The following is a 72,089-nucleotide window of genomic DNA, read 5'->3' on the forward strand; positions in this document are numbered from 1 at the left end:
ACGAACGAACGAACGAACGAACGAACGAACGAACGAACGAACGAACGAACGAACGAACGAACGAACGAACGAACGAACGAACGAACGAACGAACGAACGAACGAACGAACGAACGAACGAACGAACGAACGAACGAACGAACGAACGAACGAACGAACGAACGAACGAACGAACGAACGAACGAACGAACGAACGAACGCACGAACGCACGAACGAACGCACGAACGAACGAACGAACGAACGAACGAACGAGTCGATCGATAAAAAAGTTACAGAAGTATCTTGACCTGGTCCGGATCACACTTCAATGAACCGAGTGATTTACAAGCATCGGTGCCACGCATACGTTACAAGAAAAACTGAACTTGCAGTAACTTATGCACCGTAGACAACTCATAGCGGATAGCTAAGCTGTCTTTGCTGCATGTGGCACCGATCTACGAACCACTTTCTTTCCGTGAATTAAAGCCTTCACTCCACTTCCCTCGAAGTAAAGATCCTCTTTCTCTTCGTCGAACCATGGGTCGAACCATGGGTCGAACTATAGGCACTGTTGTTTTCGCCAACATGACGTAACGTGTGCCCGCGTTCACGCTACGTCAGACTATATTTAGGCCCGAAATGCAGCAGCGGGCGCACACGGCGCCGGCGCGTCTGCGGAGACTGCGAGGTCGCACCTCTGGAATGCGCCGCAGTCGGCGGAAGCGAGGGCGACGCAAGCGCGCCTCTCGTGACGTCACGGGGCTCTCGCGCATGCGCAGTATGGAAGGCGCAGAAGCACGCGAAGCTCGGCCCCAACCCGCGTAGTGTAGCTTTACGCTACAAAACATGAAATGCAGAACAGTCCTTGCCCCCACATGGTGCCCGAGGCAGTCGTGATCCAGCAACGTGATGAACTAGGTCAGACAATACGGACAGTAGCTGTTAGTTGTTAATGATACAGCTGCTGAAACTGGCGCATGTGCTGAAATGCGTGTGCCATCGGCCGAGGGTATACTACGGACGACTCTCGTCACCACCGAGATGGCGACTAATCCGAACTTACTAATGCCAGTAAAATTGTTTACGTTTAGCAGTTTTTCTAAATATCAAGCTTGCTTAACTTGATTTTTGAGATTTTTCTTGCTTTACATGAAGGTCCTCCAACTTTAAGTTTTAGAAAAAATACTGACAATCATTAGGGCGTCATTAATAATTTATTCTAGTAGTTTTCCAACAGCCACTTTTCGTTTCGTATTCCAAAAGTGCCTGTGTCGCCACGTCATGACGCAGAGTGCGGTCACGTGGGTGCGGCACATGCGACGGTTTCGGCATTCGCTGCGGCTCGCTCAATTGCATCCTATGCTGCTACTCGTTCTGAATACCGATGCAGCCGCATAGCATATGACCGAGCGAGCGGGAGAGAGTGTCAAAACGTCACGATGGGGGTCGGGCTCCCACGTGACTACCTTCTTGATTTCAAGTTTCAGAACCTATAGCGATTCTATAGGACCAAGGAGGTACAGTGCAAGTGCAATATCAAGACTTTCGAAATGACTCTGCAAGTAACGTATATCATTGAGCCCTGTGAAATGGCTCCTGCAACTTATTTATTTATTTATTTTTTATTTATTTATAGAATACTGTCAATCCCCCATGGGGATTTTTACAGGGGTGAGCAACAAGTCACATCAATTAACACTACTAAAACATTCAATAAATGAGTACATAATGATTGGAGACTATTCAAGAATAGCAGTAGTACATTCATACATAATGATACGCACAACGAAACCAATGTACATCAACCAGCAGGAAAAAAAAAATGCAGGGTAGAAGGCATCATTCAAATACAGAATGCACAGAACAAAAAGTGTAGGCAAGTGCTTTCCTAGCACAAACTGAATCGGGATGGATTGCATGACGAAAGCAATTTGGTTACTTATATTAACAACATATTAGGCTCATGCAGCATGCTCAATTAAATCCATAAACTTTGCTAGTGTTGGCTGCTGTTTTGTGACTACATCCAGTGCATTCCATTCACGAATTGAGCGTGGGAAGAAAGAATAACGAAACGTATTATTAATAAACGGATATTCTACAAGTTCCCATGCGTGCCGTCTTCTGGTCGGTCTGGTATCACGAAATTTAAAGTAAGAGTCGGGGTTTATACGGAATGTTCTATGCAATAGTTGGTATACAAATTTGAGCCGAAAAAGCTTTGCTCGACTTTCAAGGGTAGCTAGACCAGCACGCTGTAACAGAGTAGTAGGTGAATCAAGGCGTCCGTATCTGTTAAAGATAAAACGCACCGCTTTCCGCTGCACCCTTTCCAAAATGGCGATATCGTTCGCAGTGTGAGGCAACCAGACAATACTGGCGTATTCCAAGACTGGGCGGACAAAAGTGACGTATGCAAGAAGCTTTGTTTCATGTGTAGAATACGACAAGGCCCGTTTAATGAAGAACAGTTTATTTAATGCTTTATTTGACACTTGACGCACGTGCTCTGTCCAGCTAAGATTAGTCGATATTATGAGACCTAGATATTTATACTGGTTTACACTTCGAAGTGGCACATCGTTAAAGTGATATGGAAAATCAAGCTTAGACGCTTTATTTGTAATGGACATGAATACGGTTTTATCAATGTTTATTGTCATTTGCCAGTCTATGCACCATTGAGCTATTTTATTCAAGGCAATATTTAATTTCACCTGGTCATCGTGGTGTCGTACTTCATTATAGAGCATGCAGTCATCAGCAAAGAGCCTGAGTTTCACGTCAGCATAGTTAGTTATGTCATTTATGAATAATAAAAACAAAACTGGAGCTAACACAGATCCCTGGGGAACGCCTGATAACACTGGGGCAAGGTCGGAGGAGTGAGAGCCGTACTGTACAAATTGGTAGCGGCCAGTTAAGTAATTAGTAATCCATTGGTAAATTGGGCCATCACCTAATATGTAATTAAGTTTAAGGAGTAGCTTAGTGTGCGAGACGCGGTCAAACGCTTTCGAGAAGTCGAGAAAAATGACGTCAGTTTGAATGCGCTCGTTAATGCCGAGGGCCAGGTCATGCAGTGTTTCGACAAGCTGTGTAACAGTGGATAATCCAGATCTAAAGCCATGCTGATTCATGTGGAGGATATTGTTCGACTCAATAAAACTTATGAGATATTTTAATACAATGTGCTCTAGGATTTTGCTGCAAGTGCAAGTGATAGAAATAGGCCGGTAATTAGAAGGAGACGCTGTATTACCCGATTTGAGTACGGGAGTAATTTTTGCGATTTTCCATTCACCCGGAAGGCAACAGTCTTTCAAAGATTTGGAATATATGAGATAAAGATATCTGCTGACTGGCTCCGCGTACCGGTTCAAAAAGCTGTTGGAAATTGCGTCTGGACCACTACTTTTCTTTTCATTGATGCCTAATAGGAGTGAAAGAATACCTGCCTCCGATAAAGTAGGCGTGCCTAGCAATCGATTGTCCCAATTGTAAAAGGAAGGATTCATTTGCGCAGTACCATTATGAGTTGTGAAAACAGAACAAAAATAGTCGTTAAATTCATGAGCTCTAGCCTGATCTAGCGCATCTGGTGAAGTTGGATTAGTGCGCTTTGCATTCATATACTGCCAGAATTTGTGAGGCGCGTTCTTAATAAACTCGTGCAATGTAGAGCCACAGAATTTGTTTAGCATTACGTACTTGTTCCTTAAGTAATCTAGTAAGGGAATTTACTTGAGAACGGTAGCCTGCAACATTCCGTTGCTTGCTAGTTTTTCGTAACCTCTTGATTTTACGTTTGGTATGAATTATTTCACGCGTGATCCACGGATTGCGTTTGCGAGTTGATTTGTACACAGTTGGTACGAAATTACGCATACAGTGCATGACATGAAACTTGAATTTTAACCAAACCGCATCGATACTATAACGTTCATCGGTACAAAAGTCATGAAATTCAGGGTACTCCTGTGCAAGGTACGTCATTATAGCGTCATCATTGGCTTTGTTAAAGGCGGGTATTTGCTTTAATTGGCCACGTATTGTAGGTGGGCTAGTGAGTGGCAATGAGCATAAGACCATATTGTGGTCGGATAGTCCATCAAGTATGTCTACTCGCGACTCATTTAAAGGTAGACTGTTACTCACAAATACAAGGTCCAAGATGGAGGATGACGTTCCCTGTACACGAGTTGGGGCGGCAACAAGCTGATCAAGGTTAAAGCCAAGCATGATGTCCAGTAGTATGCTTTGAGCTTTTGTTTGCATGTAACTTGCATGTATGCAAGTTGCTACGTAGTGTGAGGGGCACTGTCTCTCACAACCAGTGGTGCTTTGAAGTGAGTGTGGTGTTTCATAAGATCCGAAGTAGTCGACCGAAACGACAGATCCCGTCAGGCACGCATAAGTGGCTTGGAAACTTTATGCTACGAACACGCCACAGCCCGACTCGATTTCTCGCAGCTTTCATCGTGAGCGGCGTGTTCCGGTGCATGTGCGGGGAGCCCTCCATGAACGTGCCGGTGCTGGTGCGTCTGCCCCTGTACGACCCGCAATCGGGCCAGCGGTTTCCGTTCCGCCTGTTGTCAATGGCGCTCGGCCTGGCCACGCTCCTCCTCGGTTCGTACATGACCGCCGCGGTCTTTCGCAGAGGTTTGGTGCCAGAGCGGTGGGATGTGTTCCGTTGCTTCGTTCAGCCGTCACTGACGTACCAGCAAAGCAAGGCCTCGATCGTCTCCTTCGACCAGGGCAACGGCACCGGCAGCGTAGGAAACGAGAACACGGCCGGGGCCGCCACCAGCACTCGGCGTGTTTCGATCACTGATATGGCCAGCGAGAGAGACGCTACCACGACGCGAGTTTCGAAGGGCAACCGGAGGCTGTCGTGTGCCTCTGAGCTTTCCCGTGAAGCTCAAGACGGCACGCGACTGAGCGCAAGGAGAGTCTCGTTGGCCTTGTTTCGGACAAGCTCGCAGACGCGGTCGGATGGGGCCCTCATCGGTGCTCGGGACGTTTCGACCGCCAATAGGGCCAGTGAGAGAGCGAACATCTCCTCGGGGTTTTCCAATGATGAGTGCAGGCTGCCGGCGAAGCTTCCCGACGAAGCTCAAAATCGCAACTACCTAAGCACAAAGCCCCAGTCCGGACTGGGGCCCTTGGCCCCAGTCCGGAAACAGCCTTCGGGGATGCAATCGAGCTTGGCGCAGCAATCGTCCGGGACGGTGGGCAAGTCTCCCATGGGCGGCGCCGCCACAGAGGGGAAGGCGCCATGCAAAAGGTCTAAGTCTGCCGGCGCCAAAAGTGGCAGAAAGGAGAGGCACAGGAAGTCCGTCTAACACGGATCGAACTGATTGCGGCCAACTCGCCACGACAGCGGGCGTGAGGGCAACCGTGATTGTGCACCTGAGCACCCACTGTTCAAGAAGGCCTGTTTAGAGACATATTTTCACTGCGCCCTTTCTTTCTATTCTTTAATATTCTCACATTCCTCTTTGATGCGTACGCTACTCTTTGGTGGCTTTCGTAATGCAGCCTCCTATTTCATCATGTAATCGTCTCCGTCTAACGTGTCCCAAGATTTCTTTCGCAATTTCATAAATAATGGCCAGACTTCTACGAGGCTCAAATCAGCGCATGTACTGCGTCGTGAGGGGCCGTGCAGATATAAAACTGCAGATAAACCCTTGACATTAATTGCTTGGCACGCTGATTGGCGGATGTGACGGTATAAGTGTTGCTTTTCGAAAAATTTGCGTCGTTCTTTATTGAGACCGAGCTTCCGGCGAGTGTCATTTTTCAACGTGTTGCTTCGCCTACATGTCTTCGCTTCACCTCAACATGTATGTGTTCTGCATTTGTAACTGAATGAGACTGCACAAGCGCATCCGGTACTTTGTAAATATCTTCGTATTCGTAAAAGGAACTGTACCCACTTCAGCACTATATCGAGCCTCATCGGACGAGCCTAAATAAGCGTGTTCGTTTTGTCTGATTCTATACAATCCTTCAAGAACCTAAAGTACAGCTGCGCGTTTTAGCCTTTAATAGTGCCACCGAGACATTGGGTACTTGCACGTGGTGACGACGCAGTTCCTCGCAACGCAAGTTGCCGCGTGCGTGTCGCGTTCTGAACACTGGTTTCAGCAGCGTCCATAAGTAAATATGGACGGGCTATATTTTGTTTCAAGATCACTAAAATTGTCAGCAGAAGTATCGAGCTAACTTAAACACTTAATTAGCGCTGTAAACACACAATAAATGAGGAGAAATATCTTGGCAGCACTATTTTTTAACATTCGACTGTAAAACTTTCGGCGGGCCGTCATTATGTAAGGCATAACAATTACGTACTGCCTACGGCAGGCAACAAATCGTGTTGTTATAACGAACAATGTCTTTTCTACAGCGAAGCTGTCATATGGCTAGGATCTCGCGGATCGCGTCCGCGCGTAGACCAATTTTTCATACGTGGGCCGATCCCGCAGATTGTGCAATAATGGGTCGACCCGCGGCGGAGGTGAAGCAGGCGGTAAGCACTCCGCGTGCGCGGGCCGATCCCGCAGATTGCACAATATCCATCCCGCAGATTGTACAAAGTTTGCCGCGTATTTGTGGGATTTCAGTAAAAACTTCAGTTGACGGCGCTTTGTCTTTCTTCGTTGCCTTCCTATGAAGTCTTTTCGCGCTGATCGCCTCAAAAAAAAAAAAAAAAAAAAAAGTCCAACTTGCTAAGCAAACTATCCCGTGTACAGAGCGCGTCACGTGATGTCCAGACACTCTCTAGAGCAGAAGCCGATTTGTTAGGATTGAGAATTATCTGCACAAGTAGCAAAGCAGCTGTTTAATAAAATGTGTGTATTACAAAGGAAAGTTACTGCACTTTAAGTGCATTAGCGTTTGACCTCGTAGTTCTCTTCCTGTTCCACCATCAATGGGGCGGAGGACAAGAACAAGCTGGTGCGCAGGCTGATGTGAGGGAAGTGAAACTGTTGAAGAATTCACCGACGATTACGATAATCCCTAATGCGAAATTTTAGCGCAACTCTATACGTGTTTTCATTTCGCGATGTATTGGCTGGCGCAGATAATTTGCCTCATGCTGCACGTTGCAAACGGAGCTAAGTGTGGCGCGACTGCCTCGCTAATCGGGAGATCACGAGAGGCAGTGCATGGTTGACGTGTGGGCACGATTGACAGCAGCCGCCGCAGACAGACGTACCTCCGCTCATGCAGCACTTTCTTTCCATAAAGACGACGCGCACTACTCTGGCGCCATCTCGTAGCCAGCGTCGCCGCAAAGCCCGTCTTGCGCGGCACTGGGCTTTCTTCTCATGCTTTCGCCACACTCTCCTCCTCCGCTTTCTTCCTCGCGCTCTCTTCGCAATATTTGCGTTGCGCGTTCGCTTTCATCCTCCACTGTGCTCGTTCGCTCGGTTACGAGGAACAACGACAACGCTGACTCTCGCCGCAGTTACGGGCGCGTAAGAGCTGCGCTCTAAAAAAATAAAAATATATCTAGCAGTAGTACCACCATCATCCCTCTTCTTGCCCGTCTTTTATTTTAGAACACTGACATCCCTCGCCACACCTTGGTCACCAACTTAATATTCTGCTCCTCCACCTTTATGGATAGGCAAAAGAGAGCTACGCGTAGATTGCCACGTATGCTCATTATCTTTCCCGGCGACCGCTTCTCACCGGCTGACAAATGTTCAAAGTTGTCGCCCAGCGAAAGGCGCACCTTTCTGTATCTGAAATTTCTCGGATGTTATGGCTGGTTATAGCCGGTCCAGTAGCAATGAACCTTGTCTGATAAGATTGTGTGCGCGACACAAATTGTATAGTATTTTCTGTACGGCACGCGGACGCCAACGATCGATTATGTTGAAACCCTCGACGAATCATGCATAAAGCCGGTATGCTCGACCCGCAGATCAGCTATACGAGTCTGCTCGCCGCTATGTCCTCCGTGTTAGCGCAAGCTGCGCGGTCAGTGTTGGTCTTGAGCTTTCTTTTTGAGAGCACCACTGATCGCCCTTGTTACGTTGTGGGCTGCAAATCTTGCGATCGGCGCCATGTCAAGCTGCGACGTCGTGTCCCTCTGCAAGGCAACATGTGAGCGGAGTGGCTGCAGCGCATCCGACTTTCAGTATCCGATCGGCGACAACATCTACGTCTTTGCAGAGCGGTCTCTTCCCGCCGGAGGATTACTACAATAGAGATCTTTAGTTCTTGCGGTATTCAGGTGAACGGAAGCGCGAGCGGACTCGGCAAGGTAATATATACGCATGGTAGCGAAGCTCCCATAGAAACATATACGTCCTACAATGGCGGCTTGATGATGGTTTATTGGCATCGCTTTTGAAACAGGGCCGTGTCAAATAGTCACCTAGCTTGTATGAATTACTAACGCATGCTCTACTACTTTTTCATTCTAGCATCCTTGTATGCATCTTTTTAATGTCGTTTCTCTTTAACACTTGTCTATCTACCTTGTACTGCTTGCTACCTATGCGTGCTCAATCTTTTCCCTGCTTTTTTCCACCAGTTCTATAAAGGTTCGTTGCTTTCGTTGCCAGGTCTGGCGATCTTGAGCTGACAAGCGCAGATCATACATTACGCAGTAACGATCATGCCTGCCAAGTATTACATCGCTACGCGCCTAGGAAAGACCTGAAACTTCATTTCAAACCGTACACCATTTTCGTTTCTCCTCGCGGCCACCGCGCTCCAAGCCGGAGGATGACGTACATGTGCTAGTGCGCCTACGTATACGTGTTTGCACTGTGGTGTCGCTCGTGGTGACACGTGACTTCGAGAATTATATGTTGTTTGAATAGACGAAATAAAGCTTAGGAAACAAACGCACAAACCGAACCACTCGATGTTTTTTACTTCTCACGGCAGCAAGATTGTTGTTGTTGTTGTCCCGAGTGGCCGTGGCACATACCCACAGTGGGGGATTGGCCATGAATCGGGTGGTTCAATTAGGTGCACAAAAATAATAATAAATAATAACAAGGGAGTTAACAATTTGAGCGTTGGAGTTTAAAAGTAAACGTTTTGTGTTTGGAGAAAAAAGAAATAAGAAGAGACGCGGGTATAAGATATGATAGTAATTGTCATATGTAAGTGCCGCGAGTCGCCACTAGAAGATCGGAGCGGCCACCAAGCTCCGTGAAGGACGAGGGAGACAACGGGTGCACGAGCACGGCAGTACAAGAATGCGCTCGCAGTGTTCGAACCAGGCGGGCAGCAGTTCCGAGCTCCTGGGCTGAACGAGGCGAGGGTTCCTGCCCGGCGAGACGTCCGTGGCAAGGTGCGGAGAATCGCGGAGCCGAGCGCGGACGAGATCGATCGAGGAACCAGGACTCCCGCTGCCAGTGCTCGAGACGCTAGGTGACCCGAGGGCCGCCGGTTCCTGAGCTGCCGCACCTGAGCTGTGCCGAGCAGCGTTTGTCTGGCACAGATGTTGCTGTGCTAGACGAGGTCCTCACGTACGACCGCCGCACGTGCATTGCGAGTGGCGTTCGAGCTGGGCACCGAGGTCGTGCTGGACGTGCGACTGTAGCACGTCGGTCGCGAGCGGCGTTCGAGCCGGACATCGAGGGCGTGCGGAACAAGGCGTCCCCTGACTGCTGCCGCTGCTGCTCCTGAGCGTGCCGAGCCCGAGAACCTTATAATAATAATAATAATAATAATAATAATAATAATAATAATAATAATAATAATAATAATAATAATAATAATAAAATAGATAAAAAATAAAAGTGTTGTGGTTCGGAGGGAGAACGATCAGTCTTACATGGAAATCGATTGGTTTCTATGAGGTAATTTTGAATTGCCAAGCAAAATTTTCTGTGACTGAACCCAATAATGGAGGCTCCAGAAGATAGGATCACAGACACTGATAAATTTAGAGTAGTCGTTTTCTTATGATCGAAAAACGTCTGCAAGACAACAAGAAATGATCGATTGTCTCCGCTTCGCTACAGAATGAGCATAATGGTGAGGGGACCAGACCAGACCTGTGGAGGTGGAAGTTAAACGCAGGTATACGGCAGCGCCGCCTCGTGATGGACGATGGACATTCAATTTTACGTGTTCGGCAAAAATCTCTGCGCCAAGGGTATAGGTGATGTCAGTAATCCACAGATCTGGTAATTGCGGAGCCTGATACTCCCTGCATAATGACACTCCTGCGAAATCTAGCAGCAGTAACATGAGCAGTCCAAGGGAGAATTGGCAAGGGAGAATTGGGCCACTTATCGATGCCTTGGATAGTCTGCAATTTCATTTATATTTAGTCCTTTATGTCCAGGCACCCAAATCAGACGCACGCTTCTCAAGTAACCAGGTACCAATGATTGAAACGTCCTCATCACGCGAGAATCACTAGAAGCAGTAAGCTATGAGCACAATGATAACGAATCAGTGACTATCACGGCTGACGTAACTGATGGTCCTAATTTGCGTAATGCCAACACCACGGCCACGAATTCGGCTAAAAAGATTGGTATGAAATCTGGCAGCCGAGGAGAAAATGTCCAGTCGAGAATCGGGAAAATATTTCTACACCTGACTTTTCTTGACATTGTGAAGCATCTGTCGCAATTATGTTTGTGTGAAGGTTCTTCAGATGATCTTGTAATATACCGTCTAGAATACTATGTGTAAGTAATTTTGCATTAACCCGCCGTGGTTGCTCAGTGTCTATGGTGTTGGGCTGCTGAGCACGAGGTCGCGGGATCGAATCCCGGCCGCGGCGGCCGCATTTCAATGGGGGCGAAATGCGAAAACACCCGTGTGCTTAGATTTAGGTTCACGTTAAAGAACCCCAGGTGGTCGAAATTTCCAGAGTCCTCCACTACGGCGTGCCTCATAATCAGAAAGGGTTTTGGCACGTTAAACCCCATAATTTAATTTTGCATTATTAGGAAAGATGTCATCGAATTGAATATTCGTTGCAACAGCTCTGTCTGGAATAGGAAGTACATCGCATATGCACACGCCCAAAGAGTCAAGTAATATTTGCACGAACATAATTTGCGGAGTACGTAGTCGCGGCCAGATGACACCGAAGAACAACGCAGGTTGTGAAATAAAGAGTGTTCGGGCATGACGCAGCGGTGATTCATAAATCCTTAAGAACGTCTGTACTGTCAAAAGCTGGAACCTGCACGAAAGAGGAGGAACACGGGATTCCAGATAAATAATAGAATTTGCAACAAATTTAGGAAGACCTAAACACAGTCGTAGTGCTTCTCCTTCTAAGGAGGATTAGAGGACGGGACATGCAGGCGTGAGCTCCAGAGAAGAGCATGCAACCAAATTCTAATACAAGGCGAACGTACATAGGATATATCACTAGGAGTGTATCTCTTCTCAATCCTATTCGACGATTGCTCAGCCTACGCATTATGCCGATTGCACGGGTAGCTTTTCCAGTCACATGATCTATGTGTGGGCGCCAGTTGAGAGAGGCGTTATAAATAATTCCGAGGTATTTAACAGATTCCACCTGTGGTATGAGATGGTATGGTATGAGATGTGCACTATGTCACGTATCGGAAAAACGAGAACAGCACATTTGCTGGCATTGAGCATAAAGTGACTAACATTTAACCACCTCTCCAGAGCAAAAAGGTAAGCTTGCAGTCGTTGGTATAGCGTGTGGATGTCGTATGCAGATGCAAAGAACGCAATATCGTCTGCATCAACATAAGTAGTTACTTCTTGATGACAAGGTAGTGTGATCATGAGAATATTAAAAAGCACCGGGGAAAGGACTGAGCCTTGCGGTACGCCTCTTGTTTGTTTGTGCTTAGAAGAAGAAACGCCGCTTTCGTAGCAATATAATTCTCTTTCCCCTAAGAATGACTGAATCCACGCTACTATATACCCAGGAACACCACAGGATGTTAACCGATTGATCAATACAGTGCGCTCCATAGTGTCGTATGCTTTAGCGATATCGCGCGTCACTAAGGCAGCGTATTGCTTATGGCGTCCAGCGAGTTTTATTCGGCTTTCTAAGTTGACGTGGGCTTGCCAGATGGAGCTGCCGGCCCTGAAACCAATCTGACAGGGACTAAGAATGGAATTATCATTAATAAATTTCATGATACGAAGGTGAAGAAGCCTCTCAATGAATTTTTCTGCGTTTGATGTAAGCGCAATGAGCCTAATGTTCTCCAATACATACCTTCCTTCTTGCTTCTTAAGAACCAATATTACTTTGGCGAGCTTCCATTGCAACGGAATCCAAACATATTTAATTGAATAATTCACCAGGTCTAAAAGAACGGTAGGCGATTCCTGTGACAATATTTTTAACATTGCATTTGTGACACCATCAGGGCCAGGGGCTGAATTCGGTAAGCATAGTGCAGTCTCATTTAGTTCAGATAAGGAAATTGGAGTAAAGCCATCTGAAGGATCTAATGTAGAATGAATAGCCGGAAGCCGGGCCGTAAATTGATTTTCTAAGCCTTTAGAAATCTCTTCTAGGGAGGCGCTCAGTTCTTGCGGGGTCAGAACAATTTAGTCTAATGTTAAGGGTGTTGGTAGCACCTTCCTAGCATGAATGAATGCAAATAAAGCACGCTTACTTTTTGAATTTGATAGATAATCGTAATGCCTAATATCGTATTCCCCTTTGGCTCGATTAACAGCACGCTTAAATACACCATTGTGAAACTGATAATTTTTGCAATTTGTCGGGAACTGATTATGCAGAAGCATTTTCCAAGCGGCCTTTCTTTTTCTATAGTCCCACGTACACTCATTATTACACCAACGACAAGCGGTGCCTTTAGCCGAAGGGATGACAAATTCAGCTTGCTTCCGGGAATCCTCTAGAATTGAGCAAATGGTTGAAGTGATTTCCTTATCATTGGCATTGGCAAGTTTCGAAACGGCTGAACGCAAGAAAGTCTTAAATTCCGTATGATCCAGAAATGTACGTGCCTGGTATTCCAAAGATGTTATTGGACAAGTGATTTCAAATGATACAGGAAGATGATCACTGTTGGTTGCCGAGTCGTGGAACGTAAGCGGGGATGCGATCGTCGGCGTTTGTGCGCTGTCCAAAGCTGTCGGCAATCTACAAAGACGGTTTAAACGCGTGAAAATTTTCCCGGTTCATGCAGTACGTGTAGTGACCTTCATCTGTGCGCCATCCGCACACTACTCGTAACCGAAGTCGTAAAGGCGGCGAATTCCGTCGGCTACGTGAGACGGTCGGTTTCTCGCTGTGCGCGAGAGAAGTGGGGAGCGTAGCGTCCTGGCGTGCGCCGGCTTTCCAGCATATGCAAACTCTACATTTGCACTGCGTTATGGTAGCTACATGCAGGCTTAAAGGAAGGGTCTCTTGCATTGTGGTTTTCCTCATCTTTATTTTGAAGTGCGCCACTCGATGCTACAAGTTTTTTTATGTTTTATTTGGCGGGAGCCGGAAGCCTTCTCGAGGCAAACGCTTTCTCGGCGCTCCGAGGACGAAGAAAAAGGTGCCGCGCCAATTTTCTTACATATTTTGGCCACAGAGGACTACACATGTATCCTACAATGCTTGAACTTAAATAGGACCAAGCGAACGCGTCTGCGTATCACGTCTTCACACGTACGAGCTTTCTGAGTAGAACTACGCGCGGCGCGCCGTCTCCCATTGCGAATTTCGCAATAGCGTAGCCGCAGTCTCGATATGTGATATGATGGGAGAGCTGCGCACGAGCCTAACCTTGAAACGCTTTTTTAGTACGGTGCCGTTTGCTACCGTTCTCGTACAAGCGCCGTTTAATTCAGGCGTAACGCCTCACTGTTACCAAAAACCGGCACACCAGCTCAAACTCCATTTATCTGAAAAAAGCATTGTAGCAATCACTAGCTTACACGTATTAAACTACACTGAACAATGGTTCGCGCAGTGAGGTTCTTATCTCAAGCTTCCTTCTTTTCGCGAAAGCTGGCCTTGACAGCGGTGACGAGCTCCTTGTGTACGCGAACACTGACGGCACTGCGCCGGGCCTTAGACGAGCCGACTTGACTGGCAAACCCAACGCACGCATTAATGATAAATTCTGGTGATAATCGTCGTCACGGAAGTGGTTGGAGCACAGCACTGTTGTTCTTGAGGGCTTGAAATTCTTTCGCTTCACAGCAGCCTCCCACTTCGTTAAAAGCTTCTTGTCTTGTGGGAAGGAATGGAAGACAACATCGTCGCGGCCGCTGGTGTTCGTGCAACCGTAGGCTGCACAGAAAGCCGGCATGATCTGCCCACCACTTCAGTTGATGCTGCGCACGTTGACTACCACTCTACATACACGCAGACGCACCAACAAAGGAGTGCAGGGTCGATCGAAGCAGATTACGATGGCACGCACGCAGAAATAAGCACGGTCAGGCACGGTCGCGGAGGCTGCGAAGGAACGGAACACTAGTGTTGACGTCACAACACGGCGGTTTCCGGTCTCCGCTCGCATCGTCAGCGTCAGCAGCAGGGCGCGGCATTCGACGGGGGCGGAGCTACAGCGCAATCTTAACCGACGATTACGTCGCTCCTAATTGAAAAAAAACCCCCAAATTTTACCTACATGGTTTATAAGGTTCCCGCATCCGTATATGAGCGTCTTATTGAATTCGACAGACTCTTCAGCTTCCCTTTAACAATATTTCTAAAACGCGTCCAGAGTTCTTGTACATTTGTTAGTTCACTGAACGTATGAAACTGGCATTCTAGGAAACCTAGTACAGCAGGATCATTTGCGCGTGTATAATCCTTAAAATAGGTAGGTTGTGGTTTTTTGTATTTTCGTGTGGTTGAATTGGGACAGGTTAGAATAAGCGCTTTGTGATCTGAAATGTCAGTCTCGATGGACACGGAAGATCCTTCTAATGTACTGCTTATAAGAACTAAGTCAAGTAAAGATGATGATGTTGAAGTGATACGGGTCTTATCAGTTACCATTTGGTTCAGTGAAAACGTAAACGGCACGTCTAGCAGTGATTCTGAACTTGCGACATCACGGCCGTCATGTGAGCGGTTGTTCCAGTCTATTCCGGGAAGGTTAAAATGCCCGGCAATAATAAGTTTTCATGTAGAATTAGTATGTTTTGAAAGGTAATCATGAATCTGATCGATGAAGTCAGTTGTTGCATTTGGGGTCCGATAAACGCCCCCTACAGTTATGTTCTTGTAACAATACGTTATTTTGCACCATAAACTTTCACGGTAGGGAATGCCATCAAGTTCTAAGGACTTTATATTATGTTCAATTGCTATCGCGACACCGCGGCCTCTTGATCCTCTGTCTTTACGGAACAGTCCGTATGAAGGAGGAATAACTTCAGAATCACGTACAGCAGGGTTAAGCCACGTTTCTGTTATTACTAAAATGTGAGGTTGATAAGACAGGATTGGGTCCTCTAATTGATCAAGTTTATTTACCACACCTCGGACATTTAGGGAGAGGATTCATAGAGTTTTGGTACTGGGCTGTCATTTTGAAACTTCCTTGTTTTTAGAGGATTTCAGCGAAGTCGAAATGGAAAGGGACAATTTTGAAAGACTTGTTTCTGCGGTAATTCAGTCCTAATATTCTTCACTGGGTCCCAAGTATACACTTTCTCATCGATTCTCAGTTTGTCGAATGTTAGCCTAACTTTTGCTCCGTTTGCCCTTTCATTTACCGCTGAATGCCACAAGTGCGTGCGCAGTTCCCTTGCTCTCTTAGATAAATCTTCGTAAACAGCTAATGGTGTGCCTTTCAGTTTGTAGCAGCAAGATAAGATTTTGTTTTTTTTTGGCGTAATCAAACAATCTAAAGATGATCGGGCGTTTTCGGTTACTTGTGCGGGTGCCTATCCTGTGAATTCTTTCAAGGGTTTTCACTTCAATGCCCAGCGTTTCTTTTAAAATGTTATTTCTCACTATATTTTCGAGTCAAACTATATCTTGGTTACGTTTTTCCGTTACACCGTAAATAATCACGTTGTTCCGTCGACTTTTATTTTCTAAATCGTCCAATTTCAATGGAAGGTCTTGCATTTGGTATTTCGTGGTGTCATATTTATTTTAACGTTCGGCCAACTTCTCTTTGCAATACTTCAATCGTTCCATGTCGTTTTCAATTGCGGCAAGCCTAGTTTCCATGTTATCAACTGTTCGCTCAACCTTTTTCAAGTTAGTCACTAGTTCTTTTAACATTTTGTTGGTTTTAGATTGTTCTTGCAGAATTTGTTTCAGAAGGTCGTTATTAGGACGAGTATCAGATTCTGAGTCTGAGGTCGGACCGGGGTTAAGCTCGACATCGCCCGATGTTAGTAGCAATAGCTTAAATACATCATAGCACTCAACAATCAAGACAGCGAGAAAGTGTGGATTTGGAAGCACCGTCAGCGTTACATCATTGTCCCGCAAAGAGGGTACAGTGTAGTTGTTACTGACTTACACAACGAAAAGAGTATACGAATAAGCATGGTCGTCTGGTCGGTGCCACCAAGTCCACTGAAGCAGTTGGGGTCATGGGTCGGGTTTATATATTGCCGAGTGCCTGATAAGGTTGACGTGACCGCATCGTCGGTCACGTCACCTTGTGACGTGAGTTCGAGGGTGTCGATCGTGATTGGAGTCTGCGCAGATCTGTTGTCCGATGTTCTGTCATCCGAAGCCACTGGCATTGTTCCGTTTGCGTGCATATGTGGGGCCTGCCCGGTGGTAAGGCCGTTTGCCCACAGCGCAATCTGCACAACGAAAAGAGCAGGAATAAGCATGGTCGACGGGTCGGTGCCACCAAGTCCACTTCAGGCAGAGTGGACTTCGTGGCAGAATACTCCCTAGAGCAGAGGCAGAACACTCTCTAGAGGACACGTAACAACTTCCAGCGTATAACGAAAATTTGCTATGGGGCCTGATGAAGGGCATTTCAAATGCGAGCACTTCTGGAAGGTGTACGTTACCTATGGGTTTAACTGGATGAATCGTTTCGCATGCCATTAGGATGTGCTTAGTGGTGTCCGGATTTTTGCTGCAGTATACTCATACCTCGTCTAGTTGCGAGTATTTGGTTCGGTATGCTTTCGTCCTTAGGCAACCAGCTCGAGCCTCAAATTGCAAGGGATTCGTGTTATTGTACAGATTTTCCATTTTGTTTTTCTTTTCTTCTGTGACGAGTGTCCTGGACAGAGGAAGCGAACGAGCCAATCCCCGTGAGTGGGTATGCGCCAAACTCATCAAGGTCATAATGATCGTCATCATCATCAAGTGAACGAAGTGGTGCGTGATGGTGCGCGGCGGCGTGGCACGCGAGGGGAGCGCGCGCCAGGGTTCGAATTCGGACGGCACGGCAGTACGAGAACGGGCTTCCAACGACTCGGTTCAGTATCCAGCGGCGACCGAGACGGCTGCCGGTCCAGCTTTGCGCCTGCCTGTTCGTGGAATGCAACCGGGTCAACTCACGAGCGGCAATCGGTCCGCTCGGCAGACGTCCGAGGCTCATTGGAACTGGCGAGTGACTCCCGCGGCTGACGGTCCGCCCTGTTGGCCGAGCCTGTGGTCCTGCCTAAGGCCCACCGCCGTAACAAGACAACGTTGCTGCTCGCGTGGCCGCCAGCCGTGCTGACGACCCTGTACGAGGGCCGGAGCCAGTGGAGGTCGCCGCGTACGGGCCACTCACGCTCTTCGAGCCCAGAGCGGCGAGCATCTTTCCCTTCCCCGGCGCCGCGGCGAGGCAGGTTCGTCTGACGGCACAGCCGGGGTCGTTCGGTCTACCATGGAACTTCGCCGTGGCACAGCGCGTGGGTGAGTCGCCTGTCGAATGAGAGGGGACATTGGAGAGTTTTAGGTTAGGCAGACGCTAGCATCCCATAACCTAAAACTCTCTACTTCGAGTCGGCGAACTCTATCGCATGGCCACGGACGATTAGAGGCGCACCACGAAGCCGGCTCTACATTTAAGTGGTTTCGGTGCTCTTGTGTTCAAGTGCGTGTGTAAAGGCCAACCAGATATACTGCGGATAAAGGCAACGTCGGGTCGACTGTCGACCAGTCGAAACCCCGACCTTTAATTGGAGCCGAACCAACGACCTGTGGGGTTAAGGCACAGGTAACTAAGCACCAGGTAATTAACATAGAGGTAATTAGGGCACTTACCAACGACCTTTGGTGAGAGCCGAACCGCCGACCAATGGTGTTTTCAATTTCGTTAGAAGAAAGTGTAAAGCCGACGCGGAGAAGCGTCAGCATGACCTGATTGTTAATAAAGGTACAGTTAAGAGAGGCTTAATTAAGGCGCTCGAACCCAGGACCGCACATGGAAATATGAGTGAACTGGCCACATGTACAAGTTGGATTCTAATTGGCACATTGAAGGACGAGATTCGAACACACTACCTTCGGTGTTGAGGCCTAGTTAATTAATCCACGGTTAAATAAAATAGAGTTAATTAAAGCACTCGAACACACGACCTTTTCTGGGAGAAAACAAGTAACGAATAACAACGCATTAGAATGGAAATGTCAAATAATGCAATTAATGTCTTGAGAGCGGGCCGGATTTCGCCTTCATTCTCTTTGGTGTAAAGTGACTCTCAGCTCACATGTTACCTCATATGCAGAGCAACATGCAGTACAAATGAAGCGTGAGTGACAGCATTCGCCACAAAAACGAGTCACAATCCACCAGGAATAAACCCAAATGTATTTAGAGCCCTCATTCCATAGCGGCAAGCACTACACCGGGGAGCCTTGAGAGTTTTGCATGAATTCAGACCAATTATTTCACGGACATTTTGAACTAAGCACGACATGCATGTATTCTTAGGATCAGCACATATCGGTTATTTCGGTGTTAAGATAAGACCAACATTATTGAAATAATTCACAAAAACCACACTTTAATATTCATTGACACAGCACGCGCGTCGCCTGTAGTTTTTCTTTGGAACTGAAGATATAGCTAAAATATATTCTTTAGTGAAAAGCAGTTAAAAATAGTGACTGATCAAATCCTATAATATTAATATTGCCGGATAATAATATGCCGGATGATAATATTAGTGTTACCGGATTCGAGACCCTCGTTATACAATAAACTACAAAAAAGGGGGTTAACCGAGGGGCCCGATTTTTATTAGTCACACTATATGAAGCCAACAAACACTGACACCAAGGACAACATAGGGGGAATTACTTGCGCTCGATAAATGAAATAAAGAAACGATAAATTATTGGAAATGAAAGCGGATGAAAAAAACTACTTGCCGCAGGAGGGGAACGATCCCACAACCTTCGCCTTCAGGTAGCATGTGTGGATTTGTTGACCGGTTGCCTACACCGAAAAAGATCACGTTCTCGTGACGCCCGCAGGAGAAAGGATGTCCCACATCCGCCGCCAAGGTTTGTGAGTCGTGGCGCTGGCTAACACTCCCGGGGTTCTACTAGGAAACATAAATACCCAAGAAAGTGGATGAAGCCATTCCGTTGTTACTTTTAGAAAATAATCCGCAGACAGAGACCCTAGGAAGTTGTAAAGCTGAGTTGTAAAGCGATGTTCTCAAGCTTTAGCAATCTTATGTAATGATTCTAACAATTATTTTGGTCGCAGAACAACTGCGTCACTATTTATGGTCATTGCAACGAGAGCGAAGAAAACTAAAGAGGGCTTCTTTATTACCACTTTTTGATAACATATTATAGCGTTTGTCATCATGCCTATCCTTCCCTGATTAAATTGTTGTTTTAAACATAGAAGCTGCATACTTATAGTTACTCCGACTAGTAGGGCACTGATTGAAAAGAAGTTTTTTCCATGCACCTTCTTGGCGTCTGTAATCTCGTGCGCGATCACTATTCCACTATAGACTTTCAGTACCCCCTTTTGTTGATTACACTAGAAACTGATGGTAGCTTTGAAGGTTGCAAAAAGGCTAACCACTTTATTGTCTTTTTCTAGAGCGGTAAATTATTTTCAAATTTTGAATATTCCACAGAAGTCTGCGCGCGTTTATTCAAAAAAAATTGGGGGATATTTAATATCGATGAATATCGGGCGGAGGTCACTACTTGCGGCGGCATCGACTGCAGTCCACGAGTTAGATGGAAACGCCTGAGCTAGAAAATGTCAAACCTAGGACAGATCGCGATTTCAAACTCAACGAAAGGGGCAACTTTAGCATTTAGGCGTGTAAAATTCCTAACATTAACCCAATACCACAAACGTGCATACTTGGTGTGCGCACTTTCGGCCTCGTCGCCTTTTGCACCGCTCACTGCGCGTCTCTGCAGACCTTCCAAACCATAGAGTTTCCTACAAGAATTACTAGAGGGAACTCTGGCGCTAGTGTCTACGGGAGCTGCTATGCGAGCGGTTGTCCCAGCATGGGAATTATGGGGAAGTACATGGATTTGCCTAAACTTCGTCCTTTTGGCTTCAAACGGCTTTGTGACTTTGTAAACTCGTCATTTTCAACAGTATATTGCGCAATAAATAATTAAATAAACATCATTAAAATGGCCCGACGGCAGGATTCAAACACAGGGACTCTAGCACAGAAGCCTCATATTGAAACCATTAAGCCACGGACGCATGTATCGACAAGCGAATGAGACGCCCTTATGAATTTATCGCGGGCATGCCAGTGCCTTGAGACGCTTGGCGCGTTTCGATTTGGCCACCTGGACAAGCTCAATCGTTGCAATTAATAGCAATTGTACGCGTTCCTGGCGTCTTCTGCACTTCGAAGAATATAGATTGCGCCGAAATATACGACAATAAGGTTTATATAGCGTAACATACAAAGCCACAACAACGTTTGAATCCACAAGCATGAAGATCAGACAAATCCATGTACTTCCTATCATTCCCATGGTAGGACAACGACTACAGCGCCAGAGTTCCCTCTTGTAATTTTTGTAGGAAACTCTATGTTCCAAACCACGAGCGCCACGAGACGCGAGGGGCGCGCATGCGTGCCGGGTGGTCTGGGGGCTCGGCCTCGGGCATGCTCTGGGCTCGCGCTCGCCTCGACCGGCCGACTTGGCAGCGTTCTTCGGACGTGGCCATCGAACCGAGCCAAAGCCACCTAGAAAGACCAAGCGGGGACGCGTCCTTTTGTCTGGTGGTCCTCACGCTCAAAGGTGGCTTTGTCACGCTGGGCTTCGGCGTCGGCTCTTGCAGGTTCCAGGTGATATACGATGAGGGAATGGGGTTCTCACCACCTAGTGCACTTCGCTTCTGAGAATGGGGACCGGCAAGAGAGGCAGCTCCGATCACTTCGACGGGTACCAAGAGCGCCACGAGCTGACACGTAATAGTGCACACGGTGCGGATTTCTCATCGCATATCTCCCTAGCCTGAACTTGAAGGTGGCCGTACTTTATTTGCGATAGGTACGCGCTTTTACAAGGGGAAAAGAAAATTTAGCGTCCTTTCTGCAACCGCTGTGACTGCCGCTTCTTCAGAAAGAGATGTCCTCGCGACTTGGCCGGAATCGTTAGACAGTTAACGCTGAAGTTGAGTCAAAGCTTGAGTTTACGCATGAGGCGCCATATACATAGCGTGATCTGCGCAAGCCAGTTGGTAGTTACGCCACCATTGGTCTTTAAGCTAAATAATTAAGACGATAGTGGGTCTGGAGGTGCGTTTGTGCATGTTGCGGAAAAATTCAGACGTCAATGTATACTGAGCCCTAATCAAGCAACAGGAAGTCAGTGCTGGTTTCTCAAGACAAAGTCGAAGTGAAATTTCGCAGAGTATTAGTGTTGGCAACCATTGAACGCGCGAGAAAGGTATATTGCGACTCCGTAATTGGAGACATGATAACGGATTTCGGAGCGAAGACAGCGCCTTCAATTCCCCTTCCACCCAAATCGATTGTCACGCCACATTTCACCACATCGGTGCATGAAATATTTAACCACATGCATCGGCAAGCCACGTAATTTGCGCGTGAATAAAGACGTTATCGTTCTTTTTTAATGTACTAGCATTAGGAGTGTAAAAGTGGAGAAGGTGTATCTGTGCGAAGTGTGGCCAGCTGGTCACGTGGTAGATGCAGCGAGAGGATGGGAAAGCTTAGAAGAGCGCGAGATATGTAATAGTGTGCAACCTACGATGGTCCGCTCTCTGGCAAGGCGTCTCGTCGTGACCACAGACAAACCTAAATTTGTTCAACACTAAACGGACAAGATCGCGACAGTAATTTCTGTCCTACCCTGCTCTGTAAGTCACTAAATTAGACAAGTCCACGCAGTTTCCACGCATCGGGATACCTTGTGCCACAGTGATATGTGTTGCACAACGAGTAACCGCGGCAGGACCCGGTCCCCCTCTGTAGATATAGGAATTGACAAAATAAAAAGAGGCATCGACATGTTTGTGTTCATGGACATCTGAGAGTGTAACGAACGAAAGCTCTGCCTGAAAACTTTTTTTATGGACGTCTCCTCCTTTTTTGTGTGTTGACCTTATAGAAATCGTCCAAAACGGAAAGAGACATCACATCATTTGTATTTCTGGAAATGTATCTTCGATTTCACGTGAAAGTCGATCGCAGAACTCCATCTAAGATTGCTCGGGTGTTTTCGCTTATTTCGAATGCATTGTGACGCGGGCAGAGATATATAGGGTAAATGGAACCGTGTTTACTCAGCAGGAGATATGGCCGGTACAATCAGTATGGCGGAACGATAGCCTAGTCCTACTACGTCGTCCTTGCTGTTATGTCGGCGATCGCCTTCTCTGTCGCTCTCATGGCACCGTGACTCAACCCCCGACGCCGAAAGCGCCGACCCGGCGTTTACTAGATGGCGGCCGCATGGTATGGCTTGAGATGACCCACATGGACGACATCAGATGACCTGGACGACGGGGAAGCGTCGGCTGGAGCTATTTCATAAGTGACATCACTGATTTGTCGGGAAAAGCGGTAAGGGCCAAAAAGAATACCGGGAGAGCAGTTTTTCCGATAAGCCCACACTTCGTGAAGGCGTCCAGAGGAGGACGAGGTCGCCGGCAGAGAACTGGACATCGCGATGACGATTGTCATAAAGAAACATCTGTCTGGCCTGCGACTAAGAAAGGCGACAATAGGCGATCTGGCGTGTCTTTGTGGCTGTAGCTATGGCATCGCGAGCGTACCCAGACGGGGACTCGATAGCAGTTGTCAGGAGCGTGTAGAAAGGCAATGTCGTGTCTAAAGAGGATATAGAAGGGGGAGTAGAGAGCGGCGTCGTGACGTGACGAGTTGCACGCGAACGTCACATATGGGAGGGTGGCGTCCCAGTCAGGATGAAACCGACGTTTCATTCATTCATTGATTCCTTTACTGCAGAAAGCCTCAAATGAGCACTGCTTTCTGACGATGCGTTTTATTTCTCCCGTGTCACTGTAGTTGCTGTTGCGCTTGAGCGTATAGGCAAGCGCGGCAACTCTTGCAATGCTTTTGTGCAGGGGGCGGGGGGTGGCGGGGGTGTGCACGGCTGATTACGGTGTGCAGAGGGCATCGTGGGGTCCCCAAGTACGCGTGAGAGGGCATTATGGCCCTGTTCTAACGTTTTGCTCAAACGTCGTTGACGTCGCATATGTCGCCTCATGCAGCCCTGCCGTGAGCTCTTAACCACTCGCCGAAGAGACGTGTAAGGCAGCAGCAGTGGAAAAGTCAAAGGAAGAGGCAATGAAAGCTTCGGTTAAAAATAATATATATGGCACAACAAAAAACCGCAGCCGACTGCGTCCCTTTTATGTGTTGCATAAATTGCTTACCATGCGGATATCAGCAATTTACATTAAACGTTATATAGTAAATTCAGAAATTTTTTACTTTGCATAGCCTAAGGCCTTGTCCTAAACGGACTGTCAGGCAAGTATTGGTTATGCAATGTGGTCACCACTTTTCTCGACCATAATGTGAAGCTCTGCAACAACACAATTACGCTGTTATAGTTACAGGATCTGGCAGCGCATTGGGAGGGCCCATGTGAGATTCTGCTGCTGGGGACCTGTTTGCCAAGACCTGGTACCTTCGTAGCGCCATTCTACAGGCGCCTTGTGGGACTCCGAACAACGCGTCATGAACTGGGTGCGCCTGTTCATCTTTGGAATACGCAACGGTATGCGACGGAAACCCGCGCACCTCATGACGAAACGTTTAGCCAAAGTCGACCTTTCTCTCACTTGACGGCGGCCGGAGATTCCACTAGACATTGCTGCATAGTTCAGGCCAAATGGTCACTTACTAAGGTCTTGCTATTTTTGTGGTGAATGCCTCGTGTTCCGACGCTGGATAATCGTTCCTTGGACTTGCCTCCCGACGTTACTATGTGACAGGTGAACGAGGACGACGGGCCATGGGCGTCAGGAGACCGGGGAGGGACGAGACGTTGTTTATCGCAACAAGAAAACAAATTTGAACGATTTAGTTGTAATACGAGTGAAAATTTTTGATAGCCGAAGAGAGAGAGAAAACAAAAGTGTGCACAACGGAGCCGTTTATGTAGTCTCGATGTTACAACAGAAGTCGTCATGGGACCTCTGGTTGGTGAGAAGCTTGGCATAGAAGTACGTTACAGACGCCATTTCCTGTGCCCTCTGGTTTGTCTTATGCATATCAATTAACTAGCACTCATTGTGTAGTTTTTTTTTTCTTAGCAGCAGAACGAAATTGGGAAAAAGAAAATTTTCAAGGGCGACGTTTACAGAAATGTTTGTGGGGATCATTTTTCGATGCTGGCTGAAAGGCCGTAATTTCGGCTTTCCAAGGCAACTAGAATAGTGTTCTTTGTGCGAATCATTGCTAATTTTTTTAGATTGCTTTGTGGTTCACATTATTTATAGCTTTGTGTCCCATTCGGATAGATACCACAGTTTCGCTTGCCTGAATCCAATCCCCAGGCCGAGAACCTCTATGACCACAACGTCGCTCCGCTGCCGTGTACGTCGGGGGAAGTGCCCTGTGTCCACCCGTTGTGGCAGTCAGTCGCGTGCAGCGCAGATGCGCCGTTATCTGCTCGTCAGCGATTGTCGGGAACATCGCTGCATCCCTGAGGACACTGATGGTTAGTACCTACTGCATTGATCATAGAAAGAAAATTATGGGCTTAAGAGGAAGCTTTAGCTCGGGCCAAACTCCAATGACGCCTATTCCAATACTCAGATACTTAGATTTTGCCCAGATAAACTCCTCTGCCGACTTCAATTGAATTGCTTGTATTTGAGAGAGAGGTTTAATTTATAGTGACTGCAGGAAGCGGAATATTGATTTAGGATATATTGTTACCTCGACTGAAATAGAAACAGCTTGCATACGTATTTATACATCCGCATGAAAAACAGATCTCGCAGTTCTGTAAACTGTATCTGTTGCATTAAGTTACAGCTTGTGTGGATTTGTTAGAACGCTTACAAGGGTTCTTGAAACTTTGTATTTACAAATAACCAACATATCTCACGGGGATGAATAACACATCAATTTGTCCGTTTTATATCATTAATAAATGCAGTTTCGCACACTTACGATATCGCTTTCCATTGCCGAGGTAGAGATTTGTAAACTTCATAGTTTCATTCTTTTAAATTATGGAATTTCCAAAAAGTTTTGTGAAAAATTCCAGGGCTGAAATCGAAACTTAGGTTAGTCAGGCTTCATTACATATCGCCTCCCGAAAAATGCGGTTTCTGTGACCGGAATTTGATCAGGCGCCCTCGGGAGTGGCCGCGTGATTCAAATACCACTAAGCCACCACGGCTGGTATGCATACATCGGTTCATCTTTGCTAATTGCTGTGATCCTGGCATGTTAGTGTAACTACCAAACAGACACCTTCTGGTGCTTTGCACTTGCTTCGAATTTATTCTTTAATGTGCAGATTTTAAGCCCGTAGGTTTTCTGTGTATTCATTCCATCTTTATATTCAACAACCATGTGATCAAATGTATCTCAAATTTTGTCCACAGTTTTCATATTTCTGCCTACTTTTGTTCGATTGTTTCCCCCCTGGGGACCACCACCCGATTATCCACCCGATTATCGTCGGGTGGATAATTTTATCCTTTAATAAAAAGCTATCTGTGGTCTCAATTCTCTATATAACTGGTTGCGCACTCCTAATTGGCCTTTTTAGCTTTACAATGTTCTGTACTGCCTCACTGTACCACAAACCAAAAGAAGCCTACATTCTTTCTGGAAGCTTAAAGGGGTCCTGAACCGCCCCTCCTTGAACTACGTGAAAAGCGAAACGATTCTGTGGGTACCTTACGCTGCTGTGAACATCGCATCCAAATCTTTCACTCGTATGCGGCACGGCGCTTGGGGCTGGAACGTTCTTTTCAACAGACGCCTTCTCACCCTTTTTGGGACTGCCATATTTCTTCAGGTCGCACATCACTACACACAGTTACTATTGGCAAGTTGCTGACATCAATCAATAAATGTTAATTTACCATCATCTGCTCACGCTCGGCCGCACATGCTCACATAGGAATGAAACTTCGGCCATACTGCTTATCGGGATGTCGTAGGCGTCAGCGCTTGCTAATTTCGATTCGTCTAGAACACTCTACTAGCTTCGAATTAAGCGAAACCTAAACCCAGACCACATGCACGGTGTGCCTACCGCGCCTCGCGATGAATGACGGTTAGCACGTATAAAAAAAAAAAAAAAAAAAAGAAAACGCACGCCAGTGCGCGCTCACTCCCGACAGCTCGTGGCTAAACGTGCTTCGTGTTGAGCACTACGCAATGCGCACTCTGGATTTCCCTCTTGCCCATGTGAGGCAAAGCCGGTCCACAATGCACAGCACGGCCCCGTTGGAGCACAACGGCCCGCACTCCAACCCTGCTGTGCACTTACAGCTGTGCGTAACCACACACTCTGCTGCATAGCGTAAATACATCGGCTTGCCGTACGTACCACTTGCCGTACGTCGTAGGTGGAGTTCGGTCACTCTGTCGCCGCTGGCGCTCCTCTACTCTTACGTAACAGATAATTGCGGGCGAACGGAATTATTTCCTTAGTATACCCCTGCTAGGTACCGTACTCGCTCAAAGTTAATTTTAAGGCTTCAAGAAGTGTGCTTGATGGCCCCTTTAATATATAGTAGTGAACACGAGCTATTTGCTGGCTCCAAAATGACCTCCAATTTCCGCACCTTGTACAATTAATGAACTTGCCTCCTTTTTGCTGCAGGTCAGCTACACAAGGTGCAAGAACTGGCAGTCCGGGTGTTCAGAAATTTTGAGCCTGCATTGCAAGGCCGCTCGTGAGAAGTTTCGTACATTTCGGTAAGCAAGTTTTTGAAGACGGCGTCATGCTAGGGGCACCGCCTTCACTCACACAATTTGAGGGTGTGTGTATGCTCTACCTCTGGCTACCTTCTCGGAATTTAACAATTGCTTGCTAGGGAGCACAGTGGAAAGCGACGTGCAATCTTAGAGGCTGGTTATAGATCTGCAAAACGTCGAAATTACTTCTGATCTCTACAATAAACATGATTGTTTATAGTAACTGTGACACTTTGTGGTAGTACATTACAATCGACGCTATTTAACCGCGAACTCTCCTGCTGAATATTCTTAGAGGCGTAGACATAGGTTTTCTTTGGGAGCTATATTGCAATTAGCCGCAGTTCTCACCGAATAAAAGTACCCAATCAGATTGTTGCCCATCTCTACGTCTATCCCAATTCGGCTATACGGGTGACACAACTGTCAGACAACACAAAGTAGCATCCTAAGCTCGCAGACCACGTCTATGCAGGCAAAGGAAAGGGTACATGAGCACACACAGAAACCTCAAGAGATTGATTGCGGCTATCATTACAGTAACTGTGCGACACGTACTACACATTCTTAGTGCTCATAGAATATGGCTGATCAACGAATGTCAGCTTTCGCGTTTCCTTCTGCCAGAAGGTAGGGACATATAGCCAGCACGAACATTCAAGCGCGTTTATGAAGGCGATTGTCTGGAATAAGCGAACGTCTTGTACCGCGTGTAACTGCACTCGTGTCCGTGCTGCGTTCTTTTGCTTAGTAAATTTTGTCGTCGTTGTATACGTGGCTGTTGTGTGGCTTCACCTCGTATTACAGGACGTACGCGACAGTGATACGTTCGTTGTTATTCGCTAACGGCGGTATCGCTCTTGACGCGTAGAGCGGCGCACGCAACAGGCATCGCTGGGCGCACCATTTCTTACGCCGCGGTCTTGAAGGCGGCGAACATGTGAGGAGGGCTCGTTCAGATAAGTTCGGTAGAGCACATCCGGCGACCATTCTTAGCTTTGGTTACACAAAGATGTCAGTCTTCCGCCTGAGTACCGATGACAAACAAATTTATCTTTGTATTGCGAGAGAGAGAGAGAAACAACTTCATGTAGTCGCCTGCAGAACGACACCATGATTAAATGGCGCCGTGACGCGGGCCCTGACGTCTTCTCAGCGGGTGGTCTCTACTCCAGCGCGTGTTACTCCCGCGCTCGGTCGCCCTGAGGGGCAACGTTCCGTCGGTTTCGCTCGGCCTTTGTCTTTCAAGAGCCGCCGAGACCTGCTGGACGGCCCAGGTTTGGCTTTCGTGGTCGTAGCATTGTATGCTACGTATCGTATGGGTAGCATGTATTGCGAGAAAAAAATTTTGCTTTAACGAAAAAAAATATACAGAAGCGACCTGTCGGTCAGACGTGGTTTCTGCGGGAGTTGCCGCGGAAATTCACCTTATGGTTAGCTTCCAAAGAAAAGCTGTTGTGTTTACTGCTTTAAGAATATTTAGCAAGAGAGTTCGCGGGCAAGTACGATCGATTCTATCATATTTCCACGAAGTATAAGAGCTCCCGTTTTGAGAAAAAGACAAAATATGCGAAAAGGGAACGTAGCGCGAAACTGACGAAAGTTTATATATCTTTTCATCCGCTGATAAATAGAACTGACTTTTAAAGATTTCCAAGCCACGAAACTCTGCGCCGGGAAACTAGTTGTAGTTTGAGGTAAAAAGTTTGCTCTCGCTGGGGAAGAAATTCACAAGAAGAGCTAATGTTCAGGCATGTTAAAAATGAAAAAAAAATTCACATCTCTTCATAAAAAAAAAGAACAAGAGCAATCGTGGATTTTCCTATTTCCAAAATTAAGTGCTTTAACATAAGATAACGCAATATGCAAAAACATTGTCATTGAATAACACAGAGAGGAATGTGACAGAGACAACGCTACCACTGGAGCCTCAAATTGGGTAGGTGGGTGCTCGTTGTTGGCATATTACTTTTGGTTACAATATTAAAACGATCGAGAATGGTTCGAAAAGTGCTCCGTGAAAGAACAGGCAGTTCCAGTTTGAAAAAAAAAATGATATTGGCGGATCCTACGCACTGTGGGAATCGATGTAAGGGAAAGTTCGTGTGCTGTTTGCTTTGATTGAATTATGTGGCTGTATGTAATTCAATTGTTTTGTAGTTGTATGTATACATTGCATAAATACATACGTGGTCTTCACCACGTTTCGCTGCGCAGCGAAGACGCCCCCGTTCCACGCGACGCTCCTTTTGGGCCTGGGTGTACTCGACGATGAGTGCATGCTTCGGAGCCAGTTTGCTGGCGAGTGTTTTAAGTCCTCCTTCTGAACACGTGACCTGCACGTTAAGATGACAGCTTCAAGCGCTCTCTTCAGGCTGTGGACGATTGTAATGTCTAAGCTATCACAGCCCAGCTCGCGACCTGCACATCCTACCACCGGCATTTTTGTCCCATAGGAAAGCAAACACAGCACGTGCTGTACCCACAAACTGCGAAACGCTGCCACGGGGCACGCGAGCCAGACTAGGAGGCTCATTTGAAAGAAGCGAAAGAGAGCGAAAGAAGAGAGGAAAAGAAGAGAGCGCAAAAGAGTGGACCCCGTAGGGGTTACTGTGGTAAAGCACAGAGGGTCTCCAGAGGGTCTGCAGGTAACTGGTTTCATGCGCTTCTCGGAGTTAGCCTCTTCGCATTCACGAACATAAGGGTGAAGGCTGGAGGACATTGAATGAACTATTTCAAGGCGCTAAGCTGCGAAATATGAAACGTCCAGTGACACCAATCGTAAGACACAATGAAGTGCCAGGAGAAGTGCCATTTAACATGCTGGTGGCTAACATTAGGCTTTGCATGGGAAGTGCTTCAACCAGCTCCCCTACCGTCAGTATCAGAATTCTCTTCTGTTTCTTTCGTGTTCTGCCATGGGAATGCCCTCTGCAAAATCGTAGGACCATGCAAGCAGCAGACGAACTTATTTGGGTACGGTGCATTTCGAATAGAAGCTTTCGCATTGCAGGCAGCGGGAATGGTTAGTGGTGGTTGTGGCGTCCAAATCAGAGAGTAGTATGGCGGATTACTTTTAGAGACAGATTTGACTATATCAGGTTTCCCATTAGAGTTGTTTGTGACGAATAACTAGGTGAAGAGGAAAGGAAAAAAAATACTTCCTTTGTTCATTATGCTTGCGTTCTTTCAACTCCCGTACTACATTCGTCAAATGGTTGTAGAGCAATATACGTATAGCGAAGGCAAAGGTTACCACGTTTGTTCATCCAGCCGGCCATCCAAATTGAATTTTAAATATTAACAGGCGACACATTGGGAACTTTGCTTACGCATAACCCATAAACCATAACCCATTTTAGCGAAATATTCGCAGGGTGCCTAATCTAGTTCACCGAAGGCACGGTACTACGAACCACGTGCAACGCATGAACCGATATGAAAACGTGGGTTCAACAAATATTTTGGGACCTACTAATTCACCGAAATTATAGCTTGGCCACAAATTGCACTTCTCCCTATTTCTGCCAAATATAAATCCTGTGTAGCGCAGAATTCTCTCTCGGCTTTGGGAAATACAACTCATTCCCACTCTAATAGACCTTCAGGAATTTCTTTGCAGAGACAGCATTTTGTCCACAAGCATTTCGCTCCATATACAGTTTCTGCATAGCGTTTTCCCCCCTATTTTCGCTTCAGAAACATTCGGTGCAATTTGTTGTTGCGGTTCAGCGGGATAGATATCGCGCTGCTCATTGAACTCACTCATAACGCTCGGGAACATTTCAGTAACTCATTTATTGCAAAGGCCGTAATTGCCGGACAGTCTTTATTACTTGCCTGCAGTTACACATAACGTGTCTCCTTGTCACCAAGTATAAAGAACGTGATTTTTTATTTCACCGAGAACGGTAACTCCCACAACATACCTTGTATAACGCTAAATATATGGGGGAAGGGGGAAGGACGGTTGAGTTACTTGCAACATGTCCACTTAGCCTGCGAACATTTAAGTTTGGGAACACATCCAACTTACTACACTCTTAAACAAATGTACAGGCTTTGGCTCGTATCTTGCCACACAGCGACAATCGTCATCTGTCGTGCTTGCGTTTCCTTTCTTGAAAACGCCGCGTTAGCTACTGTCCTGTCGAGAATGCTCTGTCGTGCTGATAACGCGCACGTCTTTCGTGATTTGGAAGTACCAGGCTCGCAGCGTTAAAGGCAGGAAATTCTGACAATACAGATGATTACTGTTGTGTATCAAGATAAGACCCAAGGGGCCTAATGATGTCTAAGAGTGTATACAGCCGAATTCTGTCGATTTTGAACTCATTGTCAGTTTGTTTACGATTGCACGAAATACATTTTCGATAGCGGCTGTGCGACATTGCGCATAATTTCAATAAGCATATCTGCACAAAGGCTGTACTTAATCTCCGCAGATGAAACATTGATCGTACATTATACACAACACGCATATATGCCTGAATGAAAATAAAACTGCATGTTTTGCGTAGGTCTCCAAGACGACTGGGAAAGCAAAGTACGCGCTTCGTAGAACGTATCGAAATAGGGAGCGAACAAGTATAGGAAGTGCTCAGTAAATATTTTTCAAGCACATAACTAACCAACACATTAAACACGTTAGATATGCGTTAATGATAGCATGGCGTTATTGACTTTTTCAAAATATGAAATCGCTACACTTCTTTGCTCCGTCCCCACCAGGAGTTTCATATAAAGCTTCTAAACGTGCTAGTCAGGAAGGTCTAGCAATATTCAATAATTTCCAAACGACCAACGCAACTAAAGCTTTGCCTCAAATCACCCCTAAAATGTATCCTCTTTTCTCAATATCTAAACTTCAGGAATTATCTATATTTCTGAGAAAATTGTGTAGCAGGCATTAAAGGTGTTGGAGAGCTTAGAAGCAGCGCGCCGGCCTGCACAGAAATAAAAATAAAATGACACTGATCAACATATTTGAGGCTGTACCAAGAGTCGAAGTAGTTTTTCGCGGAAAAACTTCAAGGGCAGGCCGGCGCGCTGCTTCTACACGAGGTCGTGCGGTTGGATCGGGCCAGTAAAAAACATACCGAACCATCTGATAGGATCCCATGGCACCCCGTTTATCCCATTGACAGTAAGTCAGTATACCAAGAAAGTGCCAAGTGTGTTCCAACGTAATAACCACACGTGATTACTTGCGCTGAATGTCGCCGTAACATCGACATGAAAACTTGCCTTTGTAGTCTGGAGATGGCCGCAAAGTAGTATCGTGCACAGGTGCCAGTCAGAATACGGAAGCGTGATGCGTTCATTTCATCCTTTAGACAGAAAGCAGTCAGTGATATTGTCACGTGGTAGTGATGGTGAATACTAAAGCTGCAAAGCTGTGAATCACAAAACTAACTTTTTATTGCTCGAACTTGTTCACACAAAAGCAAGTTACACTCAAAGTACAGTAATGGTGGCGAACACGGTCGGCAATCGTCGAAAACTGATCTGCCGGTCAAGCTCGTCCGATTCTATGCGCGAGTCGTCGAAAGTTCCAGAGTATGCGGTGGTGCCCGCGTGTCTTCCAGAAAGTTCTGCACAATTCGCGTCGCACATGTAATCAGATTACACAAGTTTTTGGTGACCCCAGAGCCATCGATAACATTCGAGAAACTTCCGATACATGAGGGCGCGTCCCGCGCTGAGCGATAACACCCGTAAAAGATAAACCACGTGTCAATATACTGCAGGACTGACGGCGAAAGAAAAATTACTTATAATCCCACGCACTGACTAAACATATGGTAACGCGCCAAACACATGAGGGAATGTTTTGACGTTTCGCGTTCTCCTCCTAGGACTCGCTAAGCTTTAATTAGGAATCGCGAGGCATCAGGAGCACACTGCATACCCCCTACGCTCCAGGTTTAATATAGCCCAATTGTGATATGAACCCATTTAACTAGATTTGTAGTGGAATACCATCTGATTACTAAATGGATGAGATAGTTCAAGTGGCTGAGGAGTTAGAGATTTATACAGTACCAGTGGCACCCACGGCGATAATGGAAGAGAGAATCCTCTAGAGGAATTTGAAATCCCACAAGTAACGCCAGAAGAAGTAAAGAACGCCTTGGGAGCTATGCAAAGGGGGAAGGCAGCTGGGGAGGATCAGTTAACAGCAGATTTGTTGAAGGATGGTGGGCACATTGTTCTAGAAAAACTGGCCACCCTGTATACACAATGCCTCATGACCTCGAGCGTACCGGAATCTTGGAAGAACGCTAACATAATTCTAATCCATAAGAAGGGGGACGCCAAAGACGTGAAAAATTATAGACCGATCAGCTTACTGTCGGTTGCCTACAAATTGAATCAGGAACACCTTAGACTTCTGTCAACCAAAGGACTAGGCAGGATTCTGTAAAGTCTACTCAACAATAGACCACATTCACACTATCAATCAGGTGACAGAAAAATGTGCGGAATATAACCAACCCTTATATATAGCTTTCATTGATTACGAGAAAGCGTTTGATTCAGTCGAAACCTCCGCAGTCACGGAGGCATTACGGAATCAGGGTGTAGACGAGCCGTATGTAAAAATGCTGAAAGATATCTATAGTGGCTCCACAGCTACCGCAGTCCTCCATAAAGAAAGCAACAAAATCCCAATAAAGAAAGGCGTCAGGCAGGGAAATACGATCTCTCCAATGCTATTCACAGCGTGTTTACAGGAGGTATTCAAAGACCTGGATTTTGAAGAATTGGGGATAAGAGTTAATGGATAATACCTTAGTAACTTGCGATTCGCTGATGATATTGCCTTGCTTAGTAACTCAGGGGACCAATTGCAATGCATGCTCACTGGCATGGAGAGGCAAAGCAGAAGGGTGGGTCTCAAATTTAATCTGCAGAAAACTAAAGTAATGTTTAACAGTCTCGGAAGAGAACAGCAGTTTACGATAGGTAGCGAGGCACTGGAAGTGGTAAGGGAATACATCTACTTAGGGCAGGTAGTGACCGCGGATCCAGATCATGAGACTGAAATAATCGGAAGAATAAGAATGGGCTGCGTTTGGCAGACATTCTCAGATCATGAAGAGCAGGTTGCCATTATCCCTCAAGAGGAAAGCGTATAGCACCTGTGTCTTACCAGTACACACGTAAGGGGCAGAAACCTGGGGGCTTACGAAAATGATTCTACTTAAATTGAGGACGACGCATCGAGCTATGGAAAGAAGAATGATGGGTATAACGTTAAAGGATAAGAAAAGAGCATATTGGGTAAGGGAACAAACGCGAGTTAATGACATCTTATTTGAAATCAAGAAAAATAAGTGGGCATGGGCAGGACATGTAATGAGGAGGGAAGATAAGCGATGGTCATTAAGGGTTACGGACTGGATTCCAAGGGAAGGGACGCGTAGCAGGGGGTGGCAGAAAGTTAGGTGGGCGGATGAGATTAAGAAGTCTGCAGAGACAACATGGCCACAATTATTACATGACCCGGCGGGGTAGTTGGAGAAGTATGGGAGAGGCCTTTGCCTTGCAGTGGGGGTAACCAGGCTGATGATGATGATGACCACCTTACATCTTAGGTACAAAGGACGACTCGTCAGCGCAATGAGAATGAGTAAAGGCAGCACACTCACGGCACATAAGAAAGGATGTAACAGCTGGTAAAACAAATCAATATTGTTTTTCTTGGGTTTTTTTCCCGGGCGGAACGTTGGGGAAGGACGTGGCGGTCATTGAAAGCTACCGCTTGAATAATATCAATCAACGAATAACGGATTTGATCTCGATGAGTGCATGCACCCTGGAACACAATCGCTCAGCTAGCATAACTTCTATTATTGTTATGCTTGATAGATGGACACATTATAGGCTATTTCATTACAGTTTGCGGATACAAAGCATGTACTTACGTTTGGGCATGGTAGTATGATAGTATGATATGGAAAGTATGATACGACATGAAAGTAGAATAAGATATGGTGGAATGATAGTAAAGCTCGTTGCTGAATGCAAACTAACCATAAATGCCGCGTGCTCGAATCCACAGTTCTCACGGCACGTGGAAAAAAAACACCCTGAGATAACGTTATCTTCTTTAAAACAAAATTTACCGTTGTAGAGTGTTTCGGAGCTAAACATTGAAGACAAGAGGGTTTGAATAAAAAAAAATCAAAGCTGATCGCGCGCTTCTGCCACAACTTTGAAAGAGTTGCTGCCCTTTCTTGAATTCGGTGGGCCGATTCGATGAGTGAGCAGGGCACCTTACACTGTGTGATGTTACAAGGTGCGTCGCATACGTTAATATTTATATAGAGCTCCAAAACCTGCATGAAGCAGGGTCTTTCTGTTGAAGAAAAAGTAAAAATTCAGACGAACACTTTACAAAGAAGGTTCAACTTGGTGCATTCAAAGTGTACGCTAAGCCCAGTGGATAAAATAAAAGGAGCACAATGAGCAGCAGTAATTGTAGACAGCCCATGTTTCGGATCGTTGCCCAAGCTGGAAACTGCTCTCGTACATCGGGGAAACACTGGGTGTTTCAAGTAACTCCCATGCCAAGCCTTCAAAAATTCACCTGTGCGTTGAGAAAACGGTTAAGTATGGTACAGGCTTTCTTGAACTACTCAGAGTATGTTTGCTATGAGCGTAAGTAATAAACCATTATAAATAAATGAACTTTTGAAGTATTCTAAGAGAAGTTGTAAAGCCTCTCATATAGTTTGTTTTCGTGTTGATAGTTGCAGGACTTTGTCTTTCCTTGCTGTTTAAAAAGCGCACAAGGTATAATTTATTCATGAAAAGCACATAAAATGCGCGCAGCGAGATTCGGGCTACCAGACGAGCTACAAAGCAGTAATTGGTGGTGTAACTAGGCCATGACTTGTTCCTTGATTGCAGTTCTCGCCAAGTGTTCTCTCTTAAAAATTTTTATATTTATCTGACCGACCTTTGCAGGCGAGGGAAAAACACTCATGATGGAGGATGTAGCTTGTCGAGCCAACTCTACACGAGCAACGTTGTTAGCTTTTGACAACGTAATATTCGCCCTCGTTCTGAAGCGGCGTAGGTAATTCCTGGGTCAAGTTTCCCTACAGGCTTTCATCTTGAACGAGGTTTCCAGGAAATATTTCTACTGCGTGGGGATCCAAAGCAATGTAGGGAACAATTTGTGGACATCTACAACCACATTTCCAGGTACCGCATCGAAAGAGGCCTTCCGCATTACAGGAGATTTTCTACTTGACTTGGCCATCGACGGATGCATTTGCATGAAAGTTAAAATTTGGGCATCGTAATAAATTACCAACGGAACCGACCGAAACAAGAACCTGAATATTGTTCTTATTTGATCGTCCCCTGGCTTCCAAGCTTGCTAGAATTAAGCACTTAGCTCGAAGTGGTCGTCCTCTCCATGTGGCAACGTCTCGGGTGAAAAAAATATGGACAGCGTACACTAAAGAAATCCAATCTAAACGTGCGTTTGCACATTTTTTACAATCTACGCGTGATATCTTTCCACGCTTAAGGATAACTCCTACTAGGAGTGATCAGCAACCCCTATTCATGCTTAGCCGTCGTGATAGGGACCGCTGTTCCCACGATTAGAGACGGGCCCGGGGGCGAAGGGAGATGGATTGAGGAGAATCACCCAGCCCTCCGCCTCCCCAATTCTCGCCATGCGAGGGAGGCAACGAGGAACCGCCAGCCCTTGTCGGCTTGGGTCGCTTCTCCGTATTACGCGAGCTATGCTCACCAAGCTCTTCGCAGTCCTCCTCCTTATGGTTAGACGGTGACGGACCAAGACGCTATGGCAGTGGCAGCAGTACGGCTACGTAGAAGCTCAATATGCTGCAGAGATCGCGCAAGACGCTCCCGCGGGTGACACTGAAACTAATTTATTAAGAAGGGGCTTTAAGGCCCAGCAGATTTCAACAACGCCAAGGAATGTAAAACGTAAACAAGCCTCGTCGTTATCCTTGCACAAAAAGACGAACGCCCTCTCGACCGCGCTCTGCGGCGCCACGCGTCTAAGGACAGCGAGCCGCGTGCAGGATAGGGACGCCAGGACAGCATTTCCCCTAATAAATCTTAATGTTTTTGCACTCTTTTCCCCATTGTTGTCTCAAAATACCTGACGAAATTATTTTTGTCTGGCCTCTTTCTCTTGAAAAGGCGAAAGTCCTGCGCGCTTCTGGTACCACTCACAAAAGAACTTCAAACTACCATACACAAACTAACGGCTCGACAGAGCAATTTCATCGCACGCTTGCCCGCATGGTCGCCGTATATATTCAACCTGACCAGAAAAAATAGGACAAGCTTCTACCATTCGGCACTTTCGCTTACAACACGGCCGTTCAGCGCACCACCGGCTACTCGGAATTTTGCCTAGTTTACGGACGCTCGCCTACTTCTCTTCTCGAGGTTTCTTTCTTCCCTTTTCAAGGTTTCTGTCAACCCATCTACATCGTTTAGCGAAGAATTCGTTTTACGACTCGCTCAGTGACGCCAGGGTGCTCGCGTTAACACAGCGGCAAGACAATAAGACGGGAAGATCATTTAAGACTTATTCCACCGCGTTCTGTCTTCCGACCTGGTGGCGAGGTACTCCTGGCTTGTGTGACAAGTTCCGACCCCGATTAATCGGGCCATACATAGTCAGGGAGCAGACATCGCCCATCAGTTATCGCGCGACTCCTGTTGCCGCCACAACAGACCGCCGTTGTCGCAACGCCGAAGTCGTTCACGTTTCCTGCGTTGAACCCTTCACGGGGACGTTCTCCGGCGACTTGACCTGCCGCCACGATGGCCGCTTACGCGTAGGTTGGGGAGGGGGGGGGGGGGGAGTTAGATTAGTGTGGGCGTTTATTTTGCACGTCTTCTTTACCTGCATGTTATCATCATCATCCTACGTTGATCGATCTTCAACTTTAGTGCCGTGGGATCATCATCATCGGGTGTGTACCTCTGCCGGTTAGATGCCGAGTACTCGGGCCAAGTAAACGTCCTTTCAACAGAGATGTCACACTATATATTTTTTGAAAAATATTCAGTTTTGAAACGTATGCGGACGAGTTAGTTGAGCGGACGAGTGCTGTCGTGAGAAGCCGAGCCGTTTGCATTTCAGCGGCTCGTGACATCGCAATGCTTGCGCCCTTGCTGATAAAGCGCTAAGAATTCGAAGGCCCCTCCTCACGACTGTATTGATGCATTTAATGAATATTCGGTTTGTTGAACATTAAAGTGAATTGGACGATCAGTTCGAGAGTTCCTCTAGAATCCGCGTGCGCGTGCATATTGCCCAGCGGGCCTATCGGTTGTAGCGATTAGTAGGAAAGACGGGAGTGGTTGGCAGTCGGTCTCGCGGAAGACGTTTTCGGTGAACTGGTGCGTTCCCCGACCGCGTTGTCCAACAAAGGCAGCAGCGGGCCCGTCGTGCTCATTGACAGCAGGATGCCAGCTACCAACACCACCTTGATGGCCACGCCCACCATTAGCTGCAAAATAAAGCAAGGGAGCAATGATGTGTAGGCTTATTCTGTCTTAGAGTGGCTGGTTTAACGCTAGAAATTCTCAGATTGAAAAAATTTTCAAATGTCTAACGTATACAAGACGTGTGATTCAGTTTGATGTGGAGGTTTCCAGTGGTGGCAGAGGAGAAGCTCCTCAGAGATCTGAGCGTACATTGTCGCACTGTATGATCTGGCGTAGAAATCTCATAGGAAATAGGACTCATTTTCTAACGTGAGTTATGCACCTTTAGTTACTATATCAATATGCCGGTTTCAACGTTTATATAGTATTCTATTTAGCAATCGCCACAGTGGGAACATTTCACTTTCTATGGTGTTTTGCGCCATCAGTTATTACACATATACACCAGTTTCCACGTTGGTAGCGCATGGTCAATTTTACAGCTCTCCTGATCATGTAATGACAACTACTTATAGCTCATAGATGTAGAAAGAATACTGCCTGGAGAAGTGCAATCCCTATATTGCATTAAGTAGCCGGCATCCTTAGTTACAACATTCATATAGAAGATTCTAACGTAATACTAATTATGTAGTTACAACTATATATTCCTATTTGATTGTATTTCAGTTAATCTCAAATTCTATTATGACATTTATACATGTGATAGGAAACCAATGCACCTGTGCCAAAATTGCTATGGTAGTCTATTTAGCAATTTAAAAGGAAGTAAATTCCACTTCTTAGCGTGCTCTTATACCATCAGGTATTAGGCAATATTGAGATTGTGGAACTTAAACGCAACATTAATCAAGCAATTACCGTTTTCTGTCCATATTTCATTGTCCTTCAGCAATCTTGTAGATGTATGTACAAAGCCTACTGTACTAATTCCAATATTGTATGCACGCGTGCGTTTTGCATCATCAGTGTAATTGTTACGCCAACATACCACCACTGATAAGGTGGACACTGATTTGGCTTTGACAGAAGTAGGCCAGAAGCTTAGAACCAGCAGCTCAACCAGCCGTACCAGCCGGGTGAGATCGAGTTCCTTGAAGTTCGAGCTCGAGATCGAGTTCCCATGGCCCATTACTTTCCGTAAAAGAAGTAACCAAACAAAACTTTCACCATGCGACAATCCGCTGCGCCGCAACAACGTTTTTTTCCTTTTGTGGGGCGCGGGCATCGTAAAGAAAAAAAAAACGCAAAGGAAAGTATGTTGGTCACAATCGAATGCCTACTTTGGGCAACTAATGTGGCTATTAAAGGAATATCGAAGAAAACACGAGACGCTTGGTCCACCAAGAACCATGCGCATACTGCTCGGTATCCTACACCGGTGAGACAAGACTTTCTGGAGAGGTTGCGCTCAAGCGAACGCGGTGCAATCCGTTGAGTCCCCACAGTGATGGCGGCGAGCGAGCGTTGTTTCTTTTTCTCGTCTGCTAGCTAGAAAGCGTCTAAAACTCTGCCAGGCGAAAATGCAGTCGGCCAGAGAAAACCGAACGCGCACCGAAGTGCGCCGCGCGGTGGTCGGGGCGACACGAGAAAAACGCATGCGCTCTGGCTGGCTCTGGCAGGCCGCAGGTATAGTGGAGCGAGAACAAAAAAATTGTAGATCTCAATGTGTCTTCGCGATTAAATGTCAAAGTAGAAAAAATAAATAACGCAGTTACCTTGGCTGGCTTTAGTGTCTTCACTGGATGCTTTGGCGCATGTGAAAAAAAAATTTGATATTTTTTATGTGACATGACGGCACGAATGAACCACCACAACGCTTCGTCTCATCGGGCCTCACTGCTGGCTTTGTCAACTTGTCTGATAGTATGTTGATTTGGCTTGTCTCGTTGTGTGGCCCGATGTACGACTTTGGAAAAGTTAATGAACGTTTGGCGTCAAATATTTACGAGAACATTGAACTTACAAGGTTCCGCAATTGAAAATCTAAAGCACACGTTTGGAAATGTCAATGCACCTTTCACATGAAAAGTTTATGAGAACTTTATACCCATAAAGTTTCGGAATTGGCATCCACGCTCTCCGCGGCGAGCCCGTTCGCCATCAAAACGACCTTGTAACTGTGCTCGAATGGGGCTGCTTACGTTATGTGATTCCCTGTGCATGGGCGTGGCCGCGAAATCCAGCCCGAGTTCGGAATTTTTGCCGTGAAATGGCTTTTCGAGCGTCAAAAATACGTTCTAGATAAAATCCAGAATGATTTCCGACGCCGGCGGTGCATGGACAGCACGAAAAAATTTCGGGGGGGGGGGGGCTGAAGCCCCATAAGCCTCCCCCCCCCTGGCTACGCCCCTGCTGCGCACGTGTGTGTATACGTCTCCGGACATGCTATGCACTCAGCGCCTGTTTGTATTGTTTTCCCTGTTTCAGTCGAAGAGTGTCTGAAACTATGGAAGCGGCTGAGGGACCGTTATACTCGTTAACTGAAAGCTATTGAAGCGATGAAAATGAGTGGCAGCGGCTACGTGTCTGTGTTATGTAGAGAGACCTGTTCCTCTTGCGACGCAGACAACGCATCAACAAAGCGAGAATGAAGCGGGAGTCACACTGCCGTTCCGGCGCGTAGGACGCGCCGGAACGGCAGCCGGAATCGAGGTGTTTTGCCGTGCCGAAGCGCCGGATCGGACGTCCGGCGTGCGGTTTGTTCATCGTCCGACGCGACCGGCAACCGCACCGTCGTCTGGCCGCAGCCAATGACAGCGCGGCTGGCATGTGACGTTCTCCAACGTTCCCTCCACGGAGGCGGCGCTGGCTAACCGGTTTCTCGCAGTGTTTTTCTTTTTTCCTTGCCTGCTGCAGTTTGTTTCCGACAAGAAATAGTTACCAGTTCAGTAAAATTATCTCGAACATGTGCCTGTTATGCAAAGCAGCGGCTAGTACACTAGCACTAAGCTACTGGCGAGATCGGGAGCCGCGACGCGAGAGCATTTCGCGGGCAGACATCCCACACCGACCGTCTGAGCGACGCTGCTCGCTTCGCTTGTACGTTTGCCCTTCGCAACAACTGCGTCGAGTAAACCAATTGTATTTAATTACGGGCGACATAAATGTACAGTGTTAATTGTTTTGGCAAACATAAGCGCTCTTCGACGAGCTCGGGTGGGATCGTAAGCGCCGTCTGCCTAGCTAGGCCTACCGGCCCTATCGCTGGCTGTTAGCGGAGTCGTCAGTAGACAACGCGCCGTCGTAAAGTGTTCCGTCACTTGCAGGGGCATGATTTTATTGACAGTGTTCGTGTAAAGCGAAGCAGTGTTGTGCAGAGTTGTTTATATTGCGTTTCTCGACGTGGCTATGAAGTCGAGCTGGGGGGCTGGATCTGGGCGGAGCTTACGCGCCGCTCAATCTTTCGGATGCACGCACCGTGTGCCCCGAATCGTCGTATGCCGCATGCCGCCGCACGTCGGATCGGACGCCGAATCGTACCGTGAGTCTCTTGCTTATTGTTTCGTCTTGCGGAATGTGCTTGCGTCCGTGCCATCGCCGAGCAACAGTCCGGTCCGCGGTTGCAATCGCTACCGACAGAGAAAGCGCGCGAAAAGATTTGTTTCGATGTTCCACGACTGGCGGCACAGAGCGGCGCGGTGTTCTGCGCATGCGCTACTCCAGCTGCGGCAGTTGCATGGCGTTGTACTGTAGGGGGACGGATTCACGCCTGACGCGGCGTAGCCGACCTGGCGTGACGTAGCGCAACCACCGCGCGTGCTCGCGCCTGGTCACGTCGAAGTGTATTGGCGCCTCGGAATGTTTCCCATCGTGCACAACTAGTGGCAGCACTATTCTCAGACAGGTCGTCCGAGTGAAATGTATACGAACACAAATCCGGAAACCAATGGCACCTAATAATCTTGCGGCTAGCATTAATCTTTGCATCGGTGGTGCTAGAACCAGTTGCCGTGCCAGCGCCATACGAATTCTCTTCAGCGTCTTTCTGCTAGCATGACTCCGGCTACAAAGCTATTGTCCCCCTTCCCCCTGTGTGGAAGACATAGCTGACGAGGAACTCATTTGTGTGACCGTGGAAACTGATTGCCTGCGAAAGAAGAGACCACAAGAAGTGGACTCCGTAGGGGTTACACCTGTATGGCGCACAGGGTGTGCAGGTTGCCAGTGTCACTGTCAAGGTAATTGGCTTCAAGCGCGCTTCCTGGAGTTAGCCTCTTCGCGACAAGAACAGAAGGGTGAATACTTGAGGACATTGAATTAGCCATCCTAGGGCGCTGCTAGCAAGCAGGCAGCAGACAAACTTGTTTGTACGCGGTAGATTTCTAATAGAAGCGGGAGTGGTTAGCAGCGGTTGTGGCGTCCAAGGGGACGGGGGTGAGGAAGCCGTACGGTTGAGCACTTTGAGACACATTTGACAATTATCAGCTTTCCCGTTAGAGTTGTTTCTGACGAATAACTAGTTAGTTGAAGGAAAAAGCTAAAATTACATCCTTTGTTCATTATGCTTGCGGCCTTTGAACTATCGTACTACATTTGTCACTGGTTGCACAGCAATGTACATATAGCGAAGGCAAAGGTTAACACTTTCGTGCGCCCAGCCGGCCATCTCAATTGAATTTTAAATCGTGAAAGGCCACACATTCCGAACTTTGCTTATAGATAAGCAATGAAGATTTCCTAATTTTAGCGGAATATTTGAGAGGTGCCTAGTTTAGTTCACCGAAGACACGGTACTACGAACAATCTCCAACGCACAAACAGGAAAGAAAACGTGGGTTCAGCAGATGTTTTCAACTCTGCTCATTAAGCCACCAAAGTTATAGTTTGGCCCCACATTACACTTAACATGCCCCCTATTTCCACCAAATATAAATTAGGTGTAGCGTAGAATGTTCTCACGTGTTCAGGAAACATAGCTGACTCCGGCTCTGAGACACATTCTGGCACACCTTTAGGAATGTTTTTGCAAAGACACTATTTCGTCCGCAAGCATTTAGCTGCGTATACAGTCTCTCCATAGCGTTCTCCATTACTTTCTCTTCATAACACTCGGTGCAATATGTTATTATGTTATTGCTGTAAAGCGGGATATATATTGCGCTGCTCGTTAAACACACTAAAAACACTGGGTAGCATTTGAATAACTGATTTACTGCAAAGGCCGGAAGTAACCGACAGTCATTAATATTTGCCTGCAATTACACATAACGTGTCTCCTTGTAACCAAGTACGAAGAACGTGATGTTTTAGTTCACCGAGAACAGCGGTGAAACCTACAATATACCTGGTATATCACTAAAGATAGGTACAGAAAGGAGGGTTGAGTTACTTGCAACGTGTCCAATTAGCCTGTGGACGTTTAAGTTTGGACACCACATCGAACTTACTACACTCTTAATCAAATGTAGATCTTTTGGATCGTATCTTGCCAAACAACAATAATCGTCATCTGTCTTGCTTGCGTTTCCTTTCTTGAAAACGTTGCGCTAGCTACTTTGAGTAGAACTTGTTGCTGGGCGAGTTGGTTGGGATCTAATCAATACATTGTTGCGCCAAAAAAGGAAAATAAAGACTTGGAAAGGAAGAGTCAATCTGTCGTTTCGTACTCTTCCTTCCCAAGTCTTTATTTTCCTTTTTTGGCGCAGCAATGTATTCGCTAGCTACTTTCTTGTCGAGAATGCTCTGTCGTGCTGATAACGCGCATGCCATTCGTGATTTGAAAGTACCGGGTTCGTAGCGTTAAAGAAAGGAAATTCTGACAATACAGATGACGATTATTGTTGTGTGGCAAGATAAGACCCAAAGGGTGTAATGTTGTGTAAGAGTGTATACCGCCCAATTCTATCGAGTTTGAACTCAGTGTCAGTTTGTTTACGATTGCATGAAACACATTTTGGATAGCGGTTGTGCGACATCGTGGATAATTTGAATAATCATTTATGTACACAGGCCATAAATCATTTACGCAGGTGAAACACGCTTCGTAGAACGTATTAAAATAGGGAATGAACAAGTATCAGAAGTATTCAGTAAATATTCTTCAAGCTCATAATTAACCTACACATCAAAAACGTTACATATGCGTTAATGATAGCATGGCGTTATTGACTTGAAATCGCTGCTATTTGCTCCGCCCTCACACCAAAGCCTGGAGTAAATAGGGTAGCAGTTTCATACAAAGCTCTTAAACATGCTAGTCAGAAAGGTCTAGCAATATTGAATACTTTCCAAGCAGCAAACTAAACTAAAGCTCTGCCTCAAATCACCCCTAGAATGTATTCTCTTTTCTCAAGATCTAAACTTCTGTAGTTGTTTGTATTTCTGAGAAAATTGAGTAGCAGGCATTGAAGGTGTTCGACAGCTTCACTGTAAAGCTAGGTGGATCCTTGCTCCAGCCTCAGAAATGTTGATGAGTGTAATTTAATTCTTACTTTTTCGCAGGCCGACACGTTGTTTCTTTAGCAACGCGTGCGGATGGCTTGGAGCTAGGAAGGATTTAGCCGAGCACCTTGTACGGTGCCACGGCACCCCTTCATGCACCATAGACGGTGAGTGCTGTACACGAAGAAAGGAAGTGCCAAGTGTATTCCAACGTAAAAATCACGCGTGATTACTTGCGCTGAATGTCGCCGTAACATTTACATGAAAACTTGCCTTTATAGTGTGGAGATGGCCGTAAAGTAGTATCGTGCACAGGTTGCCAGTCAGAATACGGAATGCGTGGTGTGTTCATTTCATTCGTTAGACAAAAAGCAGTCAGTGATATTGTCACGTGGTAGTGATGGTGAATAATAAAGCTGCAAAACTGGGAATGACAAAACTAACTTTTTATTGCTCGAACTTTTTCACACAAAAGCAAGTTACACTCAAAGTACAGTAATAGCGACGAACGCGGTCGGCAATCGCCGAAAACTGATCTGCCGGTCAAGCGCGTCTGCTTCTATACGCGAGTCGTCGAAAGCTCCAGAGTAATCTGTGGGGCCCGCGTGTCCTCCAGAAAGTTCTGCACAATTCGCGTCGCACATGTAATCAGATTACACAAGCTTTGGTGACCGCGGAAGCATCGATAACATTCGAGAAACTTCCGATACATTTGGGCGCGTCCCGCGCTGAGCGATAACATTTGTATGGCGGTAAAAAGCGCTCGCCCGTAAAAGATAAACAAGTCCACGTGTCAATATACTGCAGCACTGACGGCGAAAGAAAAATTACTTATAATCCCACGCACTGACTAAACACATGGTAACGCGCAAAAGACATGTGAGGCAATGTTTGGATGTTTCGTGTTCTCCTGCTAGGACTCGCTAAGCTTTAGTTGGGAATCACTAAGCATCAGGAGCACATTGATGTATACCCGCTAAGCTCCAGGCTTAATATGGTCCAATTGTGATATGAACCCATTTAACTGTATTTGCAGCGGAATACCATCTCGCATCTTAGGTGCAAAGGACGACACATCAGCGCAATGACAATGAGTAAAGGCCGCACACTCACGGCACGGCACATAAGAAAGGATGTAACAGCTCGTAAAACAAATCAATATTATTGTTCTTGGTTTTCCTTCCCGCACGGAACATTGGGGAAGAACAGGGTGGTCATTGTAACCTACCGCTTGAATAATATCAATAAACGAATAACGGATTTGATATTGATGAGTGCATGCGCTCTGGAACACAATCGGTCATTTAGCATAAATTCTATAAGTGTTATGCTTGACAGATGGACACATTTTAAGTTATTTCATTAGAGTTTGCGGATACAAAGATGTACTTACGTTTGGGCATGGTAGTATGATAGAATGATATGGATAGTATGATACGACATGAAAGTATGATAATAAGTTATCCTAGAATTATAGTAAAGCTCGTTGCTGAATGCAAATTAACCCTAAATGCCGCATGCTCGAATGCACTGTTCTCACGGCACGCGGAAAAAAAAACACCTAGGGAAACGTTATCTTCCCTAAAACAATATTTACCATTATAGAGTGTTTTGGAGCTAAACATTGAAGTTCATAAAAAGCACATAAAATGTGACTAAGCACATGCGCGCAGTGAGATTCGGGCTCCCAGACGAGCTACAAAGCAGTAATGGGTGTTGTGACTAGGCCATGTCGTGTTCCTTGATTCCAGTTCTCGCCAAGTGTTCTCTCTTAAAAATTATTTTTATATTTATCTAACCAACGTTTGCAGGCCAAGGAAGGCTCCTCATCATGGAAGATGTTGCCTGTCAAGCTAACCCAACCAGAGCCACTTTACTGGCGCTTGACAACGTACTTTTTGCCTTGGTTGTCAAGCGGCGTAGGCAGTTCCTAGGCCAAGTGTCGCTACAGCTGTTTGTTTTGAACGAGGTTTCAAGGGGCTACTTCTACTCTGTAGAAATACACAGCAGCGTAGGTAATAACATTTGGACGTCGGCAGTCACATTTCCAGGAACTGCATCGAAAGGAGCTTTCCGAATCAGATTTCCTGCTGGACTTGGCCATGGATGGGTGCATTTGCATGAAAGTCAAAATCTGGCCATCGTAATAAATTACCAACGGAACCGACCGAAACAAGAACCTGCATATTGTTCTTATTTGATCGTCCCCTGGCTTCCAAGCTTGCTAGAATTAAGCACCTAGCTCGTAGTGGTCGTCCTCTCCATGTGGCAAAGTCTCGGGTGAAAAAAATATGGACAGCGTACACTAAAAAAATCCAAGTTAATCTAAACGTGCGTTTGCACATTTTTTACAATCTACGTGTGATATCTTTCCACGCTTAAGGATAACGCCTACACGCCTACTAGGAGTGATCAGCAACCCCTATTCATGCTTAGCCGGCGTGATAGGGACCACTGTTCCCACGATTAGAGACGGGCCCGGGGGCGAAGGGGGATGGATTGAGGAGAATCACCCAGCCCTCCGCCTCCCCAATTCTCGCCATGCGAGGGATGCAACGAGGAACCACCAGCCCTTGTCGGCTTGGGTCGCTTCTCCGTATTACGCGAGCTTTGCTCCCCAAGCTCTTCGCAGTCCTCCTCCTTATGGTTAGACGGTGACGGACCAAGACGCTATGGCAGTGGCACCAGTACGGCTAAGTAGAAGCTCAATATGCTGCAGAGATCGCGCAAGAGGCTCCCGCGGGTGACACTGAAACTAATTTATTAAGAAGGGGCTTTAAGGCCCAGCAGATTTCAACAACGCCAAGGAATGTAAAACGTAAACAAGCCTCGTCGTTATCCTTGCACAAAAAGACGAACGCCCTCTCGACCGCGCTCTGCGGCGCCACGCGTCTAAGGACGGCGAGCCGCGTGCAGGATAGGGACGCCAGGACAGCATTTCCCCTAATAAATCTTAATGTTTTCGCATTCTTTTCCCCATTGTTGTCTCAAAATACTTGACGAAATTATTTTTGTCTGGCCTCTTTCTCTTGAAAAGGCGAATATCCTAAGCAGCGAAACAAATATGACGCATGTTTATGCTTGAGGTAAACCTTTTATTCAAAAACGTTAATGTTTAAAAACAAAAGAGAGTTAAAGCATTTTCAGATCGCTCAGAAAGTCTTTGTCATCATATGAGCTTGATTTAGATATAGAACGCAGTGAATAAATCTCCTAATCTTGTTTGTACCATGACATATTCTTTGATTGTTCTGGCTTTTTAATTGCTTGCTTAAGAATTGGCCCTATGCTTCTGGATATGCAATATATTTCGTATAATAAAGGCATAGGCACATCACTAGTGCGTTAAGGGATGTGTCATCACCCAATGTTTTCGTGCTCACTACCACTGACGAGGAGCCTTGTTCCCCGCAGACAATGAGAGTTCGTATAAGGTCACTTAGCGGTATCAGAAAAAAGTCTTTATAACTAGAGTATAATTCTCTAGAGGCGAAAACATGTTTCCTTTAGGCAAAAACGGTAAGTAGTGACCGCATGCTTTTTCACTGCTTTAGCACTGATTGCAGGTTCCCATGACATTTCAACAACTGAGCGCTCTTGAAATGTTGTAGTTCGCAAGTTTTTAGAAGTACGCGATATATGAAAGAGGGTCAACTCATTGCAGTAATGGGAGCACGCTTTGAAAGCCTGGGTCGCAGGCGCTTTTCAAGCGATGTGTGACGGCTCACAAAATTTCAGTATATTTGATGCGATCAGAAGGAATCTTTTCCACTTTTGTTAATTTTTATCAATCCTTACTTCGAAAGCTTAGTTCGCTTTCAAATGCGACCTGCAAAACAAAGCAACATTGTGCAAAATTCATTTAACTGAGAGGCATAGCTGAGACTGATTTTACTTCATTATGCTCGACATGAAAATAAAGTTTAAACGTTCGAACACGAATGACAACGCATTTGATGGAAGGAAGAAACCAGTCAAAAACAATGAGGACAATGACAAGAGGAGAGGTTCACACCACAAGGACTGGACTATCAAGTGGACTAGTTTGTGTTCTTTGACTGGTTTTTTCCTTCAACTATGTACCAACTGGCCCGGATTTCAACCTTTCTGCAACGCATTTGAATTTGAATGCGGAAGCAAAAATGAGCTAGAGAAACGTAGTTATGCAATATTACATTACTAAATCACATAACACAACGGAGATATACATTTTGATAGGAATGACATTCTGCGTGCACTTGTCGCACGTGAACTACCATTGCGTGCATAGATAGCTTTCTGCGGCTGCAAATCTATAGCTGCATAATAAGTTCATTTGCAACAGACAGAGTATATTCAGGTTCATTGGACACAGTCACACTTGCTTTCTTTGAAACCTTCCAACGAAGTCCTGCGCGCTTCTGGTACCACTCACAAAAGAACTTCAAACTACCATCCACAAACTAACGTCTCGACAGCGCGATTTCATCGCACGCTTGCCCGCATGGTTGCTGTGTATATTCAACGTGACCAGAAAAATTAGGACAAGCTTCCACCATTCGGCACTTTCGCTTACAACACGGCCGTTCAGCGCACCACCGGCTACTCGGCATTTTTCCTGGTTTACGGACGCTCGCCTACTTCCCTTCTCGAGGTTTCTTTCTTCCCTTTTCAAGGTTTCTGTCAACCCATCTACATCCTTTAGCGAAGAATTCGTTTTACGACTCGCTCAGTGACGCCAGCGTGCTCGCGTTAAAACAGCGGCAAGACAACAAGACGGGAAGATCATCTACGACTTATTCCACCGCGTTCTGTCCTTCCGACCTGGTGACGAGGTACTCCTATTGACGCCCCTTCGAACTCCTGGCTTCTGTGACAGGTTCCGACCATGATTCATCGGGCCATACATAGTCAGGGAGCAGACATCGCCCATCAGTTATCGCGCGACTCCTGTTGCCGCCACAACAGACCGCCGTTGTCTCAGCACCGAAGTCGTTCACGTTTCCTGCCTTGAACTCTTCACGGGGACGTTCTCCGTCGACTTGACCTGCCGCCGCGATGGCCGCTTACGCGTGGGTAGGGGAGCGGGGGGGGGGGGGGGGGGGGGGTGAATTAGTGTGGGCGTTTATTTTGCCCGTCTTCTTCATCTGTATATTATCATCATCATCAACCTACGTTGATCGATCTTAAACTTTAGTGCCGTGGGATCATCATCATCGGGTGTGTACCTGTGCCGGTTAGATGCCGAGTACTCGGGCCAAGTAAACGTCCTTTCAACAGAGATGTCACACTACATATTTTTTGAAAAATATTCAGTATTGAAACGTATGCGGACGAGTTAGTTGAGCGGACAAGTGCTGTCGTGAGAAGCCGAGCCGTTTGCATTTCAGCGGCTCGTGACATCGTAATGCTTGCGCCCTTGCTGATAAAGCGCTAAGAATTCGAAGGCCCCTCCTCACGACTGTATTGATGCATTTAATGAATATTCGGTTTGTTGAACATTGAAGTGAATTCGACGATCAGTTCGAGAGTTCCTCTAGAATCCGCGCGCGCGCGCATATTGCCCAGCGGGCCTATCGGTTGTAGCAATTAGTAGGAAAGATGAGAGTGGTTGGCAGTCGGTCTCGCGGAAGACGTTTTCGGTGAACTGGTGCGTTCCCCGACCGCGTTGTCCAACAAAGGCAGCAGCGGGCCCGTCGTGCTCATTGACAGCAGGACGCCAGCTACCAACACCACCTTGATGTCCACGCCCACCATTAGCTGCAAAATAAAGCAAGAGAGCAATGATGTGCAGGCTTATTCTGTCTTGGAGTGGCTGCTTTAACGCTAGAAATTCTCAGATTGAAAAATTCAAATGTCTAACGTATACAAGACGTGTGATTCAGTTTGACGTGGAGGTTTCCAGTGGTGGCAGAGGAGAAGCTCCTCAGAGATCTGAGCGTAGGTTTGTCGCACTGTATGGTCTGGAGTAGAAATCTCATAGGAAATAGGACTCATTTTCTAACGTGAGTTATGCACCTTTAGTTACTATATCAATATGCCGGTTCCAACATTTATATGGTATTCTATTTAGCAATCGCCATAGTGGGAACATTTCATTTTCTATCGTGTTTTGCGCCATCAGTTATTACACATATACACCAGTTCCCACGTTGGTACCGCATGGTCAATTTTACAGCTCTCCTGATCCTGTAATGACAACTACTCGCAATCGTATAGATGTAAAAAGAATACTGCCTGGAGAAGCGCAATCCCTATATTGTATTAAATAGTCGGCAGCCTTCGTTACAATATTCATATAGAAGATTCTAACGTAATACTAATCATGTAGTGACAACTATATATTACTATTTGATTGTATTTCAGTTAATCTCAAATTCTATTGTGACTTTTATACCTGTGATAGGAAACCAATGCGCCTGTGCCAAAATTGCTGTGGTACTCTATTTAGCAATTTCACAGGAAGTAAATTCCACTTCTTAGCGTGTTCTTATACCATCAGGTATTACGCAATATTGAGATTGTGGAACTTAAACGCAATAGTAATCAAGCAGTTACCGTTGTCTGTCCATATTTCATTGTCCTTCAGCAATCTCGCAGATGTATGTACAAAGCGTACTGTACTAATTGCCATATTGTATGCATGCGTGTGTTTTGCATCATCAGTGTAATTGTTACGCCAACATACCACCACTGATAAGGTGGACACTGATTTGGCTTTGACAGAAGTAGGCCAGAAGCTTAGAACCAGCAGCTCAACCACCCGTACCAGCTGGGTGAGATCGAGTTCCTTGAAGCCGTGTACGAGGACGATCACCAGATTAGTCGAGGCGCACAGCGCGAAGGGCAGGGCGAAGAACTGCGCCTTGTCCGTGCGTGAGGCCTGCGCAAAGTGGAATGCACTGCTTCGGCATTGGAACAATCTGGGTCAAAAGAGGAATGCCCTGCTTCGGCATTGGAACAATCTGGGTCAAAAGAGGAATGCCCTGCTTCGGCATTGGAACAATCTGGGTCAAAAGTGGAATGCACTGCTTCGGCATTGGAACAATCTGGGTCAAAAGTGGAATGCACTGCTTCGGCATTGGAACAATCTGGGTCAAAAGTGGAATGCACTGCTTCGGCATTGGAACATTCTGGGTCAAAAGGGGAATGCACTGCTTCGGCATTGAAACAATCTGGGTCACAAAGCCCCGCCGGGCACCGGCACCTGTCTACAGCAGGAAGTTTGTGGCAATTTTTACTATTTACATCGTTATAGCGAAATAAATACTGACAATTGAAGGGAAAAGCATGAAAGAGGCTCCCGACTTTCAAGTGGACTTCAGCGTTTGTGCTGTCGTCATATCATCGCTCGTACACGTTCTCCCCCTTATTTTCTTTTATGACAATGTTTAGTTGCAACCAGAACCAACTATAGACCGTTTCATCGGGCGAGGAGGAAAGGGCGCGCGTAGAGCCTTTCCTCCTCTCTGGCTTGGGCGATCCGGCGCGGCGCTGCTTCAAAGTATTGCTGTCGCGTGCTGCGGAACGATTTCGAGATGTTTTAGATCTTACTTTGTGAAATTTACGCCATGTTCGTTGATATAAGGTCGTCAGGGAAGCCTTTCGGTGCATCGGTAACTACTGTAGGCAGAAATATGTGTTGGGGGCGCAAAAATGTGACACGCATAATCAGCCGCGGTGCACGAGCATTATCAGCCGCGGTGCGTGTATGTGTTGTTTACTATTTTGCTTATATCGATTTTATTTCAATAAAGAAAACCGGCGTCTCTGTATTACCGACATTAAATGATAAATCAGCTCACTGTCTGATCGATTGGCGTAGGCAGTAAAACATAAGAGCGCATGCTCGTGCACGGCCAACCTAAGGCAACCACGAAACCTCTGAGCGGCAGGCGCTATCAAATATTCGTGATACACTGGCATCGTTCTCACGCATTGCAAGTCTAGTATGCTTGAAATTACCATATGTCTACGCTAGCCTTTCTGCATGAGGCCCATGGCGCTGCTCAACACAGCGACCACTGCGGTTGGTGAGCCAGCACGATATAAGCTGTGTGCTTCGGCATTGCCATTTTGGCCTGTATACAGCCATAATATCTGAGAGGGTTTGCATAAAAAGAATGCGATGGCTATTTTTGAGCGCAAAATTTCCGTAATACGTGTGAGTGCGTCGTAGAGAACTGAACGAACACAACCGAAAAAAAAATTCGGTTATCATCCTCTTTCTCTAAAAAGCAAGAGAAAACGGGCTCACGCCGCACAACGTTTGTAAATATATAACCGCTGATGCCGTATGCTTGGACCATGCGCTATACAGAACAAAGATATCTGTAATCCAGCACCTACTACTGCTTAGGACGCTCGCGCAGTTCGTAAACGGTCGCTTTGCTGGACAAGCTTAATTCAGACTGTAAGGTATGCTGCTATCACTAGCGAAAACTATTTTATTCATGGGTGGAAACCTCATCCATCCAACCAAGTAGTCACGCAATGTAACCTGCAGTGAACAGTTTGAACGCTTGTCAAACAGCACAGCTCCTATCGTAGCAGAACAGTACCCATGCTGTTACGATCGTCGCGTATGTTTTATGGCTCCTAAACCGCAGCTTAGAAATAGAGGATAATACTGCAATAAGGTCACATTAGTGATTGGAACATTTAGAAATACACAATTGACCTCCGAGGCTGATTGTAGGCTCAAATATGCGAACACACCATCGCGCTGCGTGTTCCATCCACCTCAACGCCAGCAGAAATTCCGGCCATGACGCCTTAAACCACTTCAGCACGTCTCACAGAACCGTTTACCACGTAGAAGACGCACGTCATACTAAACAGACCGCACGACCGCGAAAACAAACGCCAGAACCTACCGCCGAGCGTATACCTGCCATGCAAAAGACCGCTTTCACCCAAGCCAGTATGGCGCTGCTCATAGGCGGCGCCACTGCGTTCACAATATGGCGGCGCCTACGAAAAAACGGTCTATACTCGATGAAAACTTCCTGTGGCAGCACAGCCAAAGCTACTTGCACGCGCCCTCACGTGTGGAGCTTCTGCTCTTGCGTTACTATGCCATGTAGTGCCGACGTTTCGTTGGCGGTTTACAGGACCAGGAGAACCAGACGTCGACACTCCAAAACCAGAAAACTAGGAACCGCAAGAAACGAAATCGTTTTCTTAAGCAAGTTTTTTTTTTTACTATAAAATGAATCTTAAACAAAAAAAATGAAAATTGTAATTGGTACGCTTTGTTTTACGGTACGTGACTTGCGGTTGCTTACCATTCGCGGACTGCCTCCAGATGCGCAGTGAAGAAATGCGTACTTCGGCTCCTTAGCGTTGGCTGCGCTGCCATAAAAACCTGTCGCCAGGCACAGTGTGCGTCCATTTAGCTCTTACAGCGACCTGCGCGTTAAGGTGTGCGTTTTTGCCGTCTGTCAACCAAGAGAGTGCCTTGAGGAAACTCGTTTTTTTTGAGCGCACGTTGCCAGATCGTATGGCCGCCGCTGTTCGTGTTTCTCGGCGTACGATTAGCATCGACATCTCCTTTTCTATATCAGCGGCACCTCACTACACCATGCGGGGCCTCAGATGGCGCCCAGCCTTAATCCCCTTATGTGCCATAACCACAGCCGAAATAGAATAACGTGAAGGTTGCTTGGCTATTCAGAAATCGTTATTTGGTGGGCATAAAACTATCTCGACCCAGCTCTCGCTAAGTTCCTGCCGCGGGCTTTGGAATTCTCTCGCTCAAGGCGCACAGAACAACTATTCCACGGCAAATGGGAGACCATGAGCACTCAGGCGTCGCCAAGGGGTTTCACAAGGACTAAGAGAGGTCATCGTTGCTTATCTTCGGTGATTTGTCGCGAGCAGCGTACATTATTCAGCGCGACATGGCCGATGGCCGTAGACGAAGAGAATGTGGAGACCCTCACGACGACGTGTGCCAGAGGAAGCAGGGCCTCGGCGATGGCGTCCGCCGTGCTGACCTCGGCGACCAGACAGATGGCCAGGCAGAGCAGCGCCTGGTTCATCAGCGGTGACCGCTGCTGCCAGAAGTTGTCACTCACGCCACGCACCAGGCCGCCCAGAAGATCGCACTCCTGCGCCACCCAGCTCGCACACCATCAATGTACCTGTCGCATAACTACTCGTAGCGACAAGACATATATAGAAAAGAAAATAGCCGGAAACGTCGGAGCCTTGACGTCAACCGATGCTTGGCCACGGAAAGCAAACTTCGACGAAAACGATGAGCGCGCACTCGGATGCGTCTTATCGGGGCATTACGCTGCGTGTCGTTTCAAGACATTTAATTTAATGTGCGAAACACAGACCTAAGGAAGACGTTAAAAGACAGGGCGCTGTCTGGTGCCCCGCGTCAAATATATCCAAGCCAAGGCAATCCATTAGCAACCGTCTCGTCCTTTCTATGCGGACGCCGGAATGACTGAACAAATCTCAGAAATTTGGCGCGGTGTCTTCCCATATACGTTTCACGTGAGTTTAAAGCAAGTGAAAAAATCATTTATATAGTAGATACTGGTGATCAACCAGAGCGAGAGCGTAGTCACGAAAACTCATGCTGAAGCGGAAGCCAATGGTTCCGCCATATTTGACTACGCGTATCTAACGTACGTTATCAAAGCGCACGTAAACCAAAAAAACCCAATAGCGTTCTGGGCATGCCCTGCGAAGACAACGCTATTTCTTTACGTATACGTAATGCACTTATGTTAAATGTAAATTGACAAGACACGAGCGCAATGCGGCTCGTTTATTGCGCTACTCCTCGTCAGTATAGAAAACCAATTCACCACCCTTCAGTATTTCAAAAGTCTTGTAGTACAGCCGCTCCTATTGAGGCTTCGCCACTCGCTTGTTCTACGAGTGACATCTGATACCAACGTCGCCGACGGACGCCGCCTTCGGCCCTCACCACCGCCACACTAAAACCGTTCGTAAACTCCCCGCATAAGCTTCGCTGTAAGAATGCTTTCACCACTTCTATTATAAGGTGCGGCAGTGAGGCGAAAACACGTACCGTGGCGAGCTGCGTGAGAAGGGCCTCGGCGTCGCGGACACTGGGTGCCGACAAGCTGTCCAGAGACCGCCTGGACGGCCTTCGGTCTGAACTGGGTGTCTGAGCAGTGAGAGAGGCAATCGGATTGCTAGTTCAAATTTCCCACACAAGGAGAAAGCCTATGCGTGTTGGGCGAAAGTAGTAAATTACACTTGCAATGAGCGAGTACTTACGTCGTATTTACCAATGTGATGAGCAAAATGAGAGCAAGGGGAAAGAAGGAGTCAACATTTCGACAAGTGGACTTGTCTCTTTGAAGGTGACATTTGCTCTCCTCGGCACAGAATACATAGGTATGGTTCTTGTAAAAGGTAGAGAGGGTAAGGCGCATGGGCGAGGTAACGACCGAGGGTGTCTTAGCGGCGAGGGTGTAAAATTGAAAAGAAAGATAATGCGCTACTGAACGTTCGTGGAGGAATGTGAGGTAGCGCTTTGTGTCAGCCAGTTGACGTGTCATTGTAGGTTCCTCTTTTCGTGGACGGGGCCAGGACGGCGACGAAGAGGGAGGATATCTGCTCCTAGTTCCGATGTAATTTATATGCTGGAAGGGTCGTTCTCTAAGAAACAATATATGGGTGAAACGGGGCAATCAATGAACGTCAGCTTAAACAGACGCAGCTAAATAGCTTCCCAAAGCCGTTGTCGAGCATTTCAACCAACCAGCTCATAACTTTGATGAACATAAACTCTACATACTACAGTCAAATTTCCGTTCTACGCGAGATTCGAAACACAGAAAATCATGCATAAGTTGAAGACATTGCAACCAATAGGCATAATCGTTTCAAAGTGAGCTTTAGAATCTATTCACTATGCTAAATTTCAAGCTATAGGCAATAGCACTTAGGTTTTTTTTTCATAGAGTTGCTTAGTCCCCCCCTCCCCCACTCTTTTTTTTTGTTATTAAACTGTGAACAATGTTCCAGACTCCCTTTTCTCTCGCTCATTCCTTTTGTTCTTTTATTGATATATTTATTCCTTCTTTTGCGCTAGCACCATTTCCTGCCACTATTTTTATTCACTCTTTTAGAGAGACGATAGTTCATTGACATCAAGCGGAGTAGATATCCCTTCCCCCACTCTTCATCGCCGTCTAGGCCCCTTCCATGAAAAGAGAAACCCACAATGACACGTCAACCGGTTGACACACGGCACTAGCTCACAATACTCCACCGACGCTCACTAGCGCATTATCTTTCTTTTGAACTGTACGCCCTCGCCGCCAGCACACCCTCCGTCGTTACCTCGCCCACACGCCTTATCCTCTCTCCCCTTTACAAGAACCGAACCTATATACACTATGCTGACGTGATCATGTCGCCTCCTAAAAGACACGTACACTTGTTGAAACGTTGGCTCCTGTTTTCACCTTATTCTCATCTTGCTCATCGTCTTGAATTTCCATCTCCCGCATTCCCCGTGTTTTCCCTGGATTTACCAATGCGGTAAGTTAAATAGAGCGGCAAATGTTGCGCGAATGAATGACACGGGTGGCAACGCTACCCCCCGATGGCCGTAAATTCTTCGGAAACCGAAACTATAAAATATGTCCATTGCAAGAGAGGACATAGAAGAAGAAAATGTTTAGAAATTTATCGCCTGTATTGTGGATGTCGCACTGCTGTTTCTTGATTCACCGAAGTGCTACTTCGGACGTCGGGAGCTTGCAACGCTTGGCCATCTCGTCGAATAATTCAGTGTTCACCCCGATCTTGACAAAGTTCCAAGTAGTGTAGGTTCTCCCCGTCCCGACTTCACAAAGTAAGTTTGTAGCTGTGGCCCTTTGGTCGTTTTCTCAACAATTTCGCGGAGATCACAGGCCCTCACACTAACATACTGAATAAGGTGTCGTATGTTCAAGGAGCGCTGCACAGGCCAACGTTGGCCTGCTCTACCTTCGTCACGTCGCTCAATACTCTACCTACACTGGCACACTCTACGCGGCCGCTCCAACAGACATCTATACCAATGACAGTGGCCACGGATTCGGAGCTGTTTTGGTTCAGCACCAGAATGGGCTTGTCCGTGTTATCGCCTACGAAACCCTCTCCTTTCGCCAGCCGAACAGAACTGCTCCATCACCTAACGAGAGTGTCCGCCGTTTTGAGCAGGACACAGTGAAACATTAAATGATATAGTGTCCCTGCTACAAAAAGAAGCAAGCATGCGCACACAAACACAAATCTACATCGCTGTGAATTTTCACTTTCTGCCTCTTCTAATTTCTTCGTAAAGGTTCCGTCTTCCCTCACCAACTCCGAGAAGCAAATAAGCCAGCAGCGATTATAAAATATTCAATACAGTATACGCAAGGCGTCTGTCTTGGAAAGTATTATCCAACCTGATCGTCTCGGCAGGATACAAACTATTTTTTCCACGAGACAGCGGCACTTACGCCGACCAGTGCGACGCGAGTGTAGAGGCGCAGCATCGACGCCACACCTGCAGACCTGGGAAATGCACTTTTTGCCCGCTGATAACTCTGACAAAGGGCAGTGCAGAACCCAATAGAACTCGCACGTAGCTCGGCGTCATGGTAACGCGCATCACCTGCAGAAGAAGTGCCCTGTCCAACTGCTCGACGTGAAGAAACTCCAGGACGCGGTCGGTGATCCACATTAGTGGCAGGGCCAGGGCGGCGCCCGAAACCTTCGTGGCGCCGAGGAAGGCCACCGAGCAGACGAACGCGAAAAGCGCCCGGCGCCGCAGCCCAAATCGCGCGCACAGTGTCAGGCTCAGTCGCGGAACGAGGTCTGTTCGCTGCTCCACGGCCGACAGCAGCATCAGCGTCAGCGCCAGGCTAAGCACGGGCTCCTGCGTGGTGCAAGTCATGTGAGTGTTGAAAGAAAGAAAGGGCAAACGATTTTTGTCACGGGAGAGGTGGACTATGCCGACAGAGCCGACCAGCTCGGCGACAGAATGAAAGAAGCGGAAGCAGTGCCTAGTCTCATGCGCGGAGTCGCCATATTGCATGCGGTTGTAAATAATTGTTGTAACCATATTCCACCTCTTCGTTTCCTCCTTACATCTTGGTAGAGCTGCAGGATAAAGCCACGGCAACACCGAACTACACTACAGCTGGGCTCCTCGTACGAACCCAGCTGACCGTGTCGACTTATTGGCGTACATCACCTACCTCTACTTCCACTTCTTCATTCAGTCACCCTGCTCGAAGACTGTCGGCATAATTGAACTGTACCGTGACCTACAGCGCGCTCAAGATGACGAAAGATGTGTTAATAGCATAGTTTTTTGCAATAAAAGCTAGACAGACATCTGGGGCCACCGGCGGTGCGGGCAATGTTACAGCAGTAATGCCGAGGATGGGTTACCGAGGATGCTGTTCTAGACGCTGTGTAATTCCTCCATATTGTCAAGTTCTCCATCTATTCATCTCCGATTAGCTCACAGGGTGGCTACGCCTTCTATGACTTGCTCAATACACCAACGGGCCGGAATTTGACAGTATCTAGAAAAGCAGCCTGCGATATTAAAGTTGCAGGCTCTTTCCTGGATGTGACTTGGCCTAAAGCATAGTCAATGCCAAGCAAACGAAGCTTCAGTGGAAAGTACACCTACGCAATAAGTTTTGCTTATCTCAAGTTGGCCTCCGTTTAACGCTACTTATTCCGGCGCAGAATACTTGACAAGCCATTTGACGCGCGCACCGCGAGGTACTCGGGCGCTACGCTGCCAGTGGTCATGATGCCGAGAAGGGTACCATCCACCAGTGGCAGCAGTCCGGCTACCGCCTTGGGGACCACGTGCAATGACCACATCAGCAGCTGCAGCAGAAGGCTGTACACGCACCGGCTTGCCTGCGTGTACAAAGAACGGCAGATACTGCACGTGCTGCAGTTAGCAAAAAGCACTTGGACGAACCTCTCGAATTGAAACAAGCGATTTGCATAGCCCGTGGTCCACGCGAAAGGAAATGTCGTGAAGAGGAAGCCTAGGCTCGGAGTTAACTGTGATTTCCCTATTCACGTAGACGGCAGAAATTCTTTTATAATACGACAGGTTGTTGGACCATTCTGAATAAAAGTTATGGCATGTGAGACAAAAAAGTTGAATTCAAGCAGACATAACCTAGGAAGTCAAAGTTCGATTTAGAACCTCGAAATGTTTTGCACAAGCTGCCAGAAATTTAAAACATGGAGTACGTAGCTTAAAACTGTATCTCTGCACCTAAAAGAGATATCGCATTTCAGTGAATTCTGCATCTATGGTAACATCTGAAGCACTCAAACTAGATATACACATTTGCAGGTTGCGTGAAGTAAATATAACGTTTACAAGGATTTTGCACAAAAGCTACACAGAGATCAGCGCTATAGTTTAAAGTGGTGTATACATCGAGTACACGCGCTTGATATGTAATATTAGGCACAGTTTACAGGACTGTGAGATCGCTTTTTATAGCAATGGCAATTATATGGGTATTCCTGGCGCATTTTTGCCGTCGGCATCGCAGTGAGGTTCCGTATAAAGTAGAAGGGCAATAACACCGTCGCCGCGCGTCGTATTCTGCATGTGCGAGTGAAGCACGCGGGGTAAGCCAACGTTCGCGGCTCCATCTGGCGACGCGCGAAGGAAGAAAGCGGAGAGCAAACGCGCCTCTTCCGTAGCCCGAAAGGCCGTGGGGGGACGGGAGGAAGGGAGGGATGGGTGGGACAGCGTTGTGCCCTGGCAGCAACTGCGCATTTCGCGACAGGGCGCAAGGGGAATTGCCAACCGCGGCTCAATCTCGCGCACGATATATGAAGGAAAGCGGGTACGCAGCGCGGGAGGGAGGAGCGGCGGCTTCAATTCCGCCAACGAATACAGCTCGCGTGGCCGCGCGTGGTCTCGCCGCTCTTGCGTTGAAGCGATGGACCGCCCGAAGGTCACTTCGCTCGCTGCTGCTGCCGCGCTCGCTCGCACCGGCGTTTTGACAGCGAGTGTCCACGCTCGTCGAGTGCGATGTGTTCGTGTTCGCTTGTGCGCACTGGCCCCATTCTCGTTAATTCAGTTATTAAGCGAGTTTCCACGTTTATACGGCCGATAAAATTACGATCCTTACTTCGTATGGCTGTCTACTAATTTGCTATCGCAGTCGACGCTTCAGTTTTCAGGCGAAACTGTGACTTTACAGCGAAAGCTGTATATGACTATGCTTCCGTAGTTTCTTCAGCGTCCGGCAACAGAAACGGACTTAGCGATTTCTAACAAACCCATACGGGTGCGGTGCGGTGGCGCAGATGTCAAAATGCGGAACGGATAAAAGCGCTCGCCGTCAACGATAGCGTGACGCCAAGGTTATTGCAGTATATAAGCAGGAGAGGTATCTGCGCTAAAGAACAGCTGCGTTATTGATGGGGAGGACACGTATATTTCGTACACCCGAAGGACAACGTGCGTACGAGGAGCGCTGGAGAGAACATCAACGAGAATGTAAACGGCGCCGGTGCGAAACGACCTCCGATGAAGAACGTTCCCGCGATGCTGAACGAAAACGACAATCGCGAGCCCGGGCACCTCCGAAGGAGCAACGATGCCAGACTCGCAACTCAAAAAATGACAACCATTCCATGCTGTGAAGAAGGAATGGCAGCGAAAGCACTTTGCTTTTCGTTTTAAGGCTTTGACTGTCGGCAGCTTTCGCTGCCATTCCACCTTCACAGAGTGGAATGGTTGTCCTTTTCTTTAAAACATGGAACAAACCTTACCAAAAATCAGTGCAGTGGTTGCCGAAAATATCACTGTCTTGATTCCCATGTATTTAGATAGGCGGCCCCATAAATGAGGCTGCACTTTTATATAATTTTTCGCCTCTGCGGGAAGTGTGTCGAGTGCCCGTGATTTTCGTTTGTTCCAGTAAGTTTTACATCGTAGCTAAAGGATAGGCTAAAACTCGGCTTGGGCTGAGTGGCACTGCCCACTGCAACAACCACGACAGATATACACACGCATGCATTTTCGCACTCAGCAGTTAACTATCGGGCGAACTCTTGGTGTCCTAAAGAAAAGTTTTATTTTACAGCCACTCTAACCAACATTTTCCACCTCCAGCTGCTCCTCGGGACCACTGTTCCCTACACTAACACATCTTAAAAAAAGACTCTCGCAGCGGCTTACCGCAGTTAAATCTGGATATGCAAAGCGAAAGCTTGGTTTTCGCTCCTTCCTCAGTTTTCGACGCTAGCTTAGCGCGCTTGGCATTCCAGACCCTCTCCAGTGAAGCAGTTCGCCGGTCGATATCCGCGGGGTGGCCCGACGCCGCTTTGCTACGACGGCTCAAAGCCTCCCGCTCCCGCGCAACGCTCAGAGAAGACGGCCCGGCCTCGCTCTTATGCATAGCCAAGGTCGAACTCACTAGGCGAGTGTCGCGTTCCTCTTATCCAGGCGCGCGGCGAGTTACCTGTTCAGGCGGCGACCCAGCTGCGGAGAGCGTATTGTCAGGATTGGGGGCTCAATCCCATCACTCGTGAGTCCGGCATGAATTCGAAGGTAGCTGGCCCATGCCGTCGTCCAACTTATTCACGCTGAGGACGTTGATGAAGGGAAGGACTGCTTCTCATCGAGAACGAGGAATATGGGTTTATTTACAGTACTTACATGCAGTTCATCAGTCTAGCATGACTGCGAGAGAAACTACGCCAGTCTAACACGACTGCTTGAGAGAGTGTCTCAGTCTAACATGACTGCTTAAGAAAGTGTGTCGAGCATCCGCACAACAGCAGTTTTTAAACACTCGGTCCTCCCGCGATACAAGGTGACGCGAACGTTCGTTTAGTAATCGTAAACTAGCCGCCTCTCCGCGGGACGATTTACACACACACATGCCCATACACACGTGTTCACGGTCCGAAACCGACACCACACGAATTTCGTAGAACTCGGAGCCGGCCCGGGTAGCCCGCCCCGCTAGCGCATTGTCTTGCGTCTTGGTCGGCGCGTGGGAAGGAGCCCACGACGACGTTCCCGCGGCAACTCCCCCACCCGTAGCAGACCAGGTCCGCGTTGTCGTGTTGCGCACAAAGCCTGCTTCGTCGAACTCCTTCAGTCACAACGGCGACGAGGCTAGAGCGTAACGGTGGTGGTTTCAGCACAAAGCCTGCTTCGTCAAACGCATCCTAGCTGAAGCGACGGAGAGTGGAGAAGGGGCGTATTGTTCCCGACACAAAGTCGACTTAGTCACGCCGTGGCTAGAGGTTGGCGGCGGCGTTCCAAGATGAGGTTGCCACCACTGGCGTAAATGGTTGAAAAACTTGCACTGCAGCTGGCCGTTCTTAACAGTATGCGCCAAGCCGGCAGCGGCGGGTATCGGCGCGGCGAGTCGCATGATGTGTTGCCAAGGCTACGGCGCAAATGCGGTCAAATTACTGGAGACAGCGAAACTCGGCTCGACTACGTTAGTAAAGCTTTCGCTTTAAAATATCTACGTGCACCGATTTTTAACGCGACAGCATGAAGGACCCCGTGTCGCAACAAATCCCGAGTCGGACGTTTCGGCAAAAAGATTTCAGAACAACCCATACCCAGACCCTCCAACTCGCGCAAGGAAGTTTGTGAAATAAGTGAATTTTTCCAGCTAAAATACGTTAAAAAAATCGTAAAGTGCCAGTTGCACACAATCTACAGATATGATAGCGTCGGATTGTAATTTGACTATACGAAAAAAAAAGACATAATTTTGTTACCTCGAAACAAAACCCCTTTTCCAGCATTTTTACTATTCATAGGCAAGTCACGGCGTCCGCCATTTGCGGGCGCCGGCGCGCCAGGTTCCATGCAATACCTACGGCTGGCACTCGCCTCCAGCGCATCGCGGCCCAGGCAAGAGGCTGCGTTTCTACCAGAAAGCCCGCGTTCGTGCATATCGTTCGCGGCCAGCGTTTCCTGGTAAACATTACGGTTACATACGATCCAGCTGCCGGGAAGCGTGAGAAGCAGTCAGGGATCTTTGAATTGATCGAGTTCCACTCTTAAAGGCGAAGCTTAAGCGTCCTCCAATTTGTTTTCTACTGTTTACCTTTTATTTTTACTTGCTTGACTGTATTTCTGGTGTATTTCTGCATTTTTTCAAATAATTGAAGTTTACATGCCTTTATGTCCCCATTTATGTAATGCCTTTGGGCCCTTAAGTAGAAGTAAATGAAATAAAAATAAACCTCCAGCTTCTTTCTGGACAACGGCACATCGAATTTCTGGAAATTCTGTACTCGTCTAAGGACTCCTTTTGTCCTTTCTCAGATCGCTCCCTTTTCATGCCTGCGAGCCAAGCGGTTACCATGCCTCGAACATTGAACCTTTCTATCCACACACTGCTACTTTCAAAAACAGCTTTCTTCTCCCGCATGATTGAACACTGGCTCTTCTTGCGTGTTGAAGACCGGTTATTACCTCTCTCTCGATTTTAAGTGGCATAGCTGACGTATAGTTTTACTTTTACATTTTGGTTCTATTTTTGTGTTCCTGTCTGTACATACCGCTGCCATTTTTGGTACACCTACTCCACCTATAAGCCTGACGGGCTACTGTAGTTATAAACAAAAAACATAATGCTGGATATCAATAGCGGGAACGCTTCACTGTTTTTACATAGTTGTGCTACTATTAATCGCATTTGCACAAATGCGAATGAAATATACTTTTATTTCGAACATATATATTCGATTTATTCTGATTTCAATTAGGGCTTACGTACTGGTTTACTGATACGATTGGAGGTCCGCCTGTAATTGATAGTCATCAGTGCATATGTCCTACCAACCGATTAAAGTTCCCTTTGCAAGTCGACCTGAAGCTGTGGTGAATTTTCATTTTTTGTTGACTTACAATCAAGCTGATCGATCGTATTGACTTCCATATAGCGTTGCTTACAGTGAATTAAATATATGGGCTATTTTGTACGCTCTTCCTAGTATACGTCTATAAGCAAATTAAAAAAAATATGTTGCGTATTCGATCCCATATTTAAAGGCAGTATTATTCAAATACTAGTGTCCAATTCGGAATTGTTTCCCCACTCTCCTCAATTTTTTCGCACAGCTCGGCATACTATATCGTAGACGTACGCGGGAAGATCCAGACGTAAGCAAGGAGAAGCACTGGCGACAACAACTGGTGACAATGTTTCACAGAAGACTTGTTGCGATGAGAAAATATATTCCACTTATGCGCTCAGAAGTAGAAATACCATCACGGATGTATTTTTGCGATTGTTTTATTTTGTAGATTGAGGGAATATGCAAGACAAAAAGATTTACCGCACATTATGGTTCACTACAACGTCGCAAAGTGTCGTCAGAAATCATCATCACCATAATTGAATACGTCATGCGCCATATTGGAATAGGTCTGCGCTAGTATATATCCGCCGTTCCATGCCTCCTAACTGGCAGCATGGTCGTTATTGTCTTCGGATCCTGTTGTGTTACGGTGGATCCTGCCGTGCCGGCAGGATAATATGGAAGGACACTCGAGCCTACCTTAGAGCCTTCGATGAGAATTGGAGAAAGGTAGAACGGCAGCAGGTATCCCACGCGTCGAATGCCGTCGGTGCGATTCGGAGATGGCGGAGACCACCTCGCCTTGGCTGCATCGCTGCTGCTGCGACTTGAACGTGAGTGCACGGTAGGAAAGAACACGGACCGCCACATTCAGCCGGATGGACACAAATGTGTCGTAAGAAGAACTATATATTGGAGAATGCAAAACATAATCCGTACGGGCGCCATCTTAGGACGGACACAAAAAGCCAGAGTTTTGTACAAGTGGCAGTGAGCACTCTCCAGACGGTTACTGCGAGTTGAGATCTGAGGTGTCTATAGATGGCTTTTTATCTTTTGCTGGGAGAAAAGGCGCGCGAATGCTTTAAGTGGACACTCGCTGACTGAATATTGTTTTGGTGTTTAGTTCGAGGCGGATCTTATGAGGCGGCTACGGCGAGTGCCACAACCACCGAGAGAGAGAGAAAGAGAAAACATTTATTTATCAGGAGTTTGGGCGACATCCTCGCAGGGTGGAGCCCTTAGTTCAGGGCCCCATTGGCTCGCGCCACTCCGCGTGCCCGCCGGATCAGCCATCGCTGCTCTTGCGGGTTCGAGCTAGCCAGCGCAGTCTCCCAGGAGGAAGGGGAAGGTGAAGGAATAGGGGAGTAGCCCGGAGGGTGTGGGCACTCCCAGGTGCAATGATATACCGCCGAGACGAACGAGCGTTGCAATGGTGTGTTTCGAAACAGTCGTGGTGGCTCAAGGTGAACGATGCCATTTGTGCGTCAGGCTGAAGGCATTATCTATGGAACGTATAGAACGAATGAGCGGAGCACATCAGCCAACGACAGCGGCATACCTTTTGGTACTACGTAGACCTGACATTGCGTTATCGTGTTACGACAAGCTATATTGGTCTCATATAAGATGTTTACTTCATAACCATGGGCATTACCATGCACATGTCAAGCGAAGAGGATCAGCCACCTTGGCGAGGCGGAGGTTAGCCGATAAGAAAAAAAAAAGAAAACGCGCACTCAGTAAAGGGCTTCATAGGGCACACGTTCGGGATGACCCGATCGGAAGTGTTTCGTATTAAACCTTGCCAGTTACATGTCCACAAAGATTGTCCATAGCAAGGAGCTTGAGAGGAAGCGATGTGCGAACTCAGTCTTCTCATCAACCACGCTTCTCAGTGACCAACAATATATCGGCGAAAAGTAAGCAAAGTGGTTGTTGTCTATGCAACAACGTGAGGAAACAGCTCTCAGGACAAAAGATAAGCGGAGCTATGTTATGTTTTTAGAGGCGGTGCACTGTCTTGTGCATCGTTTATTTACGGTATTCATCTCAATGATATTCATGTAACACTGCCATATAGTGTTGCTCTAGAGCGTTATGCCTGGCGTGGTAGAGAGATTGAGAGGAATTATGTTATTAATTAATATGCACAATAATTTAGATTTCCGGTACCCACTGCTTTCAGGCCGTCCGTTCATGATGATGATGATGATGATGATGGCCTCATGTTATGGCTCATACCCACACTGGGGGATTGGCCAAGAATTGCGTGCTGAAACGTTCACCTATTCTTTTGAAGTGCTACTTATTCGATGCGAAAAAAAAATATAACGAAAGAGAGATAAGAAAACATACAAAAACAAACAAATTACAAGACAACAGTTAAAAAGTTATTCGTTTTGTTCATGACTCGCTCTTCTTCTTCCTCTTCGTTGCCCGGCGTGATTATAATGACGACGACGAGGATGGTGGTCTTCCCTTTTCGATCAGGTAGCCACCGAACTGTGTCCAGCTGGCCTGATAAAAAGAATTAGTACGATACCAGTGACCCCTAGCGATAAGTTCCTCAGAAGCGGCCAATGAACGGCGGAAGATCGGTGAGCGACTGCGCTTGTTTCGTGGAAGAGAAACGAAGAATGGTTCGACTAGCGAAGTTAACCCTTTGTTAACCGCTTTGTTACCCTAGAGATGGAGAAGAAAAAGAATTAAATTATGGGGTTTTACGTGCCAAAACCACTTTTGCAATTATGAGGCACGCCGTAGTGGAGGACTCCGGAAATTTAGACCACCTGGGGTTCTTTAACGTGCACCTAAATCTAAGTACACGGGTGTTTTCGCATTTCACCCCTATCGAAATGCGGCCGCCGTGGCCGGGATTTGATCCCGCGACCTCGTGCTCAGCAGCCCAATACCATAGCCACTGAGCAACCGCGGCGGGTTAGAGATGGAGGAGAGGCATGTAGTATATAAAGAGAAAAAATATGGTGTAACACGTCTCATGAATAATTTCCACGTTAATAACGTTAATGCAATTCGCATTGAGGCAATGCAGCCAAGCAGCGTCTTGCCACTGAAACGCGTAATACATAAGGCGTGTATGCAGCCGGGTTCCTCTCTCGCACTTGATGATGATAATAATAATGATCGCGTAGTGCGGCTAAAACCTTTAGAATGGGCAGGCATGTCAATTGCCCGCGTAGCCATGAAAAATATTAGACATATAAAAACAAAATAAAAAACAAACATAAACACAGAAAAGCAAGCATAAATAATTAAAAAAAAAACTTAGTGTAGAGGAAGAAGTATTCCCAGTGGTGTGCGCACCGCTGAACACGCTGCGTCATCTAGTGGCGCCACCGCAAGGTTTGCGCGTGGTGCCTGTGTGGATATATATTCAGACAAAATTGGCTTGGTACATATATGTCGCGGGTCTGATTCGACCCAACACCGAAAAAAAAATGTTAATGTTTTTTTTTCTCATTGAACAGTGGCACATATCCGGTGATCCAAGTTCGCGTCAGAGGCTCATTGAAGAGCGGCAAATATCCCGGCGTTCATCGTTAGTTACCCGAGTTGCTGTTGAACAAGTTCATTGAAGAGCGGCGCACATCCAGTGACACATACCCAGTAAACCAAGTTGGTCCGACGGTTGGCTTCAAACTTTGTTCCCTCAGTACAGCAGCCCGATGTTTTCCCCATTAGACCATGTACTATCCAGTCACCCAAGTTGGCGGTTGGTCTGTTAGAGGCCAAGACAAAACGTGCGGAATAAACGTGCGGAATGCGCGCAGGAGGCCTGATTAAAGGACAGAGCTAAAATTGCGCGGAGAAACGATTACTGCGTGGAAGGGGAATTTAAGGCCAAGTGATGAGGGCGAAGTTAGAAGATCGTTTGACCTTCAACCAGTAGGCCAAAGAATAAACATTCCTCTCACCTCGTAGCCAAATAGGTGCAATACGTAAAATTCTATATATTAGGAAGTCGCTGAAGCGGTTTTAATAGCGCTTGTCGCATTTCAAGTGAAAAAAAAAGAAGAAAAACTGGTGGCTCACCCATTTCTTGGAAATGGTTGGTGACTTTGTGCTATTAGCAAACTATGTTATGCCACTACGCAGAGGCACATGTCTAGAGCCTCAAGCTTGTTTGAAAGAGAGTCATTGAAGAGCAATACATATACAGAATCCATAAGTGCAAGGTTTAAGGAGACGGCAAGGATAAGAACAACATTACAGACAAAGATCGGCGAAAGAGAGAATGAGATAAATGTACTTGTAACAACGCCGAAGTTGGGTAGCATTGGTAGCATTAAAAAATTAAGGAGAAAAATAAAACCAGAGGACAACATTCATTATGTTATATCCATCAGACTAAATTTATCTGCTCTCGTAATAGCGCAAGTGAAAGTAAACTTCCATATTAATTAGGACTTACCCACCCGAGTCTTGGCTAATTACTCACCTTGGGTATGAGCCAGATTGCATGATAATAATAATAATAATAATAATAATAATAATAATAATAATAATAATAATAATAATAATAATAATAATAATAATAATAATAATAATAATAATAATAATAATAATAATAAACTCGTTTATTATTTCTATAAAACCTAATACATTCATCAGACCTGTCAAAGCCACATTGGGCTTGACTGGCAGAGTGTGACAGGCAGCATACAAACTGTTACAATATCAAGGGAAGAAAAGAGAGAAAAAGGAGAAATGAAGACATACAGGGAAGCGATAAATGTGTATACATACATTGATACACACATTATACGCATTTATAATACATGTACGTATATGCAGACATAAAGGTTTGAGAAGCGCATCTGGCGCGTACAATTATCATCGTGCCACACGGTTAGTTTGCATGGCCCCAAAAAAAAGGGGAACATGATTATAAACAGAATGCGTTAAAAAAACGGAAATGCTCCATGAAACCTTTGCGGAAACAAACGGCCTGGTCATATTTTTGACCAACGCCACTTTTTAAGCATAGCACAGGATGAGGTAAGTGAGGTCTATGATTTCATATATTATAACCGCTAAAATCCGCACGTTTTAGTGCTTTCTTGAGCTTGTATTTTGACGTGGACTACAGCAAGTTACAAGGTAAATAATTAAACAACACGGGAACATAGTATTCGCGCATTCCTTTGCGGTATTTTGTTGCACAACGAGGTAAATGATAACGCCATTTTGGTCTAAGGCTACGGGGAGTTACATAACGTACTATAGATATTAAAGCGATTGTCCCAGAGATGTCTCAAGGCTATTGTATGCAGTAAAACCGAAGAAAAATCTGGCATTGATAATACCTTAAAAATGTCGGTGTTGCCCGATAACTTAAAGCTTAAAAGCCATGACCTACAACTTTTAAATGGGAGCGCATTAGTGAGTTGATTCTTTTTTTGCCACGAAGAGCGCAATGTCCGTAGGCAGTAATTCTGTATCGGACAACACTGTAGCACAACGCATGCGCGGTGCTTCTCCTGACTGATATCGGCATGAGGTGACGGATTTTATAGAGTGAGCAAAGCACTGAGCGAATCGTCTGACAGACATAAGAAACATACGAATTCCATGACAGATCGCTGTCAAAACGCAAACCGACATGTTTTACGGATGACGTGTATTCGATAGTATCGCAAGAACATGGATTGAAATGTGAATTATGTAATATTAGTTCCCTAGTCAAGTTTACTCTCTTTAAAGGACTTCGAAAGCAGACAAGTTGCGTTTTTAATACGTTCATGTCGAGTAAATTTGTGGCGAACCAGTCCATTGCCTTCGTTGCTGCTTCTTGTAAATGAGAAGCTGCATCAGAATATTGATTTGTACGAGAAACGAACACTGTATCGTCTGCATACTGAAATATATTAATGGGGACTGCATTAGAGAGGTCATTAAAGTAAATGTTAAATAGAAGAGGGCCTAATACGGAACCTTGTGGAACACCGGCTTTCATTGGCGAAAGGCTGCTGTGAAAGTTTTGAACTGAGACGTACTGAAACCCCGGTCCCGGAGAAAATTATCGAGAAGTGACAGAAACAAACCACGGAATCCCATCATCGAAAGCTTTGTTAACAACGAGCCATGGCAGACACTGACATATGCCTTTCTTACATCAAGAAACAATGCGCACGCTACCTGTTTAGTTTCGAAACAGAAATTCAGTAAATCGGGTAAAATCATCCAAAAGTGCCTGAGTGCCTTTGCCTTTTGTAAAGCCTTACTGCTGCGGTGATATGTTGTTAGAATCAAGGAAGCTATTCATAGTGAGCAGCATATGTTTCTCTAAAATTTGTGTTATGCAAGGTAGAACTGATATAGGGCGGTAGTTTTCAACTTTGCCTCGAGATCCTTTCTAATAGAGTGATACAATGATTGGCGTTTTCAGTCTGACTGGAATAACGCCACATCACAAAATATGAATAATTATGGCTATCAAAACGTCCTTGATGTAGCTGCAGTTTCTTGGAAGCTCGATGACGGAGATGCCATCGGTACCTACGGACTTGTTCAGTTTAAGACTAAAAATAATTTTTTTTAGGTCGCAATCAGTCAGAAACGGTAGATAAGCCGATTGCAGGTTACTTGTTTTTAGTGTACATGTATCCGGATGTTGTCTGGGAAAACCCGATATTCGAGAAAAGAAATCATTAAAATTATTTGCTATACTCTGGCCATCACATGAAGAGTGGAAAAGAAAGTAGTTATCGTTGCGTACTTTTTTACCAACACCTCTGAGGTCATTTATTAGGGACAAGGTTTTACGGCTGTCAAACCGGGCATTCCTAAACTTGTTGCGAAAGTGATTGCATTTAGCGAGGCGAATAGCAGCATTAACTTTGTTTCTGCAAAGTTTGAATTTTAAACGAAGTGTGTTGCAGCTAGGGGCTCGGCGACACAGACTCCAAAGCATATCTTTTTCTTTCATAGCAGCAAGGATTTCTGCTGACATCCAACCATCATTAGCGCTGCGCTGTTTAACTGTTATAATTCGAGTGGATTCCCTCCTAAAGCCATCGAAAAGAGCAACGAATTTTTCATAAATTTCAGACGGGGGCACGGTTGATAGAAAACTGTGCCAATAATATTGTTGGACCAGTTTATCAAATAAC

At 46.5% G+C, this 72,089-nt stretch overlaps 1 long non-coding RNA gene across 1 annotated transcript; it reads left to right on the plus strand.

Moving 5' to 3' along the window:
* The first annotated feature begins 16,536 nt into the window (after nucleotides 1-16,536).
* Nucleotides 16,537-47,281, plus strand: LOC126546541 (uncharacterized). Its single transcript, XR_008614935.2, has 6 exons — nucleotides 16,537-17,788; nucleotides 23,937-24,066; nucleotides 24,879-25,042; nucleotides 27,173-27,267; nucleotides 45,169-45,275; nucleotides 46,920-47,281. It is a non-coding gene; the product is annotated as an uncharacterized lncRNA (long non-coding RNA).
* Nucleotides 47,282-72,089: the final 24,808 nt, after the last annotated feature.

This window comes from Dermacentor andersoni, chromosome 3 (assembly GCF_023375885.2).
Source record: "Dermacentor andersoni chromosome 3, qqDerAnde1_hic_scaffold, whole genome shotgun sequence".
Lineage (NCBI taxonomy): Eukaryota > Metazoa > Arthropoda > Arachnida > Ixodida > Ixodidae > Dermacentor > Dermacentor andersoni.